The sequence below is a fragment of the Dipodomys spectabilis genome, unplaced genomic scaffold (assembly GCF_019054845.1).
Source record: "Dipodomys spectabilis isolate Male_0828 unplaced genomic scaffold, ASM1905484v1 ptg000015l, whole genome shotgun sequence".
NCBI lineage: Eukaryota > Metazoa > Chordata > Mammalia > Rodentia > Heteromyidae > Dipodomys > Dipodomys spectabilis.
Window position 1 is genome coordinate 3,741,910 of NW_024870692.1, and position 72,089 is coordinate 3,813,998.

The 72,089-nt window shown below is 40.2% G+C and overlaps 1 long non-coding RNA gene across 1 annotated transcript; it reads left to right on the forward strand.

The window, feature by feature from the left end:
* Positions 1–12,391: 12,391 nt before the first annotated feature.
* LOC122096243 lies at positions 12,392–59,667 on the forward strand. Its single transcript, XR_006145271.1, has 5 exons — positions 12,392–12,519; positions 25,155–25,292; positions 25,874–26,054; positions 59,024–59,141; positions 59,436–59,667. It is a non-coding gene; the product is annotated as an uncharacterized LOC122096243 (long non-coding RNA).
* The last annotated feature ends 12,422 nt before the right edge of the window (positions 59,668–72,089 follow it).

Sequence of the window (72,089 nt, forward strand, 5' to 3'; positions counted from 1 at the left end):
TGAAGTTCCTTATTCATGGAAGCTGCACCATTCCTGAATGCTCGAAACTCAAGCATGTCTCCACCGTTTCCTTCTATTGTTGCATTTTCTAGTTTGATGTTCTGTTTTTGTTTTTGTATTTTGTTTTATTCTTTATCAGGTCAACTGTAACATAAGGGCAAGACATCAAATGGTCACTGTAAGGTCTTTTCAGCCTCTGAGACCAGGAGAGACTGCCAGCCCTGCGGATCTGATGCTGAAGAGTGGGAATGCAGTGTCCCCAGGCTCTTTGTGGCTAGTCCCTGGGGTGGCTGACCTGTCTCACCATTACAGAGAGCTAGTCTGCATTGTCAGGGGATGGGCAGAATTCAGACAAAGAAGAAAGAAAGGTCTGTTTAGTGTAGTCTAAATACTAGCACAAAGCTGCAGGTGTCTGTCCAGAAGAATACAAATACTACTTCTTTAGGACACAAGAAGCCTTCCTCAGATGTATAGAGAATAATGGCTGGACAGACAACTCCACAATGGTGAAAAAATTACATCTCCAAGATAGCAGAGTGCCAGGAAGCTCAGGTCTGGCCTCCCTCAATTCTTTTCCTTTTTCTCTTAAGTTACCCTTCAGCATATACACAGGTTTGACTCCACATCAATATTACAAACAAAATATATTTGTTGTAATAAATTGTATTTCAGTAAGACTTCTGTGTATCTTCTATGCATTTTCCCCCACTATGGATGAGTTGGCATTATGTGGACATGGCCTTTGTGAACTTTCTTGTGTATACTTGTTTTTTTCTTTGTGACTTCCCTCCTCTTTTTGACCCCAGTGTTATTTTTGCCTTTTCCACCATCTATATTATTGCTCTTGTGTTCAGCTTCTGCACTGGTGTTACTGCTTGCTTTACGACAGCCAGTATGCTTTCTAAGGGTCTTTGGAGATGGTGTATAGAAGAGTGACTTTGTTGCCCTACTACTAAGTCAGGGGAAAGAATCAGTAGAGGAAACAAGATCTCTTAGAATTCCAAAATGGAAATTCCAGAACAATGCAGCCTTCTGGAAACTGTGGTGTTAAAGGAAGTTGTCCTGCATGACAGGAAGAGCGAGTGAAGCCACGTGTGGAGACCTCTGGCCAGGCTCTGGTGGCAGCTGCAGAGGGCTGCACCCTGGGAGAACAGGGGAGGCTGTTTGACAAGATTCAGAGGGGAAGAAAGTGATTTAAATGTGTGCACTCCAACGGGCCAAATGGATGACTAACTCTTGATTTTAAATGTTAAGAGGCTGAATTTGAAGGTACTTTCCTCTCCTTTCCTCCCCTCAAGAGAGCTAGTAGAGCTTATTGCTTAAGAATGTGGCATCTGCAAGAGCAAAGAGACAAACGGTACATGGTCTCCCTGATAAATGGATGTTAAATCCAAAATGTTAGGTGATACGACAAAATTAACAGGACTTAAGAAACAAAGAACTCCCACTCATCTGGTCAAACCACTACTAAATATCCTCATGCTGCTGATCACATGTATGGTGTTTATGTGTACACTGTTATGTTATAGACCGTGATAGACAATTTGCTCCAGGAAAGTTAGAATGAACTTGTGACTTTAAATGAGCATCATTATTCCACAATACTGTGAAATTTGGGAAATTATGTAATCACTTAATCACAATTAAAAAAAAAAAGAACCTTGGGGAAGGTAGGGAGGGAAGGGATAGTAGGGGGAAAACAATGGAGGCAGTAACAATGCTCAATAAGAAGTATACTCATTACCTTACTCATGTAACTGTAACCCTCTGTATAGTATCTTCACAATAAAAAATTAAAAAAAAAAGAATGTGGCATCTGGCTTATACACGGTGCTGCCACACCGGGTGATGTGTAATAGCTTGACACCTGTAACCTAAACTTCTCAGGAGGCTGAGATTTGAGGATTTCCATTCAAAGCCAACCCAGGCAGACAAATCCAAGAGACTCTCTTCTCCAATTAACCAGCAAAGTGTTGGAAGTAGAGGTGTGTCTTGAATGGTTGAGTGCCAGCCTAGAGCTAAAACGCTAAATCAGAATTCAAGATCCCAAGTTCAAGCTCTGGCACTGCCATACACTGCAAGCATGCATATGCATGCATACACATGCATATGCACGCATGTGCATGGGTGCACACACACAGTAATTCTGTCATAACATTTGCCATTGAGATTAGGATTTTGATCTTTTTACTCTCTGGGTAGAAAAATGTTTCTTTCAGAAATATGATGATGTAAGACAATTTAAAAATTCTGCCTTTCTTACTTAGGACCCTCCAGCTACTTAAACATCTTCCACTCTGTGAAGGACATGGAGTTTGTTCTACACTGAGCTTCTTTGACAAGAAAAAAAGGGAATCTGAAGGCTCTCTTGAGTCACAGCCAGAATTCAGAAGTTTCTTTTAGTGTGGGACCAATATGTTTACTATTCTATATGTCAATATTTATAGGAAATACCACCCTGATGCAAAATATTACATTTGTGTTATAAGCACTCACTGTTTTAAAATTCATGAAAAAAGTTACCTTAAAATTGTGGTAACAAACATACAATGACAAGAAATTTAACATCTTAATTATGTTTTAAGGGTACAGATTAGTAGTATTAAGCATAACCCCATGTTGAGTGACCATTACCACCTCCATCTTTAGAACACCTTTTTTCCTTCCAAAGGAAATTCTGAACTAATTAAGTACTAATTCCCCATTCCTCCCTTTCCCAGCCCCTGGCATCGACTATCTTCAGGCTACATGAATTTGACTGCTCTAGGTGCCTCACATAAGTGGAATCATATAGGATTTATCTTTTTGTACCTGGTTTATTCACAAATTAACAAAATTCCCCAAGGTTCACCTGTGATATACTTTAAATCCAAGTTTAATTCCTTTAGAAGGCTGCATGGTAGAATCCATTGTTTGTGTAGACCACTCTCTGTGTATCTATTTGTTCTTCAGTGGGCACTAAGAGATTTCCACAGTGGCTATTGCGAATTATATTGCCACAAACCTAGGTATATGTCAGTATTTTAATAATAACGATAACCTTCTTAAAATGTAAATACAAAAAAATGCTTAAGTGTAATTTATAGGTAACACAATTTCAATGTGTGTGTGTGTGTGTGTGTGTGTATGTTGCTGGGGATTGAATCCAGGGTCTTATGCATGCTAGGTAATCACCCTTCCATTATAGATGCCTTCAGTTCTATAAAAAGAATGCAGTTAGTCATATAACAAGCATTCAGTATCTTCTAAGAGCCAGGTAGGTGCTCGATATCCAAGGTGAATCCCACAGTTATCACAGAGTTTCAGTCATCCAAGAAGGCAGATATTAAATAGGTGACCACACCAATTAATATATATAATTATTCATTGCAATCAGAGCTTCAGAGGAGAAGTGTTGAGAGAGCATTGGCGGAGGCAATTGCTCAGGTAGGGAGGTCACTGAGGGCTTCCTGCTAAGAGCACATCTCTGCTGATACTTAATGATGACAAGAAACCAAGAGCAGAAAGGCAGACAGCGTGAAAGGCAAAGGCTTCTGGGACAGGGCACAGCCTGGGAAAGTTGTGGGTGAAACTCCTGGATTGTTTTTCTAGTGCTCCCTTGGAAGATCAGTTTTGCCTGTGTTGCCGGTCACCGAGTGTAATGTGAGTTCTAACATTCCAGCAGCTCAGAGCTGTGGTTTATGGATCAAGCATGAAATTGCCTGCTGTGGGCATGCTTTGTGACTTTGCAACTGCAGCATCCAGGGTGGAGAGAAAGAAGCATTAATATCCATCTTCTTCAGGCTGTGCCTACCCAACACTTGTTTCAGGCTCTGGGGCCCCAGGGAGGCTCTAGCCAGGAGCCATGCAGGTACTTCCCACGTGGGAGGCAGTGCTAAGAGGGCGAAGCTCCCTGAACTGTTTTGGAATGAAGGTGCTATTTCACTACGAAGTGTGACTCATGTGGAGGCCTTCCTGAGTGGAAAGTGACTTGAAAATTTATACATTTCCGCCTTTCCATTTTAAACTTTTCTTTTAGAAGGGGAAGATTTGGAATGGAATAAGCTTCAAGGCAGGAGACTTTCCATAGCTAAGGATGGAGTGCTGGATTTCCAAAACATTGTCAAACGAGACCAGAAATGACATTTGCCATCCTGAAAGCTAAGACTGTATTGGCAAGCACCTCAAACCCACTTTAGCCAATCTAGCCATATTGTTTATGAGCAGCTTGCCCACTCGGCCTTTGCATCCTGATTGAGAAATTGGTGCTCAGAATGGTTGGAGGGTGATGGAGGGCGGCCTTCTTGTGAGGTACAGTGACTCATGTGCTCACAGACATCTGATGTCCCTGAGACAGGACAAGGTCCTGGTTACGCTCTTTGTTGTTGTTGTTGTGGTTGCTAAGGCAATGTTCCCTACATCAATTTTCATTAAAGTAACCCCTTAGGTTATGGAAACATTTATAATTAGATTAATCTTAGTTAGCCAAGGACTTATATTTCTCACATTATGTCAGCTCAGGGCCTGCTTTGCTCCGTGATCTGAGGTTATCTTGTTTTGTTTGCTTTCAGTATATTTTTCACATATTTTTTTGTCTTTTTCATTTATTTTTCTTTTTCTAATTATCTTTAAGTAGTTGTAGAAAGAAGTTCCCATTCTACAAAATAGTATATGAGTACAAAGTACTCTGACATTGTCACCAATTTCTCTTTTTATTTTTACATATGTTCTATGTAGTCTTTTTGAAGTTTTTTTTTGTCACAATAAGAAATATATTCTACTTAAATCGGAAGCAACAGCATTTCACAAAACAATGTTTGTTCTTGCTACAAGAAATTCAATCTGGCATTTTATATCCTGTAGTGTCATCTTTAATTATGCTCTGTTTCCTTGTTTTAAATGCTAGTCAAATCCACTAAAGTGTCCTCATTATTCAGGAATAGTTTGAGACCAGATATTTGAAAATCAGTGTTCTACAGGTGGTTGAGTCTCCCTTGATGCATTCCTGTTCAGTGCATACCAACTCCTTTCTTGAGTTATGAACCCCTAGAGGTCCCAGGTTAAACGGAATCAGAGCAAAGAAAAGTATGGATAGGAATTCTCTATTTGTAAATGACAAGTTCTGGAGACTTTACTTCTCTTGGTCAAAATTATCACCAGCTCAAATCCCTCCTCCTTTTTTTATTTTTCTGTGTCTGCATTCTATTTGATTAGTCATAAGCAGTTTCAGGAAGCAATTTGAACTTTGGCCACTTTTCCATTTATAAAATGAAAAATCGTTTTCACGAGATTGTGAGGATTCAATGAAATAATGTAGATAAAACAATTAGATCACATGGCAATGCTTCATTATGAGCCATTTTTATTGTTTTCATTGTTAAATCTGTCAGCTACTAAAAGCCCACAATATTTCCCATCTTTACATCCTGGTATTTTAGTCCCATGATGCAAAGGGGGAAGTGATCAAGGAAAGGTTGTCTTGGTCCATTCCTACCGCTACTCACTCCTCACTCAGTTCTGCCATGACTTGCTTGGCTTATAATAATAAAACCTTATTTCTCACATATCTGGAGCTTGTAAGGGCCAACATAAAGGCAAATTTGATATCTAGTAGGTATTTACTCTGACTTATATGTAGGTATTTAGTTTGACTTATTTGTGTCATCTTTGTATTAGGTCTATATTTGCTGAGAGGGACTAGCTAGCTGTCTGTAGTCTCCCTCTCCCTCTCCTTCTCCCTCTCCCTCTCTCCTTCTCTCTCTCTCTCTCTCTCTCTCTCTCTCTCTCTCTCTCTCTCTCTCTCTCTCTCTGTCCTGGCCCTGGGGTTTGAACTCAAGGCCCGGGCACTGTCTCTGAGCTTTTGTGCTCAAGGATAGTGCTATGCCACTTGGGCTACAGCTCTGCTTCTTGCTTTTTTGATAGTTAATTGAAGATAAGAGTCTCATGGACTTTCCTGCCCAGGTAGGTTGGCTTTGAACCAAAATCCTCAGATCCCAGCCTCCTGAGTGTGCTAGGATTATAGGTGTGAGCCACAGGCACCTGGCTGCTCTTTGATAAGTGCATGAGTCCCCATTCATAAAGGCTTTGCTCCCAGGACTCACCTCTTCAACAGCTTCCCTACCTGATTTCAATGCTGCAGGGGGTAAGTTATCAGTAGATGAGCTTTAAAGGAACACAAAGCCTTCAAGTCATAGCAAAATGAAAGGAAAAAGTTTGTAAGAGATCTTGGGACTGTATCTTTTTATTCTTATTTTCTACCTTTATATATATATCAGACATAGTAAGTTATTAATTTATAAATCTAACTGGCATTGGGTAGGGTCATGGCTCAAGTAGTAGAGTGCTTGCTAGGTAAGCCCAAGGCCTTAAGTTCAAACCTCAGCACCAGGGGCTGGGAAGGTGGCTCAGTGGTAGAGTGCTTGCCTTGAATGCATGAGTCCTAGGTTTGATTCCTCAGCACCACATAAGCAAATAAAGCTGGAAGTGGCACTGTGGCTCAAGTGGGAGAGCATTAGCCTTGAGCTGAAGAGCCGAGAGACAGCGCCCAGGCCCAGAGTTCAAACCCCAAGACCACCAACAACAAAAAACCCTTAGCACCATTAACAATAAATTAAAAAAAACTTAACTGGCATTGGGAGGGGAAAAGAATGAAGACTATAGGAGGTGAAAGTCCCAGTGAGACCTCAAGATCAATTATCTTGTCCCAGTCACGAGCCTATTCTCAGAAATAGGACCTACTAGTTGAAGGTTAAATGCCAGGAAGAAAGGGTTTTATGACTCTGTGTCAGGAGAGAAGAGACCTGTGGATCTCTGCTTGCATAACCAACTACTCAGGATTAGGAGAAGACAGCTTGTTCAAAGATGTTGATGATAAATCTGAGTTGATGTTTTATGGGGACCCAGTGCCCTATCCTCATGTCTTAGTTATAGAGAAAGGCTTTATCAGGCAGGTAGTAAATGGAGTCATGGCCCTGGTTCATCTCATGGTGGGTTTTCCAGGTGTACAGATCAATATGTGATCAGTTCCCAGATGATTGAATATGTAATTAGTAAGCACATACTAAACTTGGTAGAGACTTCATATTGTTTTCTTGACCTGTATGGTAAGAGTTATTGTGGTAGGAAAAGCCAGGTAGAAACCCTGGAATCTACTTTTCCATATCAAGGCAGTAAATCAAAAGCAGTATGGTATCCTGTGATATGTGACTGAGATAATTACTATACTAAGTGACTTAAAGGATGCAAAGGAAGTGAGTTTCATAATAATCACTCAGATGGTTGTTGTCAAACCAGTTGAATCATGGAGGAGACAATGATCTATTGAAAGCATCACCAACTAATGGCTCCCATCGCAGCTGCTTTGTCTGACTTCAGTAACAGCCACAAGTTTTGGTGTACAGATACATACTGGTGGTGAATGTATCATCTTCCATGAGGAAGCAGAAGCAAAAGAAGTTGACATTCCTCTGGGATGAATTACTCACCAAGCTAGGTTGAATCTTTTTCACTCTGTCCTGAGAGAGTATGAAGGATGGATTTGCCTGGGGATGATGATGAACATTGATCCAGTGGGTCAAATGATGTAGGTACCATAGTGAATGAAGCCCTCCAAGCCAATGGAGTGGAAGTACTGCGAATTAGGATTGACCAGTGTCCCAGCACATTCACAGTAGGTTTATGAATGGACTGTTATGAAGGTAGAAGATGGAGGCTCGGCTTGAGCCCCCACAGCTTGGGCTTCCTCACTCCAAGACTGATTAGCTACTGAAGCTGAATGTCAGCTCTGTCAGCTCAATGACACCAAATTCCTTGAGCAGGTCAGCAAGATGTTGTGGCAAATCTGTTAGGAAGGACAGTACCTCTCTCATGAGGGGTAGAGGAGAGATGCCTGTTCCCTGAGGTTGATAATATGCTGGTACGAATTTGTCTTTCCTGCCCACAAGACGTTGACCATCACACTGTCCAAGGACTCAGGGTGTCTGACTCACTGACATGGAGTCATACACAATACCTCCGTGGGCTAATGACTCCTTTTATGGCAAAGGATATAAGAGCAGTGTGTGCGAGGTTCATGGATTTTTACTCCATGTCACGTCACTCAGATTGGGAATATAGCTTTGTTTTTATTTTTTTGGTGGTACTAGAGTAGGAACTCAGGGCCATGTGCTTTCTAGGCAGTCACTCTACCACTCAAGCCCATTTTTTTTTACTTGGATATCACACTTTTGCTAGTCTGAGTTGAACTACAATCTTACATTATGCCTCTCCTATGCTGGGGTGACAGATGTGTACCAGCATATTCAACTTCTAAAAAAATTATTGTTAACGTTTTTTTCCTAGGCTGGCCTGGAACTGTGATGAGTAGCTAGGATTATAGATGTGAACCACTGTGCCCTACCAGAAAAAACCTAATATATCAGGTTTATATGCACTTGTGGATGAAGGGGATACTATGGGATGCAAAAGACTTAAAATTCACACTATTCCATGTGCTGTATCCTTAGAAGGCAAAAAACTTGGTTCAGGAGGTAGATATGGCTTTGTTCAATTGTTTCTATCATCCTCATTTCTGCCATTATGACTGTCAGGGATTTGTACTTTTTGTCCATATCATTTGAGATAATGTGGTTCTCAGAGGTGTGGCTATTTCCACCAGAAATGCAGTGAAAATCTATTAGTGAGCTTTCTGTCACTAGACTACAGTATCTGAAGCAATCAACTTACAAAAACATTTGGCCCACAGTTTGACTCACAGTTTTAGAGGCTCCAGCCTGTGCCCAGTTGGCTTTGTTGCTTTGGGCTATGGCGGGACAGCTCAGCATGGTGGGAGCAATGTGGCAGTGACAAACTACTCGCCTCATGGCCATAAACAAGAGGGAGGAGAGTAGGAGGCTGGAGGCTGTAAGAGAGAAAACCCCTGATGACACAAGGACTTTCCACTGAACCCCATCTCTTAAAGATCTCACCCATGTCCACCTTGAGCATCAAGTCTTTAACACATAGGCCTTTGGTGGTCAGCCAAGATCCAAATGATAGGTGCTATCAGAATAGCTGCTTCTCTGCTTCCTTTGGTCTCCTTATGGCAGTAGGCAACAAGACAGAAAATTCTGCCACACCGGGGGAGCACTTGATCCTGATCATCAAGAGAAAGCTGGACTTCTACTCAGGATGGGGGACAGGCAGGCATGTGTTTGTCATTTTGGTAAACCTCTAGGATGGCTCTCAGACTTAGTTGAAACTGCAATTGGGAACATGTAGTAAACATGGTCGCTCTGATTGGAGAGGGGAAAGAAGGCTCAGATCCCATGTAAAAATCACACAGAGCCATAGCAGTACGGTGCCCAGCAGGATGGGAATTTAGGATGCGTGGATGCTATGGTTTGAATGTATTCCCCAAAAGTGCATGTGTTGGAAACTTAATCTTAAAATTAATGCCATATCTTAATGGCTTTTGGAGATAGGTTGGGGGGAGGTTACTGGGATTAGATAAACTCATGAGGGTTGTGCCATATAGTGGCATTCCTGGATTTATAAGATGAGGAAGAGGAATATAATTTAGCATATGACTCTGTCTTTGTTCTCTGCCTGGTGTAATGCAGCAGGGGCTCTCACTAGATGTAAGAACCATACTCTTGCGCTTCCCAGCCTCTGGCACCATGAACTAAAGAAGCCTGCATTTTTAAAAGATCTTAGCTTTCTTTCAGCAATAGAAAACAGACAATGACAGTGGTAGATCAGAGCAGGGATGACAATCGGTGATTGCCTTAGGACCTGCTGAGGCAGAGAGGGCTTCTCAATAGTAATTATCTTGTAAGTTCTGATAGGAATTGTGGCACAGGATCCTGGGGAAGCCACACCTGGCTGGAGTTAACTCAATGAGAGGAGCAAGTAGAATTGAACAGTGCAAGGTGGGCACTGTATGCAGTTTGTGCTTTTTGCATCCGTGTTCCTGGGCTGAGATCCCCAGCTGCTTGTGTGTCAGCAGTTAACAGCTATCAGCTATCTCCTTCACACCCAAGTTGCATTCAGCAGATGGGTACAGCTTTAGCCAGAAAATTCACATTGTCCCTCCAGGTTAGGAGGCCTAGAGTCAATCACTGCCACGATTGACTGCTGTGGGAGTATAAAAGAACACACCCCTTGCATCAAGTGCTGGTAGTGGGGATCACGCTGCAGTTGTGTTTTTATTTCACAGCTCCTTCCTGCCCCATAATAGATCAGACCAAAGCTAGACTCTTCTGGAGACAGGAATCTTGTTCAGCTTTCTCCCAGCTCCTGCTACCTTTGCTCATTCTCTCATTTGTTGGTTCTTTCCATAAGGCATTTCCTCAGTGAATCCTGTGCACCTGGCTATGCAACTGTTGCTCTGGCCTTCTCTCCCCTTTGTCCTCTGGCCTATGGAGAAGGCATTACTTTAATTATCCCATGAACAAATAATATATACCTTGGTGAGAGGAGTTACTGGATGGGAGAACTGAAGGGGTCCATAGAGGGCAAAATCTACTCAGAAGCATCTCTTGTGTTGTATCTCTTCTGTTTTCTTATTGATACATAATGAATACACAGAAAGTGCACTGAGATGTAGAGCTTGCTGAATTTTCACAGGAACACTGTAGGAGGGGAGAAAATGGGTTGCAAGAGGCATATAGTCTTCTGCAGCTCAGGCCAGAAATGACCATGACATTCCCACTGCACCTTTGTAGCCCAGAGCATGTCATATGGCCTACAAATGAGGAATCAGGCATGGGTGAGATTAGGAGTCTCTATAGAAATAGATAGAAACTTGGAGTTTTCTTTTTTCTTTTCTAGTATTAGACTTTGTTTACTAGGCATTTGTATTCTTCTGTATATCAGTTTTTCTCCTTTTCACAGTCCTGGTGGCCATCTCAACCATCCCAACCCAGTACAGAAGAGGAGAGACTTTCTGTCCTGAATGTTTGTTCCAATGGTAAATTCTGATTTGGCCTAAATTTAATGCACCACTAAATCATATTAAAATCACCTTTATTACAATTAGATGTTCAGTTTGGAAAAAAATGGTAGTTAATAAGCTTTCTATTGGGAATATCTTTGCCATTTTTAACAAACTGCAGTGAAAATTTGCACATTGATATGGGCTGTTGGACAAAAGATTATACTGAGAGAAGCATATAACTCAGAGCAGCACTGATAACACTGAAATAATGTAAAAATAATTACAGACCTTTTGATATTGATGTAAATTTTCATAATGACTCCCATTACTGGCTGTGGGGGCACCTTTTATAATGACTTCTTTTTTGGGGACTTAGTAATGTCCTTAGAAATGCCCAAGATACTGAGTTTCTATTTATAAATATGGACCTCTAAGACGTAACAATAATAATCCTGTATTATTCTGTGAACAAAATTCTGCTGAATTCACAGACAGGTGACATCATGTGAGCACTAATGTATAAGGAGTACTCTGTTGTAACAAGACTACTATTATCTTCAGTACAATAATGCTGAATTTGCTTGGGATGTACAGGGAGGTGCTATTAGCTATGACAGGAGTTAACTCTTTGGGGTCCTATGTAGGCATCTTCAGACAACATTGCCAATGATTTTTAACCTCAGAATCCCAATTCTTGTCATGGATTTAATTTAATTTTCCTCTATGCTTCTTTTGTCCTTGTATATTTTGCATTCTAATTCTTCTTCATACAGAAATGAATATTTGTCCATTTGTCCATGTGTCCATCTCTTCCTTTACTCTGTCTAGGAGTTTCATCCTGATGCTCTACCTGTGTACCCTGTCCTGTCTCCTTGACTATACAGACTCTATATGGCCAGGCCATTTATCTAAATTGACGCATTCTCCAAATGACAATCACTGCTCCTGGCTAAAAACAGACACCAAACATCACCGGGGATTTTACTTGGATGCAGTGGGCTGGTTCAACAGATGGCTTTGTGGGTAGGAGAAAAGCTCTAATTTTTCTTGTCCCAGATTAGAGTCACGAGCACACAAGAGCCATTCATGCATATATAAGGTGATGTCCCCACGCACAGGCCCCCAGATCATGTGCAGTGTTCTCAGACCAGTTTTACTTTCCTTCAGTGCCTGACTACCGATCCACTTTGGGTATTTTCTGGGGGACCATGAAGGCACTGATTCATTTGTCTTTACCTCATGATTGGTCTTCTCCCTTACCTTCAGTGACTGTCTGTGGACTACCACCCAGCAAAATGTCAGGGAAGAACTCAAGATGGAGAGACTACTTCCTGTGTGGGTAGCTATTTCTGTCAACTGAAAAGGCCATTTAGGCAAAATACTTAGTTACCTTTCCTCTTTCCTGCAGCCCCTGAGAAAGTATGCGTGGGCCGGATAATGAGTGACAGCTCAGTAGGATAGGATTTTCACCTATCTGAGGGCTGACCTTCTCCTGTCCCATCATGCAGTGGTGTGGAATGAGCCAAGGGCTAGTGTACCACGCTTCTCTACAGCATGGTGTTACTATCTTCTGTGTATTGTTGCAGATGCCTAGAGCATGAGTGAGCTTCTAATTTACATGTAAGGTAAGTTTCTGATTGCCAAATCCTGGACATGGAGGCTACTTCCAACTATCTGGTGGTATGTAAAACTTGACAGCCCAAATGTTTGGACAGCTTGTTCAAATCCTTTGGGCCTCAGTCTTTTACTTTTTTGAAATGTATTTTTATTATCTTTAAGTAGTTGTACAAAGGAGTTGCCATTCAATGAAGTGTTTTATGAATGCAATGCATTGTGATCAGTATCACCTCTACATCCTTCCCAACTCCACTCCTCCCTCAATTTTATTAATTTTGTAGTATATACAATGACTTTTATAAATTCATTCTCCTCATTTACTCTCTTCATTTGTCTATACCTCTTTCCTTGACCCCTCCCACTTTGAGTACCCATTTCCTGGTGGTTATTTTGTTGGACTGGGAGTTACATTGGACTCTCCAATATTTTATGTATACATAATACACTTGTATGCTTGCATGCCACCCCAAAGCATTGATTTTTTTCCAAGTCTTTCCATTTCTTTGCAAATGATCCAATATCATTCTTTCTAATAAATGAGTAAATTTCCCTATACAATACATTTGCTTGATTTGTTTATCCATTGAGGGACCTCTGAGCTGATTCCATACTTTGGCTATAGTGAATAATGCTGCTGAACTCAGGGCCTGGGAACTATCACAGTTCATTTGCTCAAGCACTCTCCCGAGTCACAGCTCCACTTCAGGCTTTTTGGTAGTGGACTGGAGATAAGAGTCTCATGGATTTTGCTGCTCAGAGTTCCTTTCAAGCCTCAATTCTTAGACCTCAGCCTCCCAAATAGCTAGAATCACAGGCATGAGTAACTGACACCCAGTTTTGTATCCTAATTTGTAATCTTTTGGATAAATGCCCAGAAGTAGAATTGTAGATCATAGGATAGTTCTATGTTTAGTTTTTGAGGAACTTCCATACTGCTTTCCAGAGTGAACAAGTTTGCACTCCCACCAATAGTGTACTCGAGTTTCTTTCTACCCACATTGATACCAGCATGTGTTATTTGTACTCTTGATGATGGGCACTCTAACTTGGGTGAGATGGAATCTCAATGTTTTGATTTGCATTTCTTTTCTGTGGGCTTCAGTTTTGTAAGATTCCTCGGATGAGGAATCGGAAGTTGAGGGTCTCTAAGGTTTCTTTAAATTTCATGATGCTGAAAAATTGCTATAAGTGCATGAGTTGGAGGATGGTGTCAACTGGAGGCTGGGGCCTGGTTGCAGCTGCAGGACTTGTGTGGTTCTGTCGTTCCCACCTCTGAGCCTCTCAGAGTTGGATCTCCTGCAGTTGCCAGGCCATGCCTACAGACAACAGTTTGTTAAATAAGTGTAATGAAGAGCAAGGTGATATAGGACTGACCCAATGGGGAGCTCAGCATCATCCTGGCACTCACACCAGCCTGTCTGAAGAGGACCACAGATTTCTGCCTCCGTGTGTTAGCTCACTGGGCATTGGGTTAGGGCCTCCATCAATTTTAACTTCAGAAGCTTCTATAATTTGTTTGTTCTCAATTGACCTGTTCAGCTCTAGCATTGGCCCTCTGTACCAGCCTAGAAGATTGTAGCTACATAGCTTATATCTGCCGCTGCAGCCAGACCACTTCCTCCCTCACCCCACATGGGGATGTACAGCTACCTCCCACTGTGCCCCTGCTCATGACTGGAATGTGGTCTCCCATCCCTGTCTCATTTGTCTCCTGGGGCCTGGCCTTGCTTTACTAGCCAAACATTGCCATCTGGCCATAGACAGGTGACTCTGTTCTGCCTCCTGGTCTCTGTCTAGGAGGCCTCAGATGAAGGGGACTCCGAGGGGAATTGAAGGACACCACATCTTGTAGGAGTCCGATCTGCAGATGGAGAAAATCACCTTACTTCATTCACCAAATCATCAAGAGGTTATTACTAACTGGCCATAAACAAAAAACCACTTCCTCTTGTGGAGTTAGTGCTGGGAAAACAAAGATGAGGTCACACAAGAAGTAAATAAAACTTAAAAGAATCAAGTATGGAGCACGATCTTTAAACAGAATGAATAAATGTGGTAGACTGCAGCTATGGGGGAAATTAAAAAGTATCATGAACAGGAAACATTAGAATCAGGATAAAGTTTTCATCTTATATTGAGAGGGCAGAAAAAGCCCCACTGAAAAAGAACATTTGAGCCGGTGGCTCACACTTGTAATCCTAGCTACTCAGGAGGCTAAGATCTGAGGATAGAGATTCAAAGCCAGCCCAGGCAGAAAAGTCTGCGAGACTCATATCTCTAGTAAATTACACAGAAAAAGCCAGAAGTGGGGCTATGGCTCAAGTGGTAGAGCGCTAGCCTTGAGCACAAAGAGACTCAGGGATAGTGCTCAAGTCATGAGTTCAAGCAAAAATAAAAGAAAAAAGAACATCATTTGATTAAAAATCTAACTGGCACAGGGAGGGAGCCATGCAGAGATCTAAAGAGGATTCTAAAGAGAAGGAATAGAAAATGCAAAGGACCTGGGGCATAACTGTGGTTGGTTGAGTGTGGGAGATGGCAGGGAAGCTGATGAGACTGGAGTGGGCAAATGTGTGATAGTACTGAGATGAGAGAACTCTAATGAGGACCAGGGCACAGATGAGTGCAAAGCTAGAAGGTGATGATGAGCAGGTCATCCTAGAATCTGATTATCTGAATCTGGCATGTCAGATGCCCTGAACAACTGCCTGAAGAGAGCTGTGGTTCCTACAAGGAGGAGGAGTCTGAGGAGCCATCAGGACTGGAGGTAGCTGGAATCCCAGCACTGGATGTGTTTGCATGTGATGTCTGTAGGCCATGCTAGTGGAGGGTTGGGGTCTGGAGTTCAGAAGAGGACAGTTCCTGGGATAGAAAATTGGGTGCCCATAGTAGCTAAGTCACATTTAAGTTCACAGATAGAGTGAGATTCTAGATGGGGTGTAGACTGAAGATGACACACACACACACACACACACACACACACACACAGAGAGAGAGAGAGAGAGAGAGAGAGAGAGAGAGAGAGAGAGAGAGAGAGAGAGAGAGAGAGAGAGAGAGACTGAACTCTGACCTATCCACCATGAGCAGGTGAAGGAACAAAGGTAGACCAGGAACATCCTGAACAGAAAGAACCCATTAAGAGGAAGAGCAGTGGGGTATGCTGGAAGGCAGATGTAGTATCTCAAGGAGGAATGATTGGTTATTTGTGCTAATTAAGGTAAAGACTAAAAATGATGAAATGAAAACAGGGCATAGCAAAGTGGAGGCTGGTGTTGAGCCTTCTGTTCTGCTTGGAAATCCCATTCAATGTGCATGGATCAGGATTTCCATCTAGTCTTAGCCATGGTGGTGAATATGGGACCTAGGTTTAGCCAATCACAGTGATTCTCATACCTCATGGTAATTAGTCTAGAGATGGGTATGTAGTCCAAGCTTAGTCAATTAGATCCCTGCTTATATATTTAGTCCTGGGCTCTTCTGGACAGAAGGAGTTTTAGGATGAAAGTCCTGGTAGCTAACAGTAGACAAGTGTGTCAACTGGATTCACTGTTTCTTCTTTTTTAATCTTTATTGTAAAGGTGATGAACAGAGGGTTACAGTTACATAGTAAGGTAATGAGTACATTTCTTTTAAAACACTGTTACTCATATTCTCCCACTTATGCCTCTCTATTCCCCACCCCTCCCCTCAAGTTGTATTGCATAGTTCATTTCCAACATAGCATCAAGGGAGTATCATTGTTGCATTAGTTCATCCTTTGTCCTGATGCTTCTGTGATTCCCTTTCCCATACATGGAAGGAATAAACTTATATACAAGATGCAGAGTGAAAGATTTATGATTGTAGCATGTCAGCCTTGTCTGGACCCAGCTCTGCCCAAAGCCCTATACTTCCTCTAACTTTGATATGTTATTTCCCAGCCAAATATTCTTTCATTTCAAGCTAGTTTCAGGCTGCTGTCTCTTGCATCCAAAATGTCCTGACTAATGGCAGCAGATTTTTCTTGAGTCTGCTACCTAGTAGTGGGAGATTTACTCAGGTGTGTGTGTGCATTGCTCTACACGAAACCTGACTCAGGAGCTTCTGCATTCAGGACTATTCTTAGTTGCCTGGCATTGCCTGGAGAAGGCTAGCCTGGGCATGACCCAGCACATCATCTCCCTCTTTCCCTTCCCTTGGGGCAGCTTCTGACGCAGACCTGAAATCTGGGGCAGGTAGGGTTGCAACTAGAGGAGCTAGGGGAAGGCATTGGGTTTCACCCATGACCCAAGAGGTGGCATCATACAGGTCACCAGGGCTGGGGACCAGGCGTTCTTTAGGTGATCATGGAAACTGAAGTGTGTGGGGGGGTGCCTGAGGATCTGAGGCAGGCAGGGTCAGCATCTGGAGAATGCAGACCAAGTAATGGGAGACTAGGACAGGGGAGGTAGTTGCTAAAACAAACTCACTCATTCTGCCGGATGAGGTTTCATTGGCCCAGAGCTGTTGTTAAAGGGCCAGCCCCACATAAACTGCTGTGTCTTGAAGACACTAAGGCACAGCTCTACTTCCTTCAGCTATTGGCTCTGAAGATCCAGTCTGCTACTTTTGGGTGCCTTCTTGTGTGTGTTGGAAAGGAAAGTAATTGTTATTACTGTTCTTCCAGGTCCACATGTATTTTGCTCAGTGTGTTTTGCTCAGTGTGTTTCTCTCTCTCTCTCTCTCTCTCACACACACACACACACACACATCTCTTATTGCAAATGCATGACTCAGCCCTGGGCAGAGCTCTGAGCTGCTCCCAACAGATAAATTATGCTCCAATAACTATCCCTGGTTACCTGCACTACACAAACCAGCAAGACTTCAGAACCCCTGCAGTAGCTGTGTGGCAGAGGATGAAGCCTAAAGCAGTTACCTCATTGCTTGCTGCTGTTTGTGGGGTTCTTTCTGTTCTCGTAGTAGATGGATCTTTCTACACAGAGCCATTTCTTCATCTAACTGACTCTCCACCTTCCTTTCCCTTCATGTACTTCACTCCTAACATGGAATGGAGCGACATCAATTCAATTTATAATATCAAACAGAAGCTGAAATGAGAATTTACTCATTGTTCAAATAGTGTACTACTAAACACATTTATGTGATGGGGTGATGATGCAGTCTGAGAAAAATAAAACTATTCTAAACACTCTCAAGCCCTTTAAAATGTCACATCTTATCCAAGCAATTGAAACCAAGTATACATAAATTTTCTTTACTTAACATCTCGAGGATTTCTGGCATGCTCTGGTTGTTTAGAGACTGCTTTTTATTTACGTCAATAAACCTCCATAAAACCACATTCTTCACTCTTTTTGCTTAAATTTTATTCTTCTCCATCATCAGCTGAAGTGTTTTACCTCATAGCCCTATTTTTCAGTGAAGTTTATTCTTGGTGCCACAATTGAATTCTGCTTTCTAAATCTTATAAAGAAATGTTTCCCAAAGCCTTTCTGTGTTTTCTGTAGATGTCACAGACATCAAGACAAAGTTCCTGGAGACTTAGCAGTAGAGAAGACTTCCTTCTCAGAACAGTGGTTTTCATTTTTCTAGCTCTTGTCTTTTATGAGGTGAGCAAACCAAGTCTCTTATGTGTTGGCTGAGCAAGTGCTAGATGCTATAACAAAAGAGTCCCCACATTTTAGCAGCTTTATTTATTAAAGATATGCATCTTGCTCATGTAACACTCCAACGCTGGTACTTCTGATGGCAGCTCTTCTCCACCATGTGATTAGGGATGTGGGTTCTTTTCACCTTGTTGCTTTAGCAGGTTTAACCAGTGGCTTCACGATGGTTTCCATGAATCTCTTTATACTTAACTAGGAAGAAAATGGCATGCAGAGGGTTGTATGTGGTTTTGTGATCTAGACCTCGAGTGCATGTCCATTTTTCTCATTTCCCAGTGACCAGGAAGACGGATGCCAGACCATGTGTGGCCCATCTTCCTGTGACAAGAGAGTAGAAGATGCAGATTGTTTGTGTGCCAAGCGTTTGGGCAAACATGGCACAATTTCTGCCTTCTCTGGTCACAGTCCACTGACTTTGGCAGGGGTAGATCTGTGTGTGTGTGTGTGTGTGCACGTGCACACATGTGCACATGCATGTGCATATGCCAGTACTGGGGCTTGAATCCATGAATCCAGCGTTGTTTAGCTTTCACTGTCCCTTTAACCATCTCACTAAATGCTGATGCAGTACCATTTGAGCCACAGGTCACTTCCAGCTTTTAACTGGCTAGATGGAAACACGAATCTCATGGACTTTCCTGCCTGCACTGGCTTTGAACCTTGATCCTCAGATCCTGGCTATAGACATGAATTATTGGAAGTGGGTAGTTTCTTATTCCCTGAGTATTCAAATACACTGTGGTTAGCCCAAAAGATGGAGCAAATTTTGTCATTATTAATGTATTTTATTTGCTACTTAGTTTCATTTTTCTAACTTAATTTTATTATACATTTCTATGATCTCATTCATTTCTTCACTAGAAGTAAACAACTAAAACCTTGATCTCCAATAGCATAACAAATATGTGAAAGAAGAGTCCTTAGCAAAAAGTTAGCTCATCTCTATGGTCTTGTAAGTTATCTGAAAATAATAGTATCTGCCCAGAAGTATTCTGTGGTCAGTATACATGATCAGGATCTCTCTGTCTCTATCTCTGTCTCTGTCTTTCTCTCTCTTTCTCTCTCTCTCTCTGTCTCTCTCTCTGTCTCTGTCTCTCCTCTCTCTCTCTCAGAACTAGTTATCATTAATCACCTAACCTAACTCATAATTAGGTACTTATAACAAGTATCTAACTCATAATTCAAAACATTAAACCTCATACAGCCCAACTTTTATGCTCAGTTATGATACAACCCTATACCCTTAGGTAGATGGGAAAACAAACCTCTTACTTTTGAGAAGATAACTCAATAACTCACCTAACCTTTATGAGATTAAATTATTCAGTAAAGTATTCTCCTCAATGCCTTCCTCTGTGAAATCCAGGCTTATTGCTCCTGTCCTACAAGCTCATGGGGGTGTTCAGCTGGATACTGAAGAACAAATTGGCCTGACACAGTTCTTGACATCAGATAGACTGTCACCCACTTCCTCTCACCCCACCCCCCCTCCTGGGGGAAGGTGAGCCACAGCAGCGCCTTTATCAGATGGCAAAGCTGCACTTCCTCCCCCACTCCCAGACTCCATGAAGATCCAAGGGCAGCGATAGTTCTTTCTATTCAGGCAGAAATCAGAGGGTGAGGGTGAGCAGGGAGTCGGATGAAGCCAGACAAAGACGCAATTACCCCCACATGACTGCTTAGCAAGAATTCTGGCTGCAGAAAGGCCTTTTCCACAGTCTGTATTTGCTAGTTCTGCTCCAAGCCCCTTGAAGTAAGCTCAGGCCTTCAGTCGACAAGATGACCCCATCCCATTGTTGTAATGCAATTTAACTGCCACAGCCTCTGGCATTTTCTGTGTGCCACCTCTCTTGCACATTTTTGTGACTCATCAGCAGCTATCACTTCAGTTAGCACAGTTACTACTGATCAAGTTGGGCTAACCCTAACTCACGCTTGCACATGCACACACACACACACACACACACACACACACACACACACACACGCGCTTGTGCTCTTGCAAAAAAGAAAAAAATCTTACCTCTAAATGAAGGGTGGATGGGAGACATATTTCCCATTTCGGAGTGTAGTTGAAGAGCGATGAAGATGAAAATCACTGGCAGTTCAGGAGAACTGGGTTTATGAGAATCAATTATAATCTTTAAATCTTCCCATTCTTACTTAGGCTTATTGGATACTTAGTTCTGGGATCCCACTTTGAGCCAGTCAGAGGCAAAAGAAAAAAAAGAGAAAAAAAATCCCTTTGCATTTGCAATACTACATAACCATGTCCCAACAAGGATAGTATGCTGGGATAAATCAGCAAAAGCCTTAGCTGTTTCTGAAGTAATCCTAAAGATCAACAGAAGAAATGACTTGAAGTGGATGGATAAAATTCTTAAAATAATCCTGCCAAGCTCTGTGGAATTCCTTCATGACGCCTTTATATATCCCAGCCTTTCACCAAGAAGATTGGAAAGTTTTACCCAAACATGCTGTGTGCTGTTGGGAGGGAACTCAGCAGCTGCAGGAGGGCCTAGGCTTGGTTACATCTTTCCAATGACTTTTGACAGGAGAAAGTTCCACTGGTGCTTATAAAATACTGGAGAGATAGTTTAAGCAAGTTTCAATGGGACATAGTCACAGTAACTTTTCTCAGTCCATTGGAAATGATAGAGAAAGGGAGCTAATCCAGTAAACCAGGTCAGTACCAGCTTACCTAGAAAGTTGCTCAGTAGGCTGAATGGGGGAGTGGTAGAGAAGGGAGGGTACAACTCCAGAAGAGCTTAAGCAGATGGAGTATCTAACAGTCAGGGCCCAGTCTGGCTGTCGAGCAAGGTCATTGGCAATTGGTGCTGTGGATTGTTAATAAGAGCAAGGTTTTGATGGAGTAATGCAGGATGGGATATATTCACTGTAAGGAACCAGGACCAGAAGTACAGTCAGGGTTGGTGGTGGAGAAAATAATGAGCCAGAAGCTAGGGTGGAAGTTTCACATCATCATCTTAAATTTTATCAAGAATCTTCCTTCTGTAGCCTTCTGCTTCCTGGTCCACCATCCCCCAGAACTTGAGAGTTGTATTGCTGTTTTGTTGTAACAAAGTCATTGAGGCTGAGGATTTTATAAAGAGGCTTTGGAAGCTTAAAATCTAAATTTGGACAGCTCTATCTTTATAGCTTCTAGTGGGGAATCTCTCCAGTTATGTCATACCATGGCAAACAGGTAGAAAGGGAAATAGCATGCACAAGGAACCAAGTGTTGTGGGATGGCCTTACTTTATAGCAATCCATCCTATCAAGAACTAACTCACCTTGCAAGACCCACACTAATCCACTCCAAGGCCAACATCCGCAATGACATCATTACCTTGCACTCGGCCCCACTCCTTAAATGTACCACTGTGTCCACACTGCCACACTGAGGACTAAGCCTCCAGCACATGACCCTTTGGGGGATACACCACATCAAGCCTAGAGCAACAGCAAAATACCAGGAAGAAACTATATGCAAAGGAAATTTCTACTTGACCAGAAATTTCTGTTCTGCCCATTATCCAGAAAAATAGTATTGAGAATATCTTTTTTCAAATTGAAATAGAATTGATGCACAAAACCTGCACATTTAAAAGTGTACAATTTACTAATTTACACACACATTTGCACATACACAAAGCCACCACCATAATCACAATAGTAACAGTATCCATCACTCTTTGGACCTTCCTGAATCCCGTCTCTGACCCTCATCTCACTTCATCTCTTCTTGTCTTTACTTTGGGCTGATTTCTGCATAATACATTAATTTGTTATGAAATAAATTATATAGTACATACATCATTATTTTTGAGTCTGGCTTCTTTCGTGAGATTCATCCATGCTTTAAGTGTTCTTTAGAGTTCATTCCTTTTTATGCAAGAGTAATATTTTATCATAAGAATAGGAATATTATTGCTTATCCATTTATTTGTGCATGTACATTGTTTCTTAAGTCTTTTTTGTTGTTGTTGTTGGTTGTGGGGCTTGAACTCTGGGCCTGGGCACTGTCCCTCAGCTCTTCAGCTCAAGAAGAGTGCTCTATCACTTGAGCCACAGTGCCACTTCCGGTTTTCTGGTGGTTAATTGGAGATAAGAGTGTCATGGGCTTTCCTGCCCAAGCTGGCTTTGAACTGTGATTCTCAGATCTCAGCCTCCTGAGTAGCTAGAATTACAGATGTGAGCCACCGGGCCTGGCTGTTAAGTCTTTCTTTTATGTGTGTAATTGTCTAGAGGCAAGAGGCATGGGTCATAAAGGCATTATATATTTAAGCTTTGTTTTATCTTCTTTTATTTTTGTGGGGAAGGGCAGTCCTGGGACTTGAACTCAGGGCCTGGGCACTGTCCCTAAGCTTTTTGCTCAAGATTAGCACATTACCACTTGAGCCACAGCACCACTTCTGGCTTTTTCTGTTTATGTGGTACTGAGGAATTGAACTCAGGGCTTCATGTATGCTAGGCAGGCACTCTACCACTAAGCCACATTCCAGTCCTTAAGCTTTGTTTTAAAAGCTTGAACTCTGGGCTTCAATTTTTCACTTGGCTTTGTTGCTTATGGTTGGTACTCTGCCATTCAAGCCATGCCTTTAGTCCAGCTTTTTTCTGGGTAATTGAAGATAAAGTCTCGTGAACTTTTCTGTCTGGGATAGTTTTGAACCTGATCCTCCAGATTTCAGCATCGTGAGTAGCTAGGATTATAGGCATGAGCCATTGATGCCCAGCAGTATTGATGTAGTTAAGAAATCAATTAACTGTTTTTCATTGGGTTGTAGCGTTTTAGATTGACATACTAGCAAGACACATTGTTTCCTCTATAGCTTCACCAATAATTATAATCTCAGTCATTCTAATAGAGGTGCTGCAATATGTTGAGTCTCCCTAATGACTGATGTTATCTTTCTTTAAAAATTTTATTTTTTTGTAAAGATGCTATACAGAGGGGTTACAGTTACATGAGTAAGGTAATGAGTACATTTCTTATTGAGCATTGTTACCCCCTCCTTTGTTTTTCTCCTTCTATTCCTTACCGTCTCCACCTCCCCCCTCCTCCCTGCCCACGAAGTTGTAGAGTTCATTTCCAGCATAGTGTCTTGTGAGTATCATTGTTGCAATGGGTCATGCTGTGTCCTTGTTTCAGCATTTTGTTATTCCTCTTCTCCCCAAATTATATATATATATATATATATATATATATATATATATATATGATGCAGGATACCAAAATCAAATACAGTAACAACAAGGGATATACCAAAGGGGGAAGAACATACAAAAAAAACAAAAATCACATAGTATATTAAAAGCCCCAACAACAAAGGAAAAACTCCTGTGTCCATATCTTGGGGTTCATTTCACTTAGCATCATCTTACAACAGACAAGGGCTTCATATCTAAAATATACCTAGAATTCAAAAAATTAAAACCCCCAAAACAAATCTTCAAAGAAACAACTGCCCTATTAATAAGTGGACTACACCTGTTGTCACTGTACTTGATTTTGGTACCCTGTATCTTGAATATACATTTGGAGAGGGGAAGAAGAATAACAAAATGCTGAAACAAGGACACAGGATGACCAATTGCAACAATGATACTCACAAGACAGGATGTTAGAAATGAACTTTACAACTTTTGGGTGGGGAGTAAGGGAAGTAGGGGAGGGAAGGGATAGTGGAGAACAAGAAAGGAAGGGGTAACGATGCTGGACAAGAAATGAACTCATTACCTTACTCATGTAACTGTAACCCCTCTGTACAGCATCTTTACAATAAAATAAAATTAAAAAAATAAGTGGGCTACAGACTTAAAGAGAAACTTCTCTGAAGAGGAAATAAGAATGGCCAATAGACACATGAAGAAATGCTCAACTTCTCTAGCCATAAAAGAAATGCAAATCAAAACAACATTGAGATTCCACCTCTCCCCAGTTAGAATGGCTATAATCAAGAAATCTAATAACAACAGATGCTGGAGGGAATGTGGCCAAAAGGGAGCCCTACTGCACTGTTAGTTGGAGTGCAAGCTTGTTCAACCACTCTGGAGAGCAGTATGGAAGTTTCCCAAAGACTCCACACTTCTGGGCATTTACCCAAACAATCACAAACAAGGCCATACTAAAGCTACCAGCACAACTATGTTTATCACAGCATTATTCACCCATAGCTAAGATATGGAACTAACCCAGATGCCCTTCAATAGATGAATGGATCAAGAAAATGTGGCATATATATGTATATATATATCTACATATATAATGGAATTCTATCCTTCTGTCAGAAAGAATGATACCACCCCATTTTTTAGGAAGTGGAAAGACTTGGAAAAAAATCATTTTAAGTGAAGTAAGCCCGACACAAAGAAACATAGGTCCCATGGTTTCCCTTATTTGTAATAATTAGTATACATCTAGGATAATCTTATCAGATGAGCAGAAAAGCTCAAAAGCTATATACATATGACTATATAAGATGATGCTAGCTGGGTGTTGGTGGCTGGCGCCTGTAATCCTAGCTACTCAGGATGCTGAGATTTGAGAATCGAGGTTCAAAGACAGCCTGGGCAGGAAACTCCATGAGACTCTTATCTACGATAAACAACTCAGAAAATCATAAGTGGTACTGTGGCTCAAGTGGTAGAGTGCTCACCTTGAGCTGAAGAGCTGAGGGATAGTGTCCAGGCCCAGAGTTCAAGCCCCATGACTGACAAAAAAATAAGCCAAATAATGTTATCTTAACATAACTTTGTTATCTTGGCATAAAGTATCTTTATAATAATAGAATATAATAATAAGTATAATAATGATGATAAGTATATTTCCCTATGTTGATGTACTCTTTTTTTTGGTGTAAGTTTAAACTTTTGTTCATTGTTTTGAGTGTTTACTATATAATTGAACTACATAGAGGGTTATGACCTAAATCTGGCTTTTGAGCAGCTGATAATCCAATGAAAAATCTTTGTATCTACTTAATCTTTTATAGCTATTAAATCTGCCATAGAGCGAGCTATTCATCACGAACAAGATGTGCTGAAGGAGCTTATCAAAGCTTGGAAAAATGCAGAAATTTGGCTTTGAACTGGTATTTTTCACGTGGTATTCTGCAGAAAATCACACTAAGGTAAAGTGAGAATAAGATAAATTCATGCTGGCAAGTGATAACAAGGCCTCAATATCTATACCCATTGCCTGGTACTTACTATGACTCCAAGGTGAACTGACACTGGGTTTTGCCATTGATATTAGATCTCCAAATCCACAGGGACACATTCCAAGACCCCCAGTGAATGCCTGAAGTTGTAGATAATCCTGAATTATTCATATCTTATATGTTTTCCTATACACACCCAGGATGATAGTGGAGTTATGAATTAGTCACAGTACAAGTAAAATAGAAAAATTATGGTCATATAATGCAATAAAAATGGCTATTATTGATAGTCTTGCACTTTGAGGCCATTACTCAGTAAAATAAAGGTAAGGAAACTAAATGAAAATATTACAATGCCACAACAGTCCATCTGAAAACCAAGATGGCTACTTAATGACTAAGGGGCGAGTGAAGCAAACAGTGTAGACGTACTGGAGAGAGGATGACTCATGTCACAGCAGGAAGAAGCAGGAGGAGAGAGCTATCAATACATTCCCTAGAACAGTGTGCAATTTAAGCGAAAAGAGTTGTTTATTTCTGTAATTTTCCAGGTGGTATTTTCAGACTGAAATGTGCATAAGTGTTCTACTGTAATTTGACTTCTTACTATGGATTGTGCCAGTCTTCGTGGAAATTAACTAATTTACTAATCTCAAGAAACGAATTCACCTTTACAGAAGAGGAAACGAATTCAGAGGGATAAATAAACTTGTCCAGGTCCATGGGAAACAGGTAGGGATGGGAACAAGCTCTGAAACAGGCCCTGCTACCAAAGTTGGATCACAGGAAGATCTTGATTCAGCCTCTGTCTTTTCCTGAAAGCGATCGCCTGCTCCTAAAACCTTCTCCTTCCCACACTCCATGACCACAGCCTACATTACTCAGAAAGACTTGAGAAACTCCCTACCTTATTACCATCAACATTGACGTACTTGACCTTTGTTTTCAATCCAGAACTTGCCCTGCATTTCACAAAACAAAAATCCAGCTGCCAGAACTGACGGTTGATGGTTAGAAGGAAACCATGCTCTCTACATTAGCACAGTCTGTAATCAGGATTCCTGTGTGGAATACCAGCTAGCTTGACATGTAAAGGGCTTTCAGACCTATCAAATGAGGGAACAGAAGAGAGGTCCCTTCCCCTTCCCCTCCCCTCTCCTTTTCCTTTTCCTTTTCCTTTTCCTTGCCCTCTCCTCTCCCCTCCTCTCCTCTCCTCTCCTCTCCTCTCCTCTCCTCTCCTTTTCTTCTTTCTTTTTTTTTCTTGCTCTTCCAGATCAGATAACATTGCTGGATTAGTTCCTCTACAGTGAGTTCATACCACATCTACCCACATGCCAGCCTCTGCTAAAAGGCTATCAGCTATATTGCTTCCTGCGCAATTATTTATACTTTGCCTCATGCCCTCCCTTCTCCACCTCTGTTTCCTGCCCCTCTCCCCTGAAGTAGCACAAATGCTTGCAAAGAAAATGTGTCAACAGGTGAAATTTATAGGAGTTTCCTGGCCTACACAGAAATGAGACCACAGGCTTCCCCAAAGGAGAGATTTCCTTATACCCCGATTCAGCCTCAGAGAATTCTCTAGAGAAATCACTTATCTTTTGTACAGAATCAGTGTATGGTGCTCCCATCTGGGAAAAGTGGCTCTGATGAATACCAGTTGGGATTATTTAGTTGCAATCACAGAAAACCCAACCCATACTGGCTTATCAGTCACAAAGGAATCTCTTAACTCACAGAAGCTGAAAAGAGGAGTCTAGCTTTAGGCGTAGCCCCATCCAGAGCTCCAGTGTATCATTAGCACCTGCTCATGTTTCTCTTCCTTCCATTGTGTTGATCTCAGCCCGGAGTCTTATGGGTACTCAAAATGGTTTCTTGAACCCATTCATTATCTTATGTTCTAAGGTAGACTTTTCTTCTTCCCCCCCACCCCTCCTCCCCCTCCTCCCCCTCCTCCCCCTCCTCCCCCTCCTCCCCCTCCTCCCCCCTCCTCCTCTTCCTCTTGCTCAAGGCTGGCACTTGAGCCATAGTTGCACTTGTAGCTTTTTGGTGATTAATTGGAGATAAGAGTCTCATGGACTTTTCTACCAGAGCTGGCTATGAACTTTGATTCTCAAATGCTGGCCTCCTGAGTAGCTAGGATTATAGGCATGAGCCACTGTTGCTGACAAGTCTCACTTCTTTACAGCATATGTAGTGGGAAATGTCTCTACATCCCATAGGCTCTGACTAACTCATAAAGGGTAATGATCATCAATGGACAGGGAAAGGAGACATGCCAGTGGCTTAGGCCTAGGTCACATGCTCCATCCTGGGGTTCACACCCTAGTGCTGGGTGTTGAGGCAGCTTTAATGGAACTGCATGGAAACCTGGGACTGTTACCAGGGGGACACTGGCAATGTTGACCAATGGTGTGTCTTTACCTTGTAAGAAATGATGTGCATATGTCACATAATGCTTTCTCTCCACTGCACAAGCCAGCCATTCTTTGAAATGCCCTACTATTTACTAATAAAATAAGAATTCACACCTAAAGCCAGGCTGGTTTAGAGAAAGAATTACTTACTGACTTAATCTCTGGAGTAAATGTAGTTGTAAAAATTTTTTATAAATGTACCACTATAGAAAATGGATTCTAGAATTCTCCAAAGTCTATACAAGGACCACCTTCAGTTCTTCAAAGAAGTACTGCTTTGACAATTGTAGTAACCTTTGTTGTTCAGTTCTTTCTCTCCTTCCTTCCTTCCTTCCTTCCTTCTTTGCTTCCTTCTTTTCTTCCCTCCCTTCCTCCCTTTTCTCTCTCCCCTCTTCCCTTCCCCATCTCTTTCAGGCTTGAACACAGGGATTGGGCATTGACCTTTGGCTTTTTTTTGTCAGTCCTGAGGCTTGACTTCAGGGCCTGGGCACTGCCCCGAGCTTCTTTTGCTCAAGAATAGCATTCTACCACATGAGCCACAGCTCCACTTCCAGATTTTGGGTGGTTAATTAGAAATAAAGAGTCTCACTGATTTTTCTTCCTGGGCTATCTTTGAACTGCAATCCTCAGATCTCAGCCTCCTGAGTAGCTAGGATTACAGATATGAGCCATTATCCCCCAGCTTTAACTTTTTTTTTTGTTCAAAGCTAACACTCTACCACTTGAGCCATAGCTCTACTTCCAGCTTTTTGCTGGTCAATTAAATTAACCATCCTGCTTGGGCTGGCTTGGAAGGAATCATGATGCTCAAATCTCAGCCTCCTAAATAGCTAGGGTTATAGGCATGAGTCACCAGTGTCCAGTTTTGCTTTGTTTTTACTTTCCAAGAGCACAATACTTTGTAGTTATAAGAACTGCTACAGCAGGATCTGACTGGACCATACCAAATGATTGAGTATATGGCAGAAATATGAAACTTGGAAAAGTTGTCAAAGTGTTTTGACTGTATTATAGTACATAGCTAAAAGAAACTATTTTATTCTTTTAAAAACTCACTGTACTTTTCCATATGTCTTTCTAAATAAATATGTCTGGGATTAGATTATTTATTCTTCTTTCAACTCTTGGCCTTCAATGTTCAACCTTCAAACCACTGGACAATTGTTGCTAGTTATATGCTTCCTCTCCAAACATTTTATTGTTTATTGTGTATCAGATGCTCTGATTTCATTTATTCCTCATAACTAATGTATGACCCAGAAACTATTATTATTCCCATTGTATAGAGGATGAAGTTTAGATCTAAAAATATTTAATTTTTTTACCCAAGGTCACATAACTATAGCCAGTGATCTTAAAACCAGGCTACATAAATAAGACAAAGGCTCTACGTGGCCTCCCTGATACAACACAGGAAAACAGACCTATAAATAAACTAGTGTGTTAAATGTTATATTGTCTGTGATAAGGATCTACATGGGGAAAGTTGGGAAGCTTGAGAGAGAGAGAGAGAGAGAGAGAGAGAGAGAGAGAAACCATTTCCCTGGTAGACTGTGGGGATGGATGTTTGTACAAGTCTTCTAGACAAGGCTAAGCTATGATTCATGAGAAAGGGGTTTCCAGCTGAATGAAGGGAACTGAGAATTGCATCCCTGAAACTGACCCTTGCCAGTAAGAGCAGTGCATGATGGGAATATCATACTGTTTCTTTTGCCTGGAACATATGCATCCAGAAGGAAAGACAGAGAAAATATGCGTGGGAAAAGTCCATACACAGCTGAATTGTAGGGAATTGATCAGGAACCAATGGGGAGCCGTTGAGGAGTTTTAAGAGGAAATGACATTTCCTCTGGGCACTGTCCCTGAGCTTTTTGCTCAAAGCTAGTTCTCTACCACTTGAGCCACAGTTCTACTTCCAGCATTTTAGTAATTAATTGGAGATAAGAGTATTATGGACTTTTCTGCTCAGGCTGGCTTTGAACCGCGATCCCCAGATCACAGCCTCCTGAATAACTAGGAATACAGACATGAGCCATCAGCACCAGGCTATTTTTAAACATTTTGCTACGCAAACATATTCATAACATAACACAATTTTAGCATTTTAAGTGCGTAGTTAATTATAGTCACAATGTTGTTTGACTATCTTCTCTATCAATTTCCAGAAAGTTTTCTTTTTGTCATCACAAACAACAATTGTATACCTGTTTAGCACTAACTCCCCATTCCTCCATGCTCCAAGTGTGTTAGTCACTATTATTTCAGTCTCTGAATTTGTCTACCTTGAGTATCTCATGTGTGTGAGATTAAATAGCCATTTGTCCATTTGTGTTTGGCTGATTTAATTTAGCATAGTATCTTGAAGTTCCTCCATGTGACAAGATGTTAGAACTGCCTCCTTTTGAGGATTGAATAATATTCTAGTGAATGTATATACCATATTTTGCCCACGAATTCTTCCACATCAATAGGCATTTTCTTCTTCTAACTTTTGGCTACTAGCCAAAAGAATATTGACTAATAAGTACCAGAATCCCTGCTTTTAGTTCTTTACAGTGTATGCCTAGGATTACATCATAATTCTATCTTTAACTTTTGGGAGGAACTGGTACGCTGATTTCCCTAGAAGCTGCACCATTATGTTCCAACTAGTGGTTTATAAGGATTCTGTTTTCTCTAGATTTTTTCTTTGGTGCATGTCCTGGAGCTTGAACTCAGGGCCTTGGTGCTATCTCTGCTCAAGGCTAGTGTTCTGCCAGTTGAGAGCAGCTCTACTTTGAACCAAGATCCTCAGATCTCAGCCTCCTCAGTAGCTAATATTGCAGTCATGATTCACTGGCATTTAGCTCTCCATGTCTTTATCAACACTTTTCTATTCTATTCATTCCAGTAGTGGAAGTACTATTTCATGATGATTTCATTTGTATTTTTCTAATGACTAGTGAGGTTGACTATCTTTTTATATGCTTCTTAGTTATTTATGTATCTTTTCTTTTTGAAAAATGTCTATTCAAGTCCTTATCGGCATATTTGGCTTGGGCTTTTTTGTTGTGTTATGTTGAATTGTAGGTATAATTAGTACTTTTTTAGTATACGATAGCTCATCTGATCATCAGGATGATCAGATTTGTATTTTCTAATTACTACTCTGTATTTGGAGGAGAGTTCTGTTTGTAGCCCAGGTAATAGGGAACCCATTGATTTAAAAGCAGAAGGGGCTTAGACCAACAAACAGATGAACTTTCAGGCTTATGTGGTAATAACAAAGTCTGATTTTAGAATTTTATTGCTTCTCCTGTATTTATTTATTTATTTATTTTTGACAGTAGGGGAATTTGAACTCAGAGCCTTGCATGCAGTAAGCAGGCACTGTTCTGCTTGAGCCATACCATAGGGTACTTCTATTATGCTATCTTTTTTTTTTTTTGACCAGTCATAGGGCTTGAACTCTGGGCCTGAGCGCTGTCCCTCAGCTCTTCAGCTTAAGGCTAGTGCTCTACCACTTTAGCCACAGTGCCACTTTTGGTTTTCTGGTGGTTTGTTGGAGATTAGAGTTTCCTGGCTTTTCCTGCTGGGGCTGGCTTTGCACCATGATCCTCAGATGTCAGCCTCCTGAGTAGCTAGGATTACAGGCATGAGCCACCAGTACCTGGCTTTATGCTATCCTTTGAACCAAATGAATGAAGGAATTTTCTTTTTGTCTTATCTTAAGCAGAGTAAATTTTATTTTTATTTTATTTTTTATTTTTTTCAGTCGTGGGGCTTCAACTCTGGGGTTGGGCACTGTCTCTGCGTTCTTCAGCTCAAGACGAGCGCTCTACCACTTCTGGTTTTCTAGTGGTTTATTGGAAGTAACTGCCTGGGCTGGCTTTGAACTGCAATACTCAGCCTCTTGAGTAGCTAGGATTACAGACAGGCATGAGCCACCAGGGCCTAACTTAAATTTTATTTTTCAAATTCAAGTATCAGTGACATTCTTTGTCAGCAAGCTAAGAAAGTATTGTAAGGATGAAAGTATATAAAATGCTTTCTTTGATGTGAACAATATCATGGAAATGACTGCAATTATATTAGTTCTTTTTTAAAAATAAATTTTATTGTAAAGATGACGTACAGAGGGGCTACAGTTGTATAAATAAGGTAATGAGTACATTTCTACCACTTCTGCCCCCCCATTTGACCTCTTTCTCCCCAAGTTGTTTCAACGTATGTTTCAACATAGTGCCTAGTGAATATCACTGTTCCATTTGTTCACCCTTTGTTCACCATTTCTGTGATTCCCCTACCCTTCCTCAAAGCAGATAAACTTATATACCAGGGTACAAAAATACAAAAACAGTAACAACATGAATAAACCAATAGAGAAAAAGAATGAAAAAAGAAATAGCTGTAAACAGTACAATAAACAAAATCTCTTGTTTTCTATTTCTTGGAGCTCATTTCAATAAGAATCATTTTATATGTTCACATGAACATAGCTATTGAGCCATTGTGATCCTCTCCTAAGAATATCCTCCTTTGTCCTCACTGTGTGAGTGCTTAGAGTGCTGTTTAATCAATCATGTCCAAGTATAATTATTTGTCTTTTACTATCCATTGGATTTACTTGTACATTTATAGACATATTCTAGTTATTACAAGTGAGGAAAACCATGCAGACTATGTTTCTTAGATTCTGGCTCACTTTGCTTAATAATATGTTTTCTAAATCTTTCCATTTCCTTATGAATGGAGCAGTGCCATTCTTTCTGATGGAAGCAAAAAATTCCATTGCATATATATATATATTGCATATATATGCAATATATTGCATATATATACATTGCATATATATGTATATATGTGTGTGTGTATATATACATATATATATATATATATATATATATATATGTATACCATAACTCTGACTATAAAAGAAATGCAAATCAAAACAAAATTGAGATACCAACTCACCCCGGTTAGAATGGTCATTATCAAGAAAACTAACAAAAACAGATGTGGGTAGGATTTTGGCCAAAATGGAATGCTACTATACTGTTGGTGTGAGTAAGCTTGTTCAACCAGGCTGGAAAGTAGTATGGAGGTCCCTCAAAAGACCAAACATAGAGTTTTCCTATGACCCAGCAATTCCACTCTTAGTCATTTACTCAAATGACTACAAACTAGTTACAAACTAGTTCATACTAATGCCCCTAGAACAACCATGTCTACTGCAGCATTGTTTACCATAGCTAAGATATAGAATCAACCCAGATATCCCTCAGTGGATAGATGTAATTTTTTTTTTTTTTTTTTTGGTCGGTCGTGGGACTTGAACTCTGGGCCTGGGCGCTGTCCCTCAGCTCTTCAGCTCAAGGCGAACGCTCTACCACTTGAGCTACAGTGCCACTTCCGGTTTTCTGGTGGTTTATTGGAGATAGGAGTCTCATGGTCTCTCCTGCCCGGGCTGGCTTTGAACCGCGATCCTCAGATCTCAGCCTCCTGAGTAGCTAGGATTACAGGCATGAGCCACCAGCGCCCGCTAGATGTAATTTTTATGGGAAATTTGTCTGTTTAGTAAGAGAACTTTTCAGTTGATAAATTTGGAGATGAGGTAAATGTTCATCAATTAAAAGTGACTAGTAGGCTATGACACAACCAGATAACCAGGAACTATGTTGATATTTGGCATGTAGTAACATAAAATATGCTTCAAAATACACTGTTAAGAGCCCAATGGCAGTGGCTCATGTCAGTAATCCTAGCTACTCGGGCAGCTTAAGTGTGAAGATCAAGGTTTTAAACCAGAAAAGCCTGTGAGACTGTTATCTCCAAAATTGACCACTAAAAAGCCAGAAATGCAAATGTGTCTCAAATGGCAGAGCAGAATGGGCTCAGCCGCCCGAGTAGCTAGGATTACTTACATGAGCCACTGCCATTGGGCTCTTAACAGTGTATTTTGAAGCACATTTTATGTTACTGCATGCCACATATCAACATAATCCCTGGCCCGCATACACGCACAAAAATGCATCTTGTTAAGTAAAAGGTGAGCCCCAGATCATCACATACATTATGATCATATTTATTATATCTTAGTGTGTTAGGGCTGCTATAACAAAAATACCTTTACTAGGTAACTTACAAATAACAGATTTATTATCTGTAGAGGAAACCTTCAAGGTCTAAGAGCAAAACAGGCAGATTTGAGGTGTGGTGGGGGTCTTTTTATTTTTTTTAATAGATAGAGCATTTTGAGGTATCTGCTCCTGATGGAAAGGTCAAAAGTAGGTGAGCTAACTCTCATTAGTTCTATAGGGACATCGATTCCATCCATAAGAGTATTCTCACGATATAATAACTCCTTGGGGGTTAATATTTCGCACTTTACATTCTGGAGGAACACCAACACCCAGGCCATCGTAGATCATGTATTTATAAACACTCTAAGGTGTTTATTCAGCCAAATTGGGAGGAAGACCAGGCGACAAAATTGAAAGGCAACTTTGTATTGCATTGTGTGCATTGGGATTTTTGGGGGGGGTACTGGAGATTGAACTCAGAACTTTGTGCTTGCTAGGCAGTGACACATTATCAATTGAGACACATCCCTAACCGCTTTTGCACTGGTTATTTTTGAGATAGGAGTTCATGGATGGTTTGGTTGGCCTAACATTCTGCTGCTGGTACGTTCTGTGCCACTGTACATAGCCATTGAGATTTGCTGGTAACTGGGATAAGAGTTGCCTGCCACCATGCCTAGCCACTGAGAGAGATGGAATTGCATGAAGTTTTTTTTTTTTTTTTGTGAAAATACTGTACAAAGGGGTTACAAGGGCAAGATAATGAGTACATTTCTTATCAAGCATTGTAGCCTCCTCCTTCGCTTCCCCTTCCCATTGCATGAAGTTTTTTTTGTTTTTTTTTTTTTTCGTCGGGTCGTGGGGCCTGAACTCTGGGCCTGGACGCTGTCCCTCAGCTCTTCAGCTCAAGGCTAGTGCTCTACCACTTGAGCCACAGCGCCACTTCCAGCTTTTTTCTTTTTGCTTATGTGGTATTGAGGAATCAAACCCAGGGCCTAAGGCATGCAAGGCAAGCGCTCTACCACTGAGCCACCTTCCCAGCCCCTTGCATGAAGTTTTATACTTGAGTTGTCCTCAAACTCTGATCCTTCAACCTTGCCTTTCACGTAGCTAGGATTATAGGCTTAAGCCTCTGACCTTGGCTTCATCTCTATTGTTTAAAAACTTTCTATTGAGAATACACTTGTGGTATTCATTATATAAAGAGGGCCAATGTTCTAGATTAATGGCTATAAAATGGCATATCTGCCTTTCTCTGCTTTTCCCCAAGATATCCCTTCTCTACAATTCCTGTGGCATGAATATTTTTATTCAGAGCACTTCACATGTGTCAGCAGTCACCTTTCCAAACAAGAGGAACTAACTACATACATTAACACTGTACATCAGGACAGAAAGCACTGTGATCTGTCTCTTTTTAATAGAAAAAGCAGCACTGTCTATTTTAGGGTGCAAAATCCATGCAGTGGTGTTTGAGTGTATTTTCCCTGACATATGAGCAAAGTAGGTGGGAACATTTCATTACAGCCATAGATGCCCACGCAGGTTTTCCGTGAAAGCAAGGCCGGTGCCTCTAATAGCTGTCATAATGAACACACCGGATGAATATTCCATCCCACCCTTGCTAACCATCCTATGTGTAGTGAGCACCTACTGTGTGCATGGTCTTGAGTGACAATAGTCAGCAGTGATGCTCCAAGTGAATGTGTAATGGCCAGTGCTGGTGACTCATGCATGTAATCCTGGGTACTCAGGGGTCTGAGATCTGAGGGTCATGATTCAAAGCCAGCTCCGGCAGTAAGATTTGTGAGATTCTTATCTCCAATTGATTACCAAAAAAAGCCAGAAGTACAGAGGTGGCTCAAGTGGTAGTGTACTAGCCTAAAGCAAAATAGCTCAAGAACAGCTATCAGGCCTGGAGTTCAAGTCCCCATGGACATGATGATCTGTAACATGAAGTGCAAGGAAATCTCTGGACAGCTCTTCCAGGACTACCTGAATTATAATTTATGTTAGTTTGTTTCCTTGTATTAGCCACCAGACAGACACTTCATCTACTTTTACATATTCTGTTTCTCCAGTGTCTTGGCATAAATGTACTCTACAGCATAAAGAATATACTCTACAAATTTAAGTTGAATGGGTGGTTACTACGTTTGTGTAGACCTGTAACACACAAACACATATGTAAATACAAGTTATATGCTGCGAAAACACAAGGAGACTATTCACAATTATAATTCAAATCATTGTGTTAACAAATGCCGCTTTGAAATCACCAGTTTCTTCAAGTCCTAATATGACATCAGTGGAGTGGCACTTGGTCTGGACACCTCTGTCATCTGGTGCATCGTCTTCCCAAGGTTGAGCACCAGCAGCCTCTGCTAAGCTAGAAGTGCAGTTCCCAATGTCTGTTCTGAGGCTTTCAATGTGTTCAGATGGAACCTCATCAAAATCCTACTCTGCCCTTCTTATGCTGCTTAGTTGGTAGGCTATTTTTAGATTGTATTAGTTCTCTGAAAACTTTATCTCAATCACTGCTTCTCATAGACACTGTGGACAACACATCTGGAAAGCCGTTGAGAAAAGTGTGTTTTCTGGTGACTTCACACTTGCTATGGCAATTTACCTAACTATGCCAAGCCTCACCTGGAAAGCAAGGTGACCTTCCCTCAGTCACACTAAGCCTTACCCAGGCTCTGCCTTGTCCCCGCCTTGGTCCCTCTCAGAACTCTTTCTAGTAGGATGCTGGTGGCTCATGTCTCTAATCCTCGCTACTCATGAGGCTGGTATCTGAAGATTGCAGTTCGAAGCCATCCCACGAAGGAAAGTTGGTGAGACTTTGATCTCCAATTAACAAGCAAAATGACAGAAGTGGAGTGGCCCAAATGATAGAGTACCAGTCCTGGGTGGAAAAGATAAGTGAGATCATGAGGCCTTAAGTTCAACTGCCAACGCCCCCCTACACACAAACACACACACACACACCACCGCCACCACCACCACCACTACCACCACCACCACCATCACCAACAATAACAACACAAAATGCTTTAATTCTTTGGCTTCATCCCTGCTGATGTTTCCTTATCTGCTATGAAGCCATTGACCTTACTGGGTTTTCCTAGCGGTCTACTTCCTGTCTGGCATTTTCCTTTTCCCTCTTCTACAGTGCAGTCCAAGGGGTTCTTTTAAAATACAGAATCTATGGCACAATTCCCAGTGCCATAGATCTAGTTCTCTCCCTTTCCACAATTTCCAGAAATTACCAGGATGTGTTTAAGAGCCACATTACATGCTCATTACTTTCTCTTCCTTCTTTCTCCCTTTCTTCTTTTTCTTCCTTTCTTTTGGCAGTTCATCATTTGCTGTGACTTGCTTATTGCAACAGCTGACATTTGCTGGATCTTCCTCTGTGACTTTTGTCTCTGTAGGTCCCACTGGCCTTCAGCCCCCTCCTCTCACTGACGTTTTCTCACAGCTCCTGGACAGCTCCTTTTTAACTTCTCTTATAAAAAATTATGATCAAGGTGATGTACAGAGGGGTTACAGTTACATATGTAAGGTAGTGAGCACATTTCTTGTCAAACATTGTTACTGCCTCCCTCATTATTCTCCTACTTTCCCTCCCCTCAGCACCCCCCCAAGTTGTACAGTTCATTTCCAACATATTGTCTTATGAGTATCGCTGTTGCATTGGTTTACCCTTTGTCCTTTGCTCACCATTTTGTTGTTCCCCTTCCTTAATTCAGACAAACGTATATACAATACCTAGGGTACCAAAATCAAATACAGTGACAACAGGGGATAAGCCATAGGTAAAAGAAAAAAACACACACAAAATAAAGAAGAAATCACATAGTACATTAAGAACAAGCACAAAGGAAAACCTCATGTTTCCATGTCTTGGATTTTATTTTGCTAAGCATAATCTTATATAGTCATATGTACATAGCTATTGAGCTATTCTGCTCATCTGCTACGATTATCCTAGATAGAGCTTAATTATTACAAATGAAGGTTTTTTTTAACCTCCTCTTTCCACTTCCTCTCCAGTAATGCAGCTTTCTGTGCATGACTTGTGCCCCTTGCGTATTACACACACATCCCATAATGTTACAACCTCTGGAGCTTCTAGATCCCATCATTGCTGAGGCTTGCTTCCAGAGCTATAGACATTATTCTAAGGAAGTTCATACAGTGGATTGGTTAAAGTTATCCTTTTTTGTTTTACTGTCAACCACTGGAAGGCAACCAACATTTTAATGATAATTTTCAACAAAACAGCACATTGTCTCCAGGCTTTAAGAACTTCCTGTTGTTTCCTTGTCCTCCATTCCCCTACTTTTTGATGTAAGAACAGGTACCTTAGATTTAAAGGCCTGGAGGAGCCTGGCCAAGAGATCCCAACATACCTGTGCAAGTGGTTTTCCAGTCTCTTCTCTATTGCGGACCTTCAGCTCGCATCTTCAGACCTTCTTGCCCTTGCCATGCCCACAGAACCAAGGTCCTACTACATGTTTCTCTTTCCTCCAACCAGATTCATGGGAAGCAGGTTCTTGGAGTTCAGGTCTTTGAAGGGGAGGCAGTAGTAAAAACAGAAAGGGCTAGACTCAGGGATAGACCACTGAATTGCTTGAAAGCCTTCTCTTTCTGCAGCAGGATGTTTTCCCAAAGTATACTGCTTTCCCTTGGCCACTATTAGAAATGGTCACAAACTCAATGGGTATAAGCAACACAATTTATTCCCTTGCTGGTCTGAAAGTCAGGAATCTGAAAGTTCTGATACTGGGTTATCTTCAAAGTATCCTTTACTGTTCTAGCTCCTGGAAGTGCTTGCATTATTGATGTATGGTCCTACCACTCCAATCTCTTCTTTCCATGGTTATATCTGTTACTTCCTCTTCTGTGGTCAACTCTTCCTCTGCCAAACTCTTCAAAGAACATGGATAACATATAACATTTAAGGTCTATCTAGATAATCCATCTTAACATATAGATTTTAATTATGAGCACACAGTTTTGTTTTTGTTTTTGTCAGTCATGGGGCTTGAACTCTGGCCTGGGCACTGTCCCTTAGCTCTTCAGCTCAAGGCAAGTGCTCTACCACTTGAACCACAGTGCCACTTCCAGTTTTCTGGTGGTTAATTGGAGTCTTATGGACTTTCCTGCCTGGGCTGGCTTTGAACCACAATCCTTAGATCTCATCCTCTTGAGTAGCTGGGGTTACAGATGTGAACCACCAGTGCCTGGCCACAGTTATTTGTTGTAATATATGGTAGTGTGCACAAGTTCTGGGGATCAGAGGACATTTGTGAGGCCATTATATTATATATTAGCATACCATGCTATCTCATGTCAAATACAATTTAATCTTTGCCCACTTGATTACATGTCTTTGTGACACTTTCTTGAGTTTTATTCTGCCGCTAGAATGTTAATAAGATGTTTCCCTTTAAGTACATACATACAGGGACAATTCTGAACTTAATAATGGTTCATCTTGTGATATTTAAAAATTATGGTGGTGCTAAAGTGATATTGAGTGGCATTTTTACTTCCAATTGGACCTTTTTCTGGGCTATCTATACATGACATACATTGTGATACTCTCATTCAATGCTGGGCAGAGGCAACAAACCAAGGTTAACACTTGATATTCTACTATGTTGCTGAGCTGATGTTTGATAGGTTAATTGTGGTACATGCATTTTCAACTTATGATGAGTTTGTCAGGATGTAAACTCACCTGAATGGAGCACCTGAAAACATATTAATCTTGAAAGTTAGCCCCCAAGTATACTGATATACCATTAAAAGAAAACCAGTTTAGAAGTTGTGATTCCTATGTTGTCAGGTTTTTTTTTTTTTTATTATATCTTCTTTCTACTTTGATAGAAGAGAACCATGTAAGGACAGGTAAATGTGTCCCAGAAGATATCTGAGCTGTGGGAAGATATTGGGCTGCCTAGCTCATATGCTAGTAAATCATGCCATCTATTTCTAATGACGTAAAACCCAAGGCCCAGAGTGTTTGCTGCCTCTAATCATGTGATCCATTCATTGCCCACCCCATCTCACCTTCTACATTCCTGGTTGGCCCTTTTTTCCTTCAGTTCTGCCTATTACATTCAACTACTCCCTGTGGGAGATTTTGTTAGTCAGCTTTCCATTACTGTAAAAAAAATACCTGGGATAATAAACTTATAATGAGAAAAGGTTCATTTTGGCTCACTTTTTGAGGTTTCAGTCTGGAATTGATTTATCCCGTGGCTTTAGTCCTCTAGTGAGGCAGTACATTATGGTGAGAGTGTGGGGTGGAGCAAATCCATTCAGTTTAGGCAAGTAAGTGGAAGAGTGAATGAAGAAGGGGCTGGTGTTTCACTGGCCCCTTTGAGGGCAGTCCACCAGTGACTAGAAGGCCTCTCATTGGGCCCCACTTCTTAAAGGCTCTACACCCTCCCAGTAGTGCCATGCTGAGGGCTAAGCCTTTAACAAACCAGTCTCTAGGGAACATTTCGATTCAAACTATAGCAGAGCTATTTCCATTCAGCTTTGCTTTTCTCCCCCAACATCTCTCCTGTTTCTTGTTGACAATCTTATCCACCCTTGCAACTTCTGCTCTTATCCCACAGACGTACATTCCACATTTGTAACAGAAACACTAAAAATTCCAAATTTGTAACATAAAATACTAAAAATAAAAATGTTCCTTTGACAATTTTCTAAATCTCTTTGCTATTTTTTTTGGCTCAAGGTCGTTCTGCAGTTATTCTAATTTATAGCTATTTCTTTCTTTCTATCTATCTATCTCTTTGTTTATTTATTTATTTAATTGCTGGTCCTGGGCTTGAACTCAGGGCCAGGTTACTGTCTCTGAGCCTCTTTGTGCTCAAGGCTCATGTTCTACCACTTTGAATCACAGTGTCACTTCCTGTTTTCTGTGGTTAATTAAGAGTCTCACAGACTTTCCTGCCTGGAATGGCTTTGAACTATGTTCCTCAGATCTCAGCCTTCTGAGTAGCTGGGATTACAGGCATGAGCCACCAGCACCCGGCTTTATTTTATATTTTAATGGCTCATCTTGATACAATAGCTCTTACTATAAACATATATCCAAAATAAACTTAATGTAGTTGGGTTGTCTAATTTATGTAAGAGGAGATATAAGCCAGAAAAAGATACATTACATCTGTGACAAATTATACTAACAAAAGTTTGATTTAAAGTCTTAACACAGATTTATATACAATTAATGGTCTCATTTAATGCTTCACACTTAGAATACCAAAACTGATTTGATAAGGTTGCTCATACAATAAACAAAATTATACTTTCTAGCTCATAATACTTCCACATAAAATAAGTAAAGTAGAGGTTGGCACCAGTGGCTCATACCTGTAGTCTTAGATAATCGTGCATGACTAAGATCTACAGGATCATAGTTCAAAGTCAGCCTGAACAGGAAACTCCATGAGACTTCATCTCCAAAATAACTAGATAAATGCCAGATTGAAGGGTGAGGCTAAAGTAGTTGAGGACCAGCCTTAAATAAACAAGTCAAATGAAAGTATAAGGCCTTGAGTTCAAACCCTGGTGTTGGCAAATATAAAAAAAATGGAATAAAGTAACAGTGTGTACTGTATAAGTATGTATTTGTTATTGAACAAACCATTTTTCTACATAGAATTGCCTCTTTCTTTCCTTTATATAAAATCCTTCAAGTATCTAGGAAAACCTAGCTCAGTGAAATAGGATAATAAATTCCAAGTGGAATGGTAGACTTTCTTCCACTTAATTCTGTACTTTACTTGGTGTTTTATCATGAACTCACAATAGTTTATTACAACTCCTCTGAGTGGAATTCTTTTGGTCTAATTTTTATAATTCTTTATTTGTGATAAGCAACAAGACTAACTCTGAGTTGGGGTTGATCTTTATTTATTTTATTTTTTTGCTAGTCTTTAGGCTTAAAACTGAGGGCCTGGATGTTGTCCCTAAGCTTCTTTGCTTAAGGCTAATGCTCTATCACTTGAGTTACTACTCTACTTGTAGCTTTTTGGTGGTTAATTGGAGATAAGAGTCTTAAGAACTTTTTCTACCCTGGCTGACTTTGAGCCTCAATCCTCAGATCTCAGCCTCCCGAAACCATTCAGGATTATGGGCATGAGCCATTGGTAGCCAGTAGGTTTCATATTTAAAGGTAGGGAGTACATTCCTTTAGAACATTTTTACCTCCTCCCTCATTTTTCTCCCATTTTCCTCCCCCCAATCGCCCTCTCAAGTTGTAATGTTCATTTTCAACATATTGTGAATATCGCTGTTTCATTGGTTTCCCCTCTGTCCTTTGTCTCTTTCCCTGTCTACCTGTCTGCCCCCCTCCACCCCTAGTGTTTGTGTGGTGCTGTACACTATTGGGTGTTCCTAAGGAGACACATATTATTTAGTTTGAGTCTGCCTTTTATGAGCTAGCAGTGGAGTATAGGACTTGACATAAAAATAAAACTAAAAACAAATATACAAATTATTATCTCTTTTTCATTAGAATGTGAGAAGTGGGAAGCAGAAAGCTCTACCTAGAGCCTTTTGTGGTAAGGGTAAGGTCTCTGGTCTGATTTTTTTTTCTGGTCTGATCTTGATCTGTGCTTAAACCTGTACTTTTCTGCTTATTGATGTCAAATGATTACCAAGCTACTGAGCTTGTTCCGTCTCAGCTTTTCATCTTTAAAATGATGGTGGTGGTATAGTCAGGTGCCAGGGCTCACACCTGTAATCCTAATTACTCAGGAGGCTGAGATCTGAGGATTATGGTTTGAAGCCAGCCCTGGCAGGAAAGTCTATGAGACTCTTGTCTCCAGTTAGTCACCAGAAAACCGGAAGTGATGCCATGGCTCAAAGTAGTAGAGCTCTAGCTTTGAGCAAAAAAGCTCAGGGATCATGCTCAGGCCTTGAGTTCAAGCTTCATGGCTGAAAATAAATGATGGTGGTGGGAATAGGAGTGGAGGGAGAGGAACGGTGTGAGTGAAGGGCAGATAATAACAGATACCTTGTAGTTTATTTGCAAAGACAAAGACGCATCTTAAGTGTCTGATACTTATAAGCATTTATCAAATGCTAAGTGAATAAAATCCATGTGAGTTGAGGGAAAGGTAAAATTACTCCCAGGCTGGTTGAATATCAAGGGCATTTGGAGGAATTATCTTACCTTGGAGGATCTGAGGGGTAGAGGTGGAACAATTTTGAAATAGTAAACTATCTTCCCTCCACCCTTTTAAAGATGCTTTTTGGATTCCACGTTATGCCAATTCACAATTCTTCCAGAGAGGCCCATCATCAATGACCCAGGCAATAGTGAAAGAGTTTCTAGGTGTCTTTAAGGTGGGAAAATAGATGATACCACAGTCTGCTCAATAGGAATGGGCTGGTTGAAGACAGATGGTGGCAGGTGGCTATTTTCACCCAGTAGTCATTGAAAGAGGTGTGTGAATACCATGGTCCTAAGAGACCATTTATTTCTCTTCAGCTTGGAGAGCAACAAGGTGATCCAAAACAAGTCTGAAAGTTCAAATGAATTACAACAGGTCAGCCCAGCACTCCTAAGTTTCACTGAGTAAACTGTATAAGCACTATCCAGTGTTGACAAATCTCTGCCATATGCCAAGCCTGAAAACAGAGCCCTGCGGCAGAGTTAAGAGGGCTGTTACACTTCCCCAAATGTGTGAAATGGGTCAAAATCAAAGTGAAATATCTTTTATATTGATCACATCTTCCTGATATTAAAATGAGATAAAAAAAAATCCCCCAAACAAGAAACTCCTCCAATAAAAGTATTGCCCAAGTTACAAACAGCTAATTTATGATTGGCTGGGACTTGAATTCTTTAGAATTTTTCTGTCCCCATTCATACTTCTTTTATTTTTCCCCCCTCTTTTCAGGAAAGACTCCTAACTGCCAGGAGACTGACATATTGGCTTGTTTAAGTGATGCTTCTTTGTTTTTCCAGCTCTACTAATTCAAGCTCAAGCTTTTTTCATACATTTTATTCAACTTCTTTTCCTCTTCAACTGAACATCCCAACTCCCACCCAATTACATCAGAAAATTTAACACTACTTTTTTGTGTGGATGCCTGTCAGGGGACTTGATCTCAGGTCCTGGGCACTGTCCTTGAGCTATTTCCTGCTCCCCGTCCTGCAAGACTAGAGCTCTATTTGAATTCTATATAGAGTCCATTATACTTTGGTTGATTCATTTGTAACCACTTGTATCCAGCTCAACATGTTTACATATAAATTTATAGGTACATTATATCAATTACAAATGAGGGAAACCAGGCAGCCTATGTTTCTCTGGGTCTGGCTTACTTCAGTTAATACAATTTTTTCCAAGTCTTCCTATTTCTTCATGAATGGTATAATACCATTCTTTATAATGGATAAATAAAATTCTGTTATACATATACATATATATCACATTTTCTTGATCAATGCATCCATTAAGGGCATCTGGGCTGGTTCCATATCTTAGCTATGATAAATAGTGCTGTAATGAACAATGGTTGTACAGTAGCTTTACTGTAACCTAAGGTCAAAGCCCAACAAAATAAGCACCAAGAATGGGTACTTGTGGAGGTATGAGGAACAAGGGGAGAAGAGTAGAAAAATGAAGTGACAAAGAGAAAGAATGCAGTTAAGAATTTATTGTACAACAACATTAAGTAAAGTAAGGGACGGGATGGATTGAAGGGTGAGACTGTTGAAGGAGGATCAAGATGCGTTGTATTCATAAGCTGCTTTGTTAAATGGCACCTAAAGATAATATTATTAGTAATAGAAGATTATAATTCTACAAATTGAGCCACAGCTCTACTTCTGGATTTTTTTTGGGGTGGGGGGGCAGTTAATTGGATATTAGAGTCTCATGGACATTCATGCCCAGGCTGGCTTCAAACCTCAATACTCAGATCTCAGACTCTTGAGTAACTAGGATTATAGGCATGAGTAATATTACTTTTTATACCAAGAGCACCACATAAGGAATACAAGTGCCTATCCTTACTGAATTTAAAATTGCAAGGAGAAATTTTTATTGCTACCTATGTCCATCTATATATACATGCATCATAAATGATACAAAGTGAGTTAGTCTGATTTAAAGTTGCTATAACATTGTATAACATTGTATAGGTCAGCCTTATACATTTTTCTTCTTTTATTTAGTTTGTTTTTTTTCTTTCTCTTTTTTACCAGTTGACAATATTTGGTCTGTTTCTGTACTTTCACTTTATTTATATGTTGTGTTTGTTTTTCAGATGCAAACTGGTATGGAGGAAAAAATGTGTGTTAAGCTGGGTGGAGACCTCTTTGTCTCTCCTTTGCTTTTTCCTTTTCCCTGTGAAATCAGATATCCACAAGAAAAGGCTAAGATCACAGCACGTGTTAGCAAATGCAGCAAGGAGCCTGTAATCTCTCTGTCCTTCTGTGCTTCCATTTCCTGACTATCTAACATATCAGCATGTGTTTTTCTGCAGTGTTGGCAGGATCAAAAGTCAGTCAAAGATGATTCAGGTTCCATTTCTATTATGAAATAATTGTCTTATCTGCATGATAATGCACACATATATTTCTACCAAATTATCTACATCCTAAGCATTCATTCATGCCCCAGAGAAGATGATGAATGTAGCAGATGCTTACATGTTGTGGTGAGATCACCAAGATGGGAGGAGCAGGGCAGCTTGCCAACTGTTTGGGTGGCTATTTGTCAAGAGAATGAGTCATTCCTGCAGCCCCTGCTGTACCACTCCTGATACTGGTTTAATATGTTCCACTGGAAAGAGGCCAGAGCCCCACACCAAAACTCAAGCCAATTTTTCACCTTTTGGTAATAGTACATTTTAATCTTCCCTATAAGTGCCATTCTCTGCCTGCTGCAGATAATCTGGGCTTGCTTAGGCAAGGTATGATCTTTGTTTTAAAAGTAAATTTTTTTTTATCTGTTTCATCCTTTTATTTTGGTCTTTGAAATAAGCACCAAAGTATGTGATGGGTTCTGACAAATCTTAACCGAGAGACCAGATGATGTGCCATACTTACAATTGATATGATCCAACGATGTCTGAGCCCTTTAAACCAATAAATCCTCTTTAAAATGTTGTACTCTTTCGGAAGCACACTGGGGTTTGTAATTGGTGCTTAAAGAAGAGGAGAATGCTGAAATGCTCTATCCTAGATATGGCAGAGTGCACTCTGGCTTCCCCTCCCAGTAGCTGGTAGAACACAGAATTGGCAAGAGTTGGACCCATAACCATGCTGGATTCCATTTGTATGGATTTCAAGGATTTCAGCAGTGAAACCTGCTGGTCTGCAAGCCTGTGATGTGAGAGCTGCCAAACAGTGGACTGGAAGGGGGCTCTAGCTCCTTTTGTGTTTTTAAGATGACTGAGGAGTTTGACTTAGGTTCAGACTACCCCTGCTGTCCTATTGTCTTAGCAAGTGGTAGTGTGACAGAGGAAGCCTAGGGGAAAGCTGATCTGGAGTTTCAATAGAAACCCAGCACAGAGACAGTCTCCAAGACAGTCTCCAAGGCTGGCCTGCCGGCTTGATAGGGCTGTCCATGGAAGAGCTGAGAAAGAAGCTGTGTGGAACAGGCTGTGGGAAAGAGAGAGCTGTGCTTGTTCTGTATTCTGCAGTGTGATTATGGTAACCTGTCGGAGTGACCTTGACTCACACAGTGAAAGCAGCTGCTTGTGGGGTGTGATGATGGCCAAATGATTACTTTTATTTGCTAAATGGGGACTGATTTGGACTAGGACATTTGGTTATTTAGAGTATTTGTTGATGTGCCAAGTTTGGCAATCAATTCAGGGCAAGAGGCCAGGTGTGGTTAGATGTCAGTGTCTGGGTCAGGAAGCGTGGAAATTTCTAGTTTCAGTTTTATGGCCATCCTGATTTGTGTTACCCTTGGTTTTCTATGAGTTTAGAGATATGTACACAATGAGAGTGAGCGTCAAACTTCAGAAGGTTTTATCTATTACATTCTGAAATTGGTTGGATTTTTACTTTGATTTAAATCTAACAATTTTGGAGGATACTCTTTCAATATATTAATATTTTTCTTTTCTTTCTTTTTTGACACTGGTAAATAAAATCCAGTACTGAAAAGAGCCTTGGGTTTATCTATATATTTGGGGAGGTTCCTTCTATCTCAATTGGCCAATGAATCCTACAAGGCTAGTGATGTTCACCAAATAATTTTTCAATGAATTGATATTATTGGTTCAGAGGAATGGAAAAAAATTATTTTAAAAATTAAATTACAATAAGAAAAAATCATTACCCTAACAGAGGATGTTCAATGTACAAGTTAAATCATCCCAATTAAAGAATATTCAACAATATTAAAAATTTCTCTGAAAACATTCATAAAAGCTGAAAAAATAGAAGTAATTTGTCTACAATAAAAAATAACATGTCAAGAACTAAACCATTATTTTTCTGAAGTATGTTATTTGGGACAAGCTCAAAACATCTGGATTAGATAATAACAAGCTATAGTAGAGGGATTAATGATTTCTGAGATACCAGTATTAATACTTGTGTTATTTTCTAATACCTCTGTCTCTATTTCTTTAAAAGTGAAACAAAGCCATCCTTTCTAGTTTTACTAGTTAAGTTTTACCCAGTTGTTGTGGTGAGCTGAGGTTGGGGGGAACCTGTCACAAATGATGTTTGAGGAAGCCTTTGCTATTTCTTTCTCTACTTTTCATATCTCAATTCCCTGGCCATTCCATTTAGTTCCTGGGGTGTTGACAGCTGGTAACATTAAACTGCAATACACTTTTCAGAAGTTATTGATATTCCTGAGGTTTAATGATGTGAGTTGACCTAAGGAAAAATATGCTGAGGTCTTAGTCTGCTGTGTCTCATCCAGGTTTGCTGTAGTTTCTAGGAATACAGTGCCAGGAACTATAGGCCACATTGGATCACTTACTTTCAGAATGGTTCTGCATAGACCAACAAGCCAATACAACATTAATTCTTTCATTAGGATTTTTTTAAAGATGCTAAACTATTGAGTCCAAGAGATTTAAAATGTCTATTTCTGTTATGTTAACTGCTGTTTATGTTACAATAATGGTTCTAATGTATTTCAGCAAAAAGTTAAATTCAGGAATGACCATAGATACCTGTAGTTCTAGGTATTTCAGAGACAGAATCAGAGTTCTAGGTATATTTAAATATGAGGCCTTTTTTCTGTTTTATGGGTAGTGAAGCTCTTCTCCCAATCTGTGGGCTTGCTATTGATTTTACTATATATGTCCTTTGCCATGCAGAAGCTCTGCAGTTTCATGCAATCCCATTTGTCCAACCTTTCTTTGATTTGTTGTGCTTCTGGGTCTTTATTAAGAAAATTTTGGCCTGTACCAAGGAGCCCTAGAGTTTCATATTCTTTCCTGTAATCTTTTCAGGGTGTCTGCTTTTACTTTGAGGTCTTTGATCCATTTGGAGTTGATTCTAGTACAGGGTGATATATAAGGATCTAAGCCAGACCCAAAGAACTATTGGTCCCATGGTTTCTCTCACTTGCAATAATTAGTATACATCTAGGATAATTGTATCAGATGAGCAGAGAAGCTCAAAAGCTATGTACATATGACCATATAAGATGATGCTAAGTGAAATGAACTATTAGGTTTAAGTTTTTCTCATATGAATATCAAGGTTAGTCTATAAACTACTTTATTTAATGCATCCAAACCATAACCAATGTCCCGAAACTCATGGAGATCCTTTTTATAACAACATTTTTATAACAACAGTTATGTTCAAGGCATATTTGTTGAGCTCTTTGTGAACTGGTGCTAGCTACAAAGGGAGAATATAGAGATTAGGAACTATAACAATCAGAGGTAGGAAAGACAGGTGATATCATACCATTCATAAGGACTTGGGAAGAATTATATTAAGTGAAGTAAACCAGACCCAGGGAAACAAAGCTTGCATGGTTGCATTAGTGGTAGACAGAGTGTGCCTATACATCTATAAGGAAAGGGGCTAGGTGATATGCAAGCAATTCCAAATGGATTAACTGAATTATAACAGACACTATGGAGATTCTATCATAGTACAATAATACATGATTTTTAGAAAGACCAAGTCAAAGCTCAACAAAATAAGTACCAAGAAATTGGTGCTTGCAAGTGGAGGGAAAGTCCAAAGGGAGAAGAGTAGGTAATGAAGCAGAGGGAGGAGAGAAGAATGCAGTCAAGAATTCATTGTGTATACCACAAAATTAAGAAGAGTGAGTGAGAAGGTGGGTAGGGGAGAGATGGGTGAGAATGTTCAAAGGTGGGGCATTGATTAAGATGCATTGTATTCATATACTGCTTTGTTAAATCACACCTTCCTTGTACACTACTACTTATTGGTAATAAAAGAAAAGGTCAGGCTGGGCACTGGTGGCTCAATCCTGTAATCCTAGCTACTCAGGAGGCTGAGATCTGAGGATAGTGGTTCAAAACCAGCCTAGGCAGGAAAGTCCATGAGATGCTTATCTCCAATAAACTACTCAGAAAACTGGAAGTGGCACTGTGACTCAAGTGGTAGAATGCTAGCCTTGAGCTGAAGAGCTGAGGGACAGCGTTCAGGCCCAGAATTCAAGCCCCATGACCAACAAAAAGAAAAAGAAAAAGGAAAAAAGTCGGGTGTCTGTCTTAAAGGTGATAGTGCTGTAATAACAGAGATCAATAAATGATCAAAGAAGGTGGACTAAAAATTCGTAAAGGAGCGTGAGCTAGCAACAGTGAACTCTTAGCTGTGAGGGCATGGAAACAGGTATTGTTTGGAGAGTTAGGTGAGAATGTAGAAAACTGAGAAAGCATTTTGGGTGGTAGAGCTGAGATAAGAGATACAGTAGAGATGCGGATTTGAAAACATCCAGGTCAATTTTGACAGAATGTCTACAATTTTAGTTTGGCTAGGAGTATGCTGTTTATAGTAGATTGGAGGAAATTAAGACAATAAAAAATATGTAGATTGTTCTTCAATGTCTTCAGGACTAGAAATTTATCGAGTTCAGAATGCATGGTTTTCTGCAAGGGCAGTGAGGTGATTCAAATTGTATTTGAGTGACAGTAATGATTAAACCGAGTTATTTTGGGGGGAGACCAGCAGAGAGAATCTGATAGGATGCCCTATGAGGAAGAGAGAGAGAAAAGAATGGGGGCCTGGGGTGAGCTGGGCTGGTGGCAGCAGGAAGCAAAACAACAAAAAAAAGAGGAAGAAACAGAAGCTGCAGGATTTGGCAACTAACTAGGTGCAGGTGGACTGAAAAAAATGTCTGGGAAGATGACAATTTGACTGTGTCCAAGACTTCCTCCAAAGCTTAGTCGTCTCTTGATCCAATGCTGGCTGAAGCCAACAGGCATGCTGAGTCGCAGAGTGTGAGGATGGGCGGGAGGATGGCCCCACCTCTGGCTGCTTCTGCTGGAGAAGGCTGCTGCTGAATTTCTCTCCTGTGGACTTTACAAGAGCCCGGAGTTAATAGGAAGAATTTTGGTCAGGCAAATAGAGTGTGTTGTGTCTTGGGCTTCAGGGAGTGCCATGTTAATGATGGTAAACAGTACAGAAAATTTGTTTCTAATGTGGCATAGAAGAAAAGTGGAGGGACAGATATGCTAGTGTACACTTGTAATCAAAGGGCTCAGGAGGTGAGGCAAAAGGATCATAAGTTAAAGCCCAGCCTGGGCTACATAAGGGAGACCCCGTCTAAACAAACAAAGCAAATAAACAACAAAACAAAATAAAACTCCAAGTCATCACTCTCCTCATGGCAAGAAAAAACTTACCAAACTGGAAGTTAACAATTCTTTTTAGAGTCCATGAAGGAATTAGGGTCATAAGACAAACTATTAGTTTATCCAAATGGCAGAGAAAAATAGAAAAAAAAATTATAGCTTCCTGCAGCAGAAGCTTGGAACAGAAACCCCATGTGAGAACACCACTACTAGGTTCCATTTACTCAGTGCATTTCAACCACTTTCCAACCAAAAATGACAAGGCATACTAAAAGATAGTTTAAACGTAGTTTAAAAAGACAAAGTGAAGCTGGAAGTGGAACTATGGCTAAACTGATAAAGCACCAGCATTGAGTAAAAAAGCTCAGAGACAGTGCTCAGGCTCTGAGTTTCAAGCCCCAGGACTGACACACACACACACACACACACACACACACACACACACACAATTAGAATTAGCTAAAGAAAACATAGGTGTTGGAATTATAGACTGAGAGTTTAAAGCAATGATGACTAAGACTCTAAAGGCTCTAACAGATAGTGAGCCACACACAAGAACAGATGGGTGATGTTAGTAGAGAGATGGAAACTCCAAGAATCATAAGGCAAGACATTTTTTTTAAACTACTGTAACAGAAATGAAGAATGCTTTTGATGGACTCATCAATCAACCAGTCATCGCTGAGGAAGAAAAAGTGATCTTGTAGAAACATCAATAAAATCTTCCAGAACAAGGCAGAGGAGAAAAAAGAATGAGGAAAGTATTGAGCAGAATTGTACACATTGTGGGACAACATAGTTGTAATTACAGAGTGTATCACATAATAAATACCAGAAGAAGAGGAACAGAGGAAATATCAAAGGCAATAATGACTGAGAATTTCTTAAATTTAATGATAGATCCGGGAACCGCAGAGAATACAAAGTAGGACAAATAGCAACAGAAAACAAGCAAAAATTAAAATAAAAAATGTAGCTATATACACACTGAAGAGAATCAAAGATAAAGAGAAGATTCTGGAAGGTTGAGACAGGAGCGCATCTTACCTGTACAGGATAAGAATTGCATCAGGAATCCTGTGGATGTGAAATAAAATAAAGTGGTGAAAAGCATGCCAACATAGAATTCTGTATCTAGTAAAACTACCTTTGAAAGTTAAGGAGAGTTAAGTTAAAGTGACTTGGGCTTATAATCCTATTTAGTCAGGAGGTTGAGACCTGAGAAAATTCCATGAGACTCTTATCTCCAATTAGCACCAAAAAAAAAAAAAAAAAGCTGGAAGTGGAGCTATGGTTCAGGTGTTATGGCTCAGGTAGAGTGTTAGCCTTGAGTAAAAATGCTCAAGGACAGCACCCAGGTCCTGAGTTCAAGCTCCAGGACAATTTAATTAATTAACTAATCAATTAAGATCTTTTCAGACCAAAAAAAATGTGAAGGAATTTGTCACCTGAAGGCCTGCCTTATATGAAATGTGAACAAGAAATTCTTCAGAAAGAAAGGAAAATGAGATAGGTAAGAAAATCAAATCTTCATAAAAGATGAAAGAAAATGAAGGAAGGCATATATGAAGATAAAATTAAGCAGAAGGTGGAGAGTGACACTGGATTGAGTAAGAATACATGACAGAATCTCCCAGCTTCCCAACTGGTAGTAGTTGTCCTGAATATGTGGTTCCTTTGTGTACTTCTAGGGCTTGATGAGTGTGCAGATGTCACAAGGCAGAGACTATGTTCTGTGACTTCACCAGGGCCTCATGGGATTATTTCATTGCATTTCCCATTGTTCAATGGGCTTCTAATAGTTGAGCTTGTGTCTCATTGTACTAGAAGAACAGTGGTATATTTGAGCGCATTGCGAGCCAGAGTCAGGGAGAACAACACTTAGACCTGATCTCTGATGAAAATGAATTTCTATAGAAAACAGGCATCAACTTGAACAAAAATAGGAAACTTGAGATTTAGGTACAGTGCTAAAAAAGATTTGCTAGCATGAAAAACACACGATGCTATTTAACATGAAACAACAAATGGGCAAACTGAATGAGAAAACAGTCATAATTGAGTTGCAAATGATGATATATAGCTCTTTTAGGTCTGATGCATGGATTAAAGAAGTTCCAAAAGAAGACAGAGAAGGAGAGGTTGCATCAGTTAGATACATAATGCAAGAACCTTTCTTGAGTTGAAGACATAAATGAGTCTGCAGTTTAAGAGAATTAAAGGAATTCCAGGCATGACTGGAGGGGGGTTTGGGAGTGAGGGAAATATATACATTTTCTCTACTCTGGAAAATTCCCAATTTTGAAGGAAAATGTAATTTACACATTTCTATCTAGGAAGAACAAATTACTAAAAAAGGGAACATAGACTAGGCTCAAGTTTTTCACTTATTCCTATTGGCACAAGAAGATTGTGTAATAACATGCATAGATTACTCAGAAGACAGAACTAAGGCCAAGAATTCAATACCCAGCAAAGATAATGCTCATTTGACAGATTTAGAGAGAGAGAGAGAGAGAGAGAGAGAGAGAGATCGAGAGAGAGAGATTGGTGACTTTGCAAAGGTTTAAAACAATGTTGTCCACCAGGGTAATTGATTAGTCCTAGAATTTTGTTTATTTTAGTACTGAAGTTCTACTTCCTAGAGAATTTTTTTTTTTAGTGTCAGGCAAACTGAAACAGCTGGTCACCCAGTCACGTGCTCCACAGGAGAAAACCAGTATCAAATAAAATGAGAACAGACTTTGAGGTGTGAGTTCTGAACCAAGGGTGATTTTGCTCTGCTTTCTCCTGGTACCTCCTTCTACCCTATGAATCTGTGTCTAAAGGTAATCTTCATTGTCATTACTGAAGTGTGTGTCAGGGAAGGGTTCTGCTACTGGTATTTGGTGAGTAGAGGCCAAGAATATTTCTAGAAATCCTAAAATGCACAGGAAAACCCTACTCCTTAACAAATACCTGCCTTAAATCTTAATGGTTTCAAGTACCAATGTTGGAAAGCCCAGCGTGAGGGCAGATAATGACAGATGAAGAGAATATATGTAACATTTAAATATAAGTTGATAATGAAAAATTCTTTTCCAGTTGTAATATAAGAACTCACAAGAGTTTTTCAAGCTAGGAGAGAGGAAGAGCAGAGAAATCCTAATAATGATATAAGGTTATGAAATGACAAAGCCTTGTCACTGGGCAGGAGGCTGGTCCTGGGGCTTGAACTCAGGGCCTGGGTACTGTCTCTAAGGTTTGTATTCACAGAAGGATACAACTTGATCTAACCTGTGAAGGTGAGAAACAGTACAGGTAGTGGGAGTGGAGTCATAGTTTTCCTGTCTGTGGTTCTAAAACACTTGAATAAGGTCACTGTTTTAATTCTCAATACTGTTTTTGCCTTTTAATAAATATATGTGGTTTAATATCTTAGAGAAATAGTTCAACAATTATCTCATTTCCCTCTCATAAGCCATTTAAGTTGGTCTATGAGTATGATTACTGGTTAATATTTATTTTCTTTCCTATACCAAAATCTTCTTGAGGGTAGGATTTTCTTCTCATTAATTTCTACATCCAAAATGACTTCTAAATATTTATTAAACAAATAGCCACCTCTCAGTGTATTGTCTAATACACTAGATATAAGGCAAAAAAGCTACTACATAGATCTGTGATTTCCAGGATGTTGTACTTTTGCTGAGAGTTATGAAAAAGAAATGAAGAAGAATGTAAGAATAAAATGCATGATCTCACAAGCCATGAAAACTGTTCTGAAAATGTAGAGATTCAACCATGTAATTATAAAACATGTAAAAAGAAATTTTCTCCTTAGAGTAGGGTTGACAAATTCAGCAAATGAAAATAAAAACACGGGTAACTGGTTAAGCTTGAATCTCAGATTAACAATGAAACATAATTTTGCACAAGTAAGTTCCAAATATTGCAAGACATACACTTATGCTAAAAATATTTATGGTTTGTCTAAAATTCTAATTTAACTGGGCTGTCTTATAGTTTATTGGGTAACTCTACCCTCTGAAATAGCAACATTTCCTAATTGGCTAAAGACAAAGAGATGCAGGAGAAGAGTTGCTGTTTTCAGGTTGACATATAAAAATATTACCTCAAAATGACTCATTAACTTTTTTAGCAACCAACATCTGTAGAATTTTTACTTATTCTTGTGCCCTCTTAATTCTATATTTTTCACAACTCTGTGATTTTTCAATCTTGGATCTGCCTTCCTCATTTACTTTCTGGAACCTGATTCCATGGCTGTCAAGGAAGTTCTGTCTTAGATCAGGGTAGCAGAGACAAATTATATTTGTGTAGTGCTTTTACTTCCATATTTGTCTAATGCTCACTGTAGTGTAGTAGCTGCTATTATCCCATTCCATAAATGAGGTCAAAAGTTATGTTGTGCTTGTAATTGTTGCTGTACTCGTCGTCTGATGCAATTGAGGGCAAACAGTATAAGAATCAGGAGGGCTGGAAAAGACAGAACGGTCTTTGTGTGCAAGGTGCTGAGTCCAAGGTGCTGAGACCAAGAAAGCCAGATCTGAAGGTGGGCTGCCAAGGGAGGCAGGCAGGTTTTGTACTTAGTCTATCACAAAGCTTCCCCCTTCCATGTGAACAACAAAATATTCCATAACTCATTGACAAGGTGTTAGGTTGGAATGGTTGCTTCAGGCACTAATTATAAGGATATAAATACCAAAGAGAATTGAGAAACAGATACTTATGATGTAACTTTTCAAAGAAAATAACTAAGCACCAGTATTACATTCCTGGGTCCTTCACCCAGGGTTTTCTCATCCCAATTATGCATATAACAGAGAGGGCAGATTTTCATGGAAAGCTTTGAACTTGTTTTCATTATTATTATTCTATGATTACTTCATCCCAACCCTCACCAAGAGGGAGGAAGAGAGGGTGTTAGCTTGAGGCTCAAGGGAAGGATATTTTAGAACTTACAGCCTCACTCACCTGCCAGACATAGAAATCAAGAGTGAAATACAGCTAAGCTGGAAACCTGCTTAAAGGTTGGACAGAGGAGAGTGGAGCGGACCTGAATTGCCTTGGTGACTGCTGTGAAACAGCTGTGGACTGATCAGGCAGCCCCATGAGGTCCTCAAAGAGCAATAGAATTTCACCAGAGAAATCTTTTTCAGCGAACAACCAGGGCCAAATCGGAGGTACTGGCTGAATTGGTAAAATGCACAGCCTACCTCATGAGTGTCACCATTGGTTTTTCTCAGAGGAACCATGTGGCTATGGGGTCTTGAATATGTCATTTCCATATGGCTTAGAGCCAGTTTATGATATTACTGATCAGGTAAGGACACTTTGTTTTCTGTATCCTCCCTCCTCGTGTTCCAACCCAGAGACTTTGGCAGGTGCTGCTGAGGCTGGGAGGCCGCTATGGATGGGAGCAGAGACAGGGAAACCTAACCTAAGGCTGGTGGGCCTCTGACATGCCCGGTGGGAGGAAGTGAGGTGAACAGCACTGAATGGGGATTGAAGACATCCTCATTTCTGACTTGAGTCACATAAAGAGACAGGGGTATTTTCTGTCCTGGAGGAATGCCCAGTATAACACGGGGCCTTCCCCATGGTGGAGGGGAAAGGCTGCGTCACAACCTACTTTTGTAAGACCAGTGGTAGAGTCGTGGTTACACTTTAAAATATATATTACATACCCATATAAATTATTAAATGAGCCCTATGCACAAACCACTTGACTGAAAAAATAGAAATGTGTAAAACCCTTACATTTCTGTGGCCCTCAGCAATTATATCTTATATCCGATCCCTGCTAATGGATATTCCTATATTTGACATATATTCATAACCTTCTTAAAAAATTATCTGGTAACAGTACTTAGAATTGAACTCAAGACCTCACACTTTCTAGGCAGACACACTTGGCTCCCATCCTCTTTTGCTTTAGCTATTTTTGGAATTAGGTCCTGTGATCATGCCCAGGCCAACTTGAACTGTGATTCTCCTATTTACACTTTTCATATAGCTAAGATTATAGGTACATATCATCATATCCAATTTATTGATTGAGATTAGGGTCTGGATAACTTTTTGTCTATGGCCATAAAATGTGATCCTTTTTATCTCTACCTCCTGAGTAGCTGGAATTATTAGTGTGAGCCACTGCACTTGACTTTGTTTCTATAAGCAAATTCTTATATATGTTAATATTCTATCATGTGTTATGGTTCTTTGACTTGAACTTTGTCATATGGTATCAAACTATGTGTTTTATTCTATGACTTGCTTATTTCACTATTAAGCTATTAAGGTTAATCCATGTTCAAACATAGCTATGATTTCTTTATATCCACTGCTGTGGAGCATCTGATGAAAGCACACTAACTGAATTTCTGCCTATAGATACTTGGACCACTGACATTTCTATCACATATAATACAGTCATAAACATGTTTAAAAGGGCTCATGTGTAAGAGCTTTTTGTTTAGAGAATATACCTAAGAGTAAAATTGCTGAAGTTATGCCATCATTTTAAAAAATTGTGTGTCGAGCTAGAGATAAAACTCACGGCTTTGCAAGTGCTCTTGCGCAGAGCTACAGCCCCAGACATGGCATGATTTTTAAATGGCTACCAGCTCATTTTCCAAAATAATTGAATCACATTCCAACACTCTCAAATTCCCACCTCCAAACTACCATCGTAACATATCCCAGGCAGTACTTGATAATCAGAATTTTAAAGTATTTTCCCGGCTGGGCACTGGTGGCTCACCCCTGTATCCTAGCTACTCAGGAGGCTGAGATGTGAGGAGGTAGAAACCAACCCAGGCAGAAAAGTCTATGAGTCTCTTATCTCCAATTAATCACCAAAAAGCCAAAAGTGAAGGTGCGACTCAAATGGTTGAGCCTTGAGGAAAAAAAGCTAAGCTGAGAATGCAAAGTCCTGAGTTCAAGCCCCAGTATACACACACACACACACACACACACACACACACACACACACACACACACACACACACACACAATTCCAATGTAGTGGGCTTTACATAGTGTCTCATTGGAACTCTAGCTCACATTTTTGTAATTGCTAAAGATTCTAGTTTTTGTTATTTTAAATGAATCCATTTGTACTGGAGGTAAGGAAATAATAAAAGGAGTTTATTAAAAAAATAAATTAATCCATTTCTATAACTTACAGAAATCATATGGAAAGATGAGAAAGAATAATAGAAAGGGTGACATTGACCAAGATTATATTCACAAACTGACATGTTAAATTGAAACTACCTACTGAAAGATAATAAATACAAATAAATAAATCAGATGGAAGGTAGGACAGATGGGTCAGTGTTGATTTAAAATTATATTTAATCTAACGAAGTGATTAATCAAAGTATGACAAATTCTTATTGGACAAAGTCTATCAACTGGTCTTGGACCCCTACGCCACTAAGATGTGGCTACCTATTTAGATGCCAGTGCAGACTTGGTTAATACTCTGCTATCCACACATGGCCTGATCTCTACCTGGTTCAATGTTCTCCATCTGCTGGCCAGAGGATGAGGGGCCAAAAGTTGGAATCACACTTTGGAAATAAATGTTTGGTTCCATTACTTTGAGAAGAAGTCATTTAGAACTGCTGGGATCAGGTTCCTTGGCTTCATTGTCTTCCTGATAGGATTTTGATTTCCTACATGAAATTCTCCTTTGGACTTATTATGGTTTAAATAGCTTCTTCCTTTTTAAAAAATTCTCTTTAACAATCATCAGTATGTTCTGGGCTGCATGTTTTTCCTTTTTAGTATATGGTTTGACTTCTTCCTGTGAGATAAAAGGACATTCAAGTAAGCTCATGTACTTATGCCTAACTAGAGGTTTGAAGACAAATATGGCTTTATTATTATTTAAGAACATTATATTTTTAATTTTTAACTTATCTTTAAGTAGTTGTACAAAGGAGTTTCAATGAACATAACAGTTTATAACTATAATGTATCTCCATCAATGTTACCCCTTCCATCTTTTTCTCCTGTATCTTCTAATCCCACCTATCTCCTTAATTTACCTGGTTCTATGTTCACATATGTATATTGAATATAATGACTGTATTCATCCACCCTTCTCTTCACTTATTTGCCCCTTCCCCTTCACCTCACTCTTCCTGACAACAAATGTTTATTTTGTTAAACTATGAGTTGGTTGTTTGATCGAGTTCCACCATTGCAAACCTCCCCTGCACGTGACATATTCTAAATCATAGTTTATGTATATATGCATATGTTTTCATACATGTTTATAAGTTAGATCTAACCTCTGTGGAGGAGAGAAAACAAGCACACTTGAGCACTTCAAATGTCTGTACTCTGTTCTAGGAATGTTTCATAGCATGGTCCAGCCCATTTTTCAGATCTCATGTTCACTTTCCTCTCTCAGTTATCCAGTCAGTAAGCTGGTGGTAAGCTGGATAATGGCTCACGAAGTTTCAGCGAATGTTATACCAGCAGAAACCCTGCCAGCTTGGACTGAAAATGACTGAGAGGATAGAATGAAAGTAAGCTATTGGGACTCCCCAGATTCTACAGGCAGGAAACAGCCTGGTGTGAGTACTTTACTTCAAACAAAGGGGGGTTACTCTAAGGGAAACTGTGGGCCAAGAACCTTAGAGAAACATCCAGGCCCTGAAATGCAGTCAGGTTTGCCTGATTGCATTCAGAAATTGGTTAGGGAAACAGACATCCTTTTTCCTTGTATGTTTCCTATTATTGGACAGTGATGTCCGTAACTGTTATCCTTTGCCTGTCCTACTAGCTTCTTTGAACATAAAACTTGTTTTCTAATTTCACAGATCTACAGAAAGAAGAATTGTCCTCTTGGATGGATTATATGCTGAGATTCACCAACACCTGATTTAGATAACTTGATTTGAGACTTTTGAATGGATAAGAATTAGATGAGATTTTTAGAGTAGAAGTTGGAATAGGTCTGAACCTATGGCCTTCAAGCACTGTGGGGTGATTTTTCAGGGCCTGGGCACTCTCCTGAGCTTTTGTACTCAAGGCTAGAACTCTACCTCTTAAGCCAAAGCTCCATTTCCTGCTTTTTGGTAGTTAATTGGAGATAAGAATCTCGTGGACTCTCTTGGCTGTGCTAGCCTTGAACCCTGGGATTACAAGTGTTTTGCTATCCACTGGGGGTGAATCTTTGAGGGTCAGAAGGTGGACTGTAGTAGGCTGAGTAATAAGCTTTCCAAATATGTTCAAATTTTAATTCTTGGAACCTGTGATTGTTACTTTATATGGCAAAAGACCTTTGTAGGTGTGATTAAGTTACGGATCTTGACTTTATCCAGGCGTGATGTAGTCACAGTGACCCTTGTAAGAGATATATGGGAAGAATCAGAGCCAAAGGAAAAGGCCATGAGAGGGATATCTGCAGCCTCTATATGATGGAAGAGGCAAGAAATAAATTCTTTCTGGGAGCCTTCAGAAATAACTATTCCTTTGAGACCTTAGTTGTAGCCCTGTAAAACTCATTTTTGCATTTCTTACTTCTAGAACTTGAAGCAATATGTCTATGTTGTTTTAAACCAGTTTCTTGGGACTTTGTTCCCAAGAAGCAAATCATCTGTTAACATACTGTCTGTTGGGCTAGGGTCCTGAAGTGCTTGTGTAATTTTGAGAACAGTAAGCAGATCATCGATGTGTAAATGAATAAACAGGCTTTAACAAATTATCCTGGTTATTCCTTATATCTGATAAATTTCCTTATTGTTAGACAAAATAATGTCCTTAAATGACTAAGAAGAGTCTGAGTTAATTGAACGTATTTATAAGATAAATGTTTCTTAACTTAGCAGCTGTGACCTGGAGTACAAATCTTTAGCTTTTATTAAATAAAAGTATGTGCATTTATCAAAGCCTTTAGGAAGACACACAAGGTATAAAATTGTCTTTGCTAAAATGGCAGGAAGGTCATGTTATTAATATTCCTATAAAATCCTGTTGGGAAAAATGCCGTGGTTGAAATTTGTGAGGCATGTCTTTGATCGGGCTGGTTATTTAGAACAAGTTTAGGCAGATGTAGCATGACATATGTAAAATGTGTGAGCTTTCAGTTTTAGGAAGTTCAGAAATTCATAAGAATGTGGTCTTTATCTCATGCTCACTTTTTGTTTGTATCAGCCAGGTATTTCAAGCATCCAATATTTAACTGATTTGCATTAAATGTAGAGATGTGTATTCCTTAATTGGAAGTGTGAACTGTTTGCATTTCAAGACAACATTACAAGGGGCAGAGAAGGTGGCTCAGTAGTATAGTGCTTGTCTTGCATGCATGAGGCCCTGGGTTCGATTCTTCAGCACCACATAAGCAGAAAAAGTCAGAAGTGGTGCTATGTCTCAAGTGATAGAGCACTAGCCTTGAGCTGAAGAGCTGAGGACAGCGCCCAGGCCCAGATTTCAGGCCCAATGACCGACAAAAACAAACAAACAAACAAAAAACTACATTAATAAGTTGTAGTGTCTATGTTGGAACTAACTTATAAGTTAGCTGTCTTCCCTTCAGCATTGAAGCTTTTCCAATTAACTACCATTTGAACTTAGGGTAATTAGGTAAGACAGGGTGCAGCCAAGAGACCAGATATGTTGGTTATAAATGTGATACATAATCCAAAGGCAAATCAAGGACAGTGTAGGACAAATCAAGCAGATGTGTAGGACTAGGACATGGCTTCTAAATTGAATACAAAACTAGCAGAAGGAGTGTATTAGTCACTTCCTGCTGCTATGACAAGTTACCACAGATTTAACGTCATTTTTTTCTTTTCTATTACTGGAAGTCATAAGTCCAAAATGGGTATCCCTAGGCTAAAATCAAACTATTGTCAAGCTTTCCTTTTCGGGGGTGGGGGGAGGGTGGCATTCTAAGGGAGAATCTGGCTCTCCTGGCTCTCCTGCCTCCCCTTCTCCCCTGTTTCCAGCTTAAATGTTCTCCATGTTCAATGCCAGTAACAAGGTTAACACTTCCTCACTTCACACCAATCTGAAACTGAATCTTCTGCTTCCTCTTCCTCCTCTGAAGACTCAAATGAGGAAAACGTCACCAGTTACCTAGTGTTTAGGAAGGATGCTATGGCTAGGGCCTGAAAACTAGCCTCAATATATATAGGCAGATTACCTAGGATTGTTACAGTTGCGCAGCAAATTAACAAATTTAATTCCATCTGTAATTATAATTTGTTTGTTAAACATCATAATGTATGCACAATATTCATGTATTAGGAATTAAACCTCTTCATGAGACTGCTATTCTGCTTTGTAAGTGGTGCTGTAGGGCCCAGAGGCTGGGATGATCCAGTGGAAGCAGAACCACAGCACAGATTTCAGTCATAAATGGACAGGTATGTGGACAAGTCACATCCCAGCCAGTGTGTGGGGAGAAGAAACACCTGAGGTCCTTGCTAGAAAATGGAAGGGTTCTAAGCTTTGGGATCTTTTCTTTTCCTTTCTTCATACAGAATCTCAAAAACCTTTTATTGGGTACTAGGGCATGTATATTTACAACTTTATGAAGTATACCAAGGCTATATATATAGAGAGAGAGACTAATCTTATCAGAATTAGCACATTGAACCTCACAAAAATCTATCCCCTATCCTATGGGATAGCCTGCGTTGAGTCTGGGGGGAAATCACATGGTTACCGAGTGTGATCATTTGTAGAGTGACATTTTTCCTGAATACAGGCTGAATGAGGTGAGCAGAAAGAGGGTGTCCACAAAACAAAAACAAATGAACAAACAAAATCCCCACACAGCTCATTCAAGTTTCTCCCAAACACTGTTATTATAATATTATAATATGCTTAATAATAATAATAAAATAATCATAATGAAGTCATTTTGCTGAAATTCACAGCAAATGGGATTCAGAGGATTAGTGCATGAAGGAAATGTCAATGTTAAATCCATAGATGGTCCCTTTAGCACCACATGTCATAAATTAAAAGCAGGCACAAGCAAGAAGGCTTGGAGAAGGGGAAGGCTGCCAGGCACCGGCTGATCTCCGTTTACCTTTCTTTCTGGAGCACACATGCTTGGCTGCTTTCCCTCGGCCCCTCCCCCAGCGACAAGTCACCTCAGCAACGGCCAGCATCAGGTGTCACAACTACTAGTGTGATTGGGTTAATGGCTGTGCTGTTTTCCCTGGAGAAGCGGGGACAGACAGGCCTGCCTTTGTCTCTGCCAGGAGAGGTCTGAATTTCAAACTTCATCGCAGACAATGTGCCTGGGAGCCATGGGGTTTGGGTCATTTGGCCCCAGCTTGTTCTCTGCTGGACCACCATTCTGAGTCTCAAGTTTGGTTTGAATCCATGAAGAATCTCCCCTCCCCCACCCCTTTCTGAGCTCTGAGCTCTGAGCTCTGGGCATGTGGGAGGCGGGATGCTGGGGAGACTGGGGAGACGGCTCTCATTTCTCCTTTCCCACCTCTCCTGCCTTAGGGGGTCTAGGCCAAGGATGCAGGACAATGTAGATGCTGAGTATGCGTATGTGTTGGCTGTCTTACTGCAGCCTTGTTGGTGATAATAGCTCTTGTTCCTAAACAAATGCTTTATAAATTCTAAAGGCTTTATAATTCCTGAGCTGCTGATGTCACCTTCTCCTTTGTTTTTTGATTTCTGGTGCTGGTTCTGGGGCTTGAACTCAGGATCTGGGCACTGTCCATAAATTTCTTTTGATCAAGGCTAATGCTCTACCACTTGGGCGAAAGCTCCACTTCTGGCTTTTTCTGAGTAGTTTAATTGGAGGTAAGAATCTCCTGGCCTTTCTTGCCTGGGCTGACTTCATACCACAATCCTCAGATCTCTGTTTCCTGAATAGGATTATAGGTGTGAGCCATCAGTGCCTGGCTCACCTTCTTTTTATACATGAGGACATTCAGGCCGAAGAAGTTAGGTTAGTGTTATGAATTGAACTGCATCCTCAGCCCAGTTCACATTTTGAAGTCCTAACTTTGGTACCTCAGGTACCTATGGTACTCACATTGAGACAAGATGGTGTGGGAAGGCTGTGTCCTTGAAGACAACACTCAGGTAAAATGGACTCATGGGTTGAGCTCTTATCCAGTGCTACTTTGTGTCCTATAAAAAGAAACGGGGACCCAACAGCACAGAAGGAATACGGTGTGAAGATTGATCAGTCTACACAGAGTAAGACCTCAAAGGAAAAAGCCTGCAGACACCGGCATGGCTAGACTTCCAGCTCCCAGAACTGTGATAGCATCCATTTCTCCTAGTCTGTGTCACCCAGTCTGTGGTGCTCTGAAGTGGCTATCCAAAAGTACACATAAACCAGGAAACCCAACTTACAGCAACCACACTGCCCGTGTAAACTTCACAGTTGATCTGTACTGTGTGTCCAGTAACATGTAATTGACTCATGTGTTGGAAGGACATGATGCTTCTATCTATATTTCTATCTCTTTTCATATTTATACTTCCTGACAAATTAGGAAAGAAATCCCTCTAAGGACTTACTTCACACTGCCTTGGGATCTCCAGTGTGCTCCAGATGAGTTGCAAAATTTTCAGAAAAAAATCTACTTTTCTCTTTAATTAAAGGGGGAAAACCCATAACCATGCAAAACAGCACTGGGTTTTAGGGACCGAAGGCAAATTTCAGAAAGCCAAACAAGGAAACTCCCCCGTAGTGGAGGCTTTCTGACCCCAGATCATTCATCAGTAGTCTCTCAGACAAATAAAGCAATTTTTATTTTCCCAAAGGATGGAGACCTTTAGGTGGGACGGGGCCCAGTGCTGAGGCCAGGGCAGGAAAGGCCCCACAAGGAGCGATTGAGAGTCATAGGGTGGGGCTGTGAACTGGAAGCACTGGTGGAAACCTGCTGAACCAGGATGGGGTGTGGGTAGCCCTTTCTTGGCCATGCCCCAGGTAAGCTAGGCAACCTACTGGTTGATCCTGATCTACTGGTTGAGATTTCTTGCCCTAGAGGATCTTACACAACTGAGTGCTCTGTTTTTCCTTGAAGATGGAACCAATAGCAACTGGAGACTGGTCCATGGCCAGGCTTCACATCAATAATTAACATCAATCAATTCACAGAGCCCCCAAGAATAAGAATCAGACTATTTGGGGTTTCAAAACACATCTGTTCACTATTTTTAATGCCACAGGAAATGTATTCTATTACTCCTCCCCCCTCCCAGTTGATAATAAGCAGAATTAGCCGAGTGTCCTGATTTTAGCTGAAGACAGAGTTCACAAAATTAAAAATTTTTTTTTTCACTGGTTCCTTCGGTATCTTAAAAAAAAAACCCTGGGAATAAAGAAGACTAAACATCAGTTTGTGTTGCTCTTATGTGGGTTGAGAGAGAGAAAGAGAGGGGGGGTTTCTCTGTGTCTGAGCAAGGAAATGTGATCGTGGTGGCAAAGTCTGAGTGAGCAACGACCTTGAGTAGAATCAATAGGCTGCTTCCCCTTTTGTCAGGCAGAGCTGAATTCCGCCTATTTTTTTTCCAGCAGAGGCACTTACCTAATGACATTAAAATTTTAATTGATTATGCACGATGTTCTGAACATCGAAGCAGTCCAACTCAAACACACTCAACCTAGTCGCCCTCCAACCGCCATTGACTGTGGACACAACAGCTATAAACAAATGCTGCCACCTACAGGAGAGCGGGAGAATGCCACAGCCACAGAGGTCCAGCCTCAACCTCTCTTCAAACCCAGGGTTTCCACTACCACTTTTTTTTTCTCTTCCCCTCTTTGCTATAGATTCCGTGGGTTAGAGTGTGTAGCTGTTCAAATGTGCAGATTTTTCTTTAAAAGACAAATAGAAAACTTGTATTCTGAAGGAAACCATTCTTCTTTATAACGAAACTCCAGGTTTTCTAAGATCCATCTATAGTGAGACACAAATAGTGTCTGAACTGGCAATGCAGAAGCATCTTCTTTTCTTTAGTTTGTCCTCTTCTTGCATTAGGATGTGAGTTGACAATGCGTGTGACAGTACAGTGCCACTTAATATGCAAAGGCCAGCCCACACCATTGTGGATTAGAGGTCTCTCTGTTGGATTAAAATGTGTTTACTCCTTGGATATGAGGCCTGACACAGATGAAGGGGATTTCCTCTCTCAAAGGACACAGCCTCACCTCTGCGAAGATTGGCATGTGGCTCCCAGGATTTTCCCACCACCTACTTCCTTTGCCTCAGCTTATAGACTTGATTCTTTCCCATTGAACTACCCGGTTGCCTGCTTCTCTGGGTATGGTAGTTCCTCATGGGTGGTCTCCAGCATCAGTGTCTTAGCAGGTCTGTATGGTGCCTTCAGGGTTCTGTGAACCCCACATACAGTTCTGTCTAATGGAGACATGAACTCAATTAGCAAAAGAAGGCACTTCTCCCCACCCCCAATACTGGGGCTTGAACTCAGGGCCTGAACACTGTTGCTTATTATTTTATTTTGGTCAAGGCTGGTGCTACCACATGATCCACAGCTCTACTTCTGACTTTCTGCTGGTTAATTGGGGCTAAGAGTCTCGTAGGCTTTCCTAGGCAGGTTGGCATCAAATCTTGATCCTCAGAACTCAGCCTCTTGAGTAGGCAGGTTTACAAGCATGACCAGCAGTATGCAGCAAAAGAAAACACTTTACACTGACCAAGTGCTCTTAGGTTGCTATTAAAAGCATAGTGCATGTGGTCATTTGGGAGAAGTGTTGCAAGTTAGGTCTGATAAGCTTCTACACTCCTGGACCTTTTTGCCCTCAGAAACCCTCAGGACAGTACAGGTTGCTGTTTTACCCCTGGGAGTTTCTAGTAGGTGTGGCTGGGCATTTCTTCAGGATGCTGTGGGTACAAGTCTCTTTCTGGTGGAAAAGAGAACTCTATTTTGTAGACCATGTCACAGGAGGCAATATCTCTCTTTGGAATTTGAGGCTGTCCTTTTGGCACTCTTATCTTTCTTATTTTGGAAGGCCTCATCTCTACTATAGAATTAATTTTCTCTATTATGCCAATGCTGGGAAGAGGTTGGGATTTGATCTCATCTATGTGGGTATAAGTGTCAGGCCAAGTGCTCCATGTTACATTGTGAGCTATACTTTTCTTTCTTTAATTTATCTATTTATGAATTTATTCATTCATTCATTTTTGTTGGTTGTGAGCCTCGAACTCAGGGCTTGGGTACTGTCCCTGACCTTTTGTGCCCTACCACTTTGAACCACAGCACCACTTCCAGTTTTCTGGTGGTTCATTGGAGATAAGATTCTTATTGACTTTCTTGCCTGAGCTGGCTTCCAACTGCAATCTTCAGATCTCAGTCTCATGAGTAACTAGGATTACAGGCATGACCTTTTGCTTGTTCCACAGGAGTTCTGCTGCTGAGCCATACTTTCAGCCCTTTTTTGTCCTGTTTATTTAATTAATTTATTTATTTTGTATAAATTCTGAGGTTTGAACTCAGGGCCCAGGTGCTATCCCTGAGCTTTTTTGCTCAAGGCAAAAAAGCTCACTTGGGCTACAGCTTCATTTCTGGCTTTTTGGGGTGGTTAATTGGAGAAAACAGTTTCATGGACTTTCCTTCCCTGGCTGTCTTTGAACTGTGATCCTCAAACTTTAGCCTCCTGAGTAGCTTGGATTACAGACATGACCCACCAGATGCCAGCTGTCTTGTTTATTTTATCTTAAAAATAAACAGGGTTTACCTCCTGTCTGGGCTCATGCCTGGGGCCCCAGTCTCCCCATTTTAGCTTCCCATCACAGCTGAGATGACAGGCACATGACAGCACACTCAGCCTCTTCTGCTCCATTGAGATGGAGTCTCACAGACTTTTCCACAGGGTCTGGCCTGGAACTGTGATCCTCCCATTCTCAGCCTCTCAAGTAGCTACGATTACAGTGCTACGGTATGTTTTCACTTTGAGTCTCACTCTAATTGCGAAGGGTTTTCTACTTACTAAGGGGAGTTTAGGAATCCACAATCATGTGGGGGAGTGGTTTGAGGGAATGGACTTTGTTGATGTGTCTGAAGTTGTTCAGAAGCTGTGTTTTCAAAGTTCACAGTGTGATAGGGAAGCATCACCTTTATGGTTAACAGAATTTAGGGCTTGGGGCAGTGGCTCCTACTACAGGGTAATAATGGAACTAAGTTTATCTATAGTGATTATGAGAGATCTGCTGATAGAACCCAAATGAGAAAGTTTAGCACACTCATGTGCTAAATGTATTCAGGTTAAAAATGCCTTTTAAGGAAAATGACACAGATTTGCATACCAGTGCTATGCTGTGTTTGAGTTCTGTTGTAGTGGCAATGGGGGTTGACTTGGACTGAAGTTTTTGGTAGAAGTTTTAATTATGCATAATTATCACACACTTTGTTCTGGGGTATCACTTTCATCCAAAACTCAAAGTGCTCTTCAAGCATTATTAACTCATTATACCTTGCAACACTCTTGGAGTCAGATTGGAGGTGAAGTGATTAACCCATTTTCCAGACAGGGATATAGAGGTACAGACTATTTCAGCATCAGCCCAAAGATTGCATAAATCAATGTTAGATGGAAAATAAAGCCTACCCACGTTCCACCCCCAGTCTGCCTCCTAGAACCTTCCTTGCTCATATGAGAGAAACTCAGAAACATTTAGGTCTTGAGAATTGTCTCTACCTGTTTTTGGAGTATTGTGTGGAGAAATATACTCAAAATGTTGCCAAAAAGCAAAGCCAGCTGTTTTTTTTCTTGAATGGTAGAATCTATGCTCTGTAAGGAAAATAGATGTATACACAATCACCCAAATAAAATTGGTTCATCACTTAAGAGTTGTGAAAGTCTTTTATTTTCTAAAATAGACCCTTCAACTTTTCTTACACAGACCCAGGAAATTCCATTTGGCTAAGCAGAAATGAAACTTGAACTTCACAAGGTTTAGGACTCAGTTTGAAACTGAGAAATGCTAACATCTGTCTTTTAAGTTTGACAAACAACCTTTTCTCCTTAGCTTCGCTTGAATAAGGGCTACTTTCACATGGACTTCATTGTCATTTTAGTGGAGCTGGAGGAGGGGCTGCAGTGAGTGCTGGGTGGGTGTCAAAGGGGATGGTTAATGTTCATGGACTCACTGAAGCCTGGGTCAAAGGGCTCCAGGGACTGACCTGAAAGGCAAAGTAGCCAGTTCAATGGGGAAGTCATGAATCCTTTTCCTCTGTATTTATTTATAATTCATTTATTTATTCCATAAACATTTATGGAAAGTCTATTACATGCTAGTTGGTCATCAGCTGGGTGCAAGCCATTCTTAGATGAATAAGATATACTATTCATATTTTGTTGATTTTTAATCAGAGAGAAAAGCAAAGGTAAACAAACAAGCAAATGATGATTATAGGCAATGGGTGAGTAAAATGATATTTACAAAGTGTAGATAGGGACAATTTGCTTGAATGACTCAGAGAAATCTTTCAAAAGTTGTTTTATTTCTTCCTTCTCTTCTTCCTTCTCTACCTCCTTTCTCCTCCCTCTTTTTTTGTGGGGTTACTAGAGTTTGAACTTAGGCAGGCATTCTACTCCTTGAGCTACACTGTTAGCCTTTTTTATTTTGGTTGTATTTAAGATATAATATTACTTTTTCTCTAGGGCTGGCCTAGAATACAATTTTCCTAATTGTTGGTTCTACCATAGTAAGGATGATAGAGGTATACCACCATGCCCATCTTTTTCCGTCAGCCTAAAGTATTCCCCTCCAGGGCCTTGAGCTGTGATGCTCCTGATTTCTACTTTCTGAGTAGCTAGTATTACAAGTATAAACTACTGTCTCCAAAAGGTATTTCTTGACTATTTCTTGACATTGAAGACAGTCTGATAGGAGAATTTCTGGAGAGAAACCACTGGACTAAACTTTGAAGTTATGTATTGGGTGAAGCTGTCTGGAGATAGATACCATCATTTATAGCACCAGTAAAGAATTTACTGAATTTTTGATGTGCAAGTAATTATTGTGGGTCAGGAGGATGCAATGATATACCAGAAATCCCAGTCCTCAAGCAAAATTATAATCTGTCTCAAAAGCAGTGTTCACTTAAAAAGACAACTAACAATAGAATATGATGCATAGTTATGATAAGCACACTAGAAATTCAAAGAAAAGAAGGTCGTAAGTTAGAGTCCTAGAATGAAGTGCACTTGTGGGAAAGACACAAACTGATGTGGGCTTTGTCTTAGTCTTTTATGATAGTATAACAGATGATCACACATTGGTTAATTTATAAGAGAAGTTTGTTTTTCTCACCCATCACTTTGAATGAGGTATATTGTATTCATAAACTGCTTTGTTAAATGGCAACTATTTAAAGATAATAACAACTATTTAAAGATAATAAAAATATATACAAAAAACATTAAAAGATAAAAAAAGAAATTTGTTTTTACCAAATGAGGGCCTTGTTGCTCTGTAGTGGAGGGTATCATATAATAAGAACAAAGAACTACGTTTGCTTGGGTCTCCCTTCTCATAGAACAAAGATCTCACTGGGCACCAGTAGTTCATCCTTGTACTCCTATCTTCTCAGAAAATTCTCAGAAGGCAGAGAATGAGAATCACTGTTCAAAGCCAGCCTAAACAGGAAATTTTGAGAGACTCATTGCCAGTTAAGGATTAAAAAAAGTAATAAAAAGTCGAAACTGGAGCTGTGGCTGAAGAGTTAGCCTTGAGCAGAGCATAGACCCTGAGTTCAAGACCCATGACCAGCACAAAATAAATAAATAAAAGACATTTTTTAAAAAAATCCCACAGATTTATTTTATTATGGGGTCCCTACACGATGATCTCATCTAACCCTAAGATTTTTAAAACAAAGCAAAAAAAAAAACCCACCTCCAAACACTATCAACATATAAACTTGGAAATTAAGTTTCAAAATATGAATTGGCTAGTCATAACAGGCATCAAATAAGAATGTGTAGTGCATAGCACAGGAAAACTAAAAGAGATTTTCAGTAGAGGAAATAGGAAAGAGAGAGAAAATACAGAAGGAAGGAGGGAAAGTGTTGGAACATGTTGAGTGAACCAGACACTAACTGTTTGTTAGAAGGTGGGCTGTGTAAGAAAGAAAATATGCAAATATGATGAGAGGGGACAGGGCCAGTGTGAAGACAAGAGTCATACTGCATCCTTTCCTCTTACAAAATGGCCAAGCTAATCATCACTTGAGTCCTCCCCAGATAGCTGCATCTTTCCGAGTTTAGACTATGAAACATGGGCTCTGGTTTTAGAGAATTCAGAATGTCCACTCACTTGTAACATATGCCAGTCTAAAACCCCCCAAAAAATTCAAGTTTAATGATTAGGATCAAATCTGTTTACCAGAGATTACATATCTCAAGTAGAAAAGGCTTCAATATGGAAAAGCCTTATTTTTCTCTCTAGTGTAAGTCCAGGAATTGTGCCAAGGCCCTGGGCTTCCATTGTCCTGTTATTCTACTATGCAGAATATGGTAGAATCAACACTGCCTTGGGGTGCAAATGGAGGCTGGGGAGCAGCCCATGTCCTTGTTCCTGCTAGCAGCAAACAAAAAAACATAGAAAACAGGGATATTTTAAGGTGCTTATTGGCTTTCTATATATTTTCTCTGGAAAAATTGTCCATTTTGAAAAAGTGAGTTATATGTCTTTTTAATTTTAGAGTTGTAATAGTCCTGTATATTGACATAGGAATTATGGACACATCCACATTAGCAGATTCCTAATTTACAAAAATTTCAGCCCATATTTTCGGGTTATGTTTTAATTTTATATTTTGACTTTCCTTTAAAACAAATGAGAAGTTTTTAAATTTTGATGAGGTCTAGTTTATCTATTTTTCTTTTTCTTTTAGTATTATTTAAAGAACTGGTTGTCAGCCCAGATACCCCTCAATGGATGAATGGATCAACAAAATGTGATATATATATATATATATATATACATACATACATACATACATATATATACATATATATGTTTATACACACACACACACACACACACACACAATGGAATTCTGACTTCCATCAGAAAGAATAATATGGTACCTTTTGTTTTTTGTTTTGTTTTTTTTTGCTTATGTGGTGCTGAGGAATCCAACCCAAGGCCTCATGCATGCAAGGCAAGCGCTCTACCACTGAGCCACCTTCCCAGCCCCCATTTGTAAGAAGGTAGAAAGACTTGGAAAAAATTATGTTAAGTGAAATAAGCCAGATCCAAAGAAACAGGTTGCATGATTTCCCTCATTTATTGTAACTAGAATATATCCATAAATCCACAAGTAAACACATTGGTGGTAAAAGATAAAGAAAGCGGGCTGGGAAGGTGGCTCAGTGGTAGAGTGCTTGCCTTGTATGCATGAGGCCCTAGATTTGATTCCTCAGCACCACATAAGCAGAAAAAGCTGGAAGTGTTGCTATGGTTGAAGTGGGAGAGCTTGAACTGAAGAGCTGAGGGACAGTGCCCAGG